We start from the raw sequence: 60,948 nt of genomic DNA on the forward strand, positions 1-60,948 counted from the left end.
TTTATGGGTTTTTTAGCACCCAAATTAAAATGAGGGGTAAGTCTCCCTGTGACATCTGCTGCTGGGGGGAAACAGAATAAGAAACAGTTTTGAAGTAAATGCCTTTGACACTGAGAGATGCTGGGGGACCTGAATTCAGGTAGAAGGAAGAGGGTATCCTGTTTAGAGCTGCTTTCAGTGAGTACCTGATGATCCCGCAGCCAACGCAGCAGGGTGGAGCTCGCTGGGGGGGCTTTGAGGGTGTGCAGACCTGGGCTTGTATTTCAGTTCTGGCCCTTAGGACCTGCAGGGCCTGGGGAAATTTTCCTAATTTCTCTGGGTTTCTGCTTCCTCTTCTGCAAAATGGGGATCATCTCCTGTCCATGACTGTGAGAATTAGTGATGCCGCATGAAGACCTGGCACCAAGCCCCACACAGAGGAGCATCTCAAATGAAGGACATCTCGAGTTATTATGAATGTCCTTGAAGTAACATAATACATCACCAGGCTTTCAAAAGAGCTTCTGCTTCTTTGTGTTTCTTCACGTTTCCTCACAGGTATTAATGATGACCCATCCATCAGTGGCTCAAGGGGAATTTGTATAAGCTGTTAAGCTCAGCCTCCCCAGTTGCGCTGCTCACAATGGGGACATGTGTCAAGCTGGTAAAACTGCCGAATCCTGGGCCCCACCCCAGATCTCAGCAGAGGGGGGCCCAGGACTCTGCATGTTAACTGAGTTCTACATGTGAACTTGGGAGGATTTCTAGTCAATTCGCAACAGGTTTTTTTTAATTCACTGGAGATTCGTTTAAAGGCAGTCAAAGAAGACAGGACAGCGGTGTTTCAGCTGGTGAAGACTGTTTAATAATGGGCAGAGGAGGTACCCTTTCTCTAAGGGCAGGAACAGTAGGAGTGCTCTTTGGTGTTGTTCAGTCACTAAGTCTGTCTGACTCTGTGATCCCATGGACTATAGCCGGCCAGGCTCCTCTGCCCATGGGATTTCCCAGGAAAGAATACTGGAGCAGGTTGCCATTTCCTTCTCCAGGGGATCTTCCCAACCTAGGAATAGAACCCATGCCTCCTGCATTTCCTACACTGGCAGGCAGACTCTTTACCACTGTTCCACATGGGGGATCCAGTACCCTTGGTACCATGGTAGTAATTAGAGCAAGGTATTATTCTACTGGTTTATAAAGTCTCTCAGTAGAGGAAGGGGGTGATTCAAGACTGAATACTCTTTAATCAAGCCTTTTTTGCTTTCTCTATTGCCTCTAAAAAAGAAGGGGGAAAATGAACTTATTTAGATAGTAGGGAGCCACGCCTACATCCAGTGATGGGCTGAGTAACAGGGCTGATCAAGCTCCAAGTTTTCAGTCTCACATGATCTTGTGAGATCACAGATTTTCTATCCCAGCCATTTGTCCTGACACATGTATATACTTGATGACAGAAGGGATGGGGTCAGAAGGATACATAATTCATTCTAAACTTATCCACTCAGCAAATACCCACGGAGCACCCGCCATCAGAGAGGCTGTGTGCCAGCACAGGGGTTAGAGAGGAGCACTCACCTCGGCAGTTTGTGCCCTCAAGGAGCTCACAGGCTTGCGGGTGCCGGGCCAACTATCAGCCAAAGTGCGAGCAGGGCGCAATCAGGACGCACTGGGCGTGAAGGGAAGAAACAGCAAGTGCTGCCTGGGTAGCGCAGGGGTCCAGCCAACTCCTGAACCCTGGGCTCCAGGCGCTGTGGCAGATTCCATGTCAGGTCAATAGCATTATCTCTAGTCAAAGGACTGCATCATTATCACAGTGGTTTGAGTGGAAGGCAAATAAAGTTGCCTGTGGCTCCTCTAATCCCTACCTCTTTGCTCAACATTATAAGAAAACCCTCCTACTTGATGGAGATCATGTCTCCCCGACACGGGAAATCATGCTCCTATGAATCACTCCACACCCCACAGCCACTGTTTTTCATCACATATAAGCTTTGATTTCCAGCTGGGTGTTGATAAGACAAAACTGTTCCCTAATGCTTAAGTAATTGAGTGGAAAATAGTTGACAAAAAATGAAAAGGTTGATTTTGATTATACATAGAATCTCTTCTCTTAGGAACAAAATGTGTTTGAATAGGCATGAGTCATTTCTACAGGGTTGTAAGATGATTGATTTATTTATGTAGTTTTTTTTTTAATTGATTTTTTTGGGTGCTGAAATCCAAGATTGATATGTTTTAAAATAATACCTTTGTTAATATATGGAAAAACCAATACAATATTGTAAAGTAATTAGCCTTCAATTAAAATAAATAAATTTATATTAAAAATAAATAAATAAAATAAAATAATACCTTTACTGGCTTTGTACATGTATATTATAAAAATTCAAGAAACACACCGAAAAACAGCTCTTTACTCCAATCTCTTACTCAACAATAACTAGTATTAATATATCATGAACCTCAATTCAAATATCTCTATTTACAAATTATAATTGGATGAAAGAATAGATGAATGGACAAAATATCCTCATAATAATGGAATCATGTTATATTTCCTTTTAAAATAAAAATACATTTTCCATGGATTGAATAGAAGGCAAAAGAAACTGAAGCAAAAATAAAAGAAACTGAAGCAAAAATAAAAGAAATAGTGAAATTCATAGATCTTTCCTCATTCATAAGAGATTGCTCTGAGGATAAGAAAAAAGACCGTGAGTATTATTAAAAGGCTGTCTTATAATTACTTGTTTCAATTTTAGACATTTTTGAAAAACTTTGCCATAAAAGATTAAGTGACCAGCATACATTGACTCTCTTCCACTTTTCTTCACTCCACCTCTCGATTTTTTGGGAGCTTTAATTTTGTTTGCTTAGTCAAGATATATACATATACATTCTGTTCTGCAGTCATTCTTTCCTTGGTTGCTGTTTTTTGTTTAATTTTGGCTCTGCTTTTAAACTAATTAAATCCTCACCAGTGGTTTATCTCGTGGTGGAATAGATTTCTTCATCATCATGATATATAACATTGATTACAGCAAACGTGTGTATATACAGCTTTCCTATGAGCCAGGCACTATTCCCAGCACTGTGTGCATATTAATTTTTTTTCAAACTTTAAACTTTCTATTTTGTGCTGAGTGAAGTCTCTCAGTCGTGTCCGACTCTTTGCGACCCCATGGACTGTAGCCTACCAGATTCCTCCATCCATGGGATTTTCCAGGCAAGAATACTGGAGTGGGTTGCCATTTCCTTCTCCGGGAGATCTTCCCGACCCAGGGATTGAACCCGGGTCGCCCACATTGTAGGCAGACGCTGTACCATCTGAGCCACCAGGGAAGCCCATTTTGTGTTGGGGTATATCCAATTAACAGTGTGGTAGGAGTTTTAGGTGAACAGTGAAGGCCTCAGCCATACATACACATGTGTCCGTTCCCCCCTAAACCCCCTCCCATCCAGGCTGCCACACAGCATCGAGTAGATTTCCGTGTGATCTACATGTCCACGCTATTCCATGTCCTCGTTTGTGATCCATTTTGAATACAGCAGTGTACATGACCTACCCAGATTCCTTAACTATCCCTTTCCCTCGGCAGCCATACGTTCATTTTCTAAGTCTGTGAGTCTCTTTCTGCTTTGTAAGTTCCTCTGGATCATTTCTTTACAGATTGTTCATATAAGGGATGTCATATGATATTTCTCCTTCTCTGTCTGAATTATTTCACTCAGCATGACACTCTCTAGGTCCATCCATGTAGCTGCAAATGGCATTATTTCATTCTTTTTAATGGCTGAGTAATAGTCCCTTGTACATTACATGTTAATGTATTAAATCCACAAAAACAACCCAGTGACATGGGGACCATTGCTATCCCCAAATTACAGATGAAGAGACTAAGGCACAAAAAGTAACGTGCATGAATTACACAACCAGTAAGTGGCAAGGCCAGGATTCAAACCCAGGTAGTCTGCCTTCAGAGTCTATGTCCTGGAAGGCTTTCTTCAAGAAGCTTCATGGATGTTTTAGTCTCTGAGCTCTTTTGCTTTTATCCGTGAATGATGATTCGGCTGAATAAAAAATTCTAGCTCACTGCTCTTTTCCTCTGTAGATGGTTTCCTACTTTTCTCTGGCTTTGGGAAGAGATGAAGAGAAGTCTAAGGACCCCTGGATTTTTTTTCCCTTTTGCTTTTTCTGTTGGATATCTGAAAAATGCTTTATCTTTGACGTTGAATCTATTTATCATTATATGACTCAATACTGTCCCTTCTATATCAAGTTTGCCTTGTATACACACTATGATCTTTCAGATAGCTGATTCATCTCCTCCCTCACTTCAGGAAAATTTTCCTGTAGTATGTTTTCCAATATTTTTTTGTTTCACTTGTTGGATTCTTACCAAGAATATCAAAGATCTTTATACTGAATTGTCTTTGAATTCCTGAACTTTATCTAATTTTTCCCTCTGCATTAGTTGTAATTATTTCAAGTTTTCACGTTATTAATATGATTTTTAACTATTTGTACAACCTCTTTGTAACAGATACTTGAAATTTTATTTCATCCCTTTCAGCTCTTCAATATCCCATTTCATATAATTTTGCTGTTTTGTCATGTTATTTTGATCTCATTTTATTTCATCTCTGCTCTTATTAAGTTACTATAATATATAGTGCAGTGTGCTTTCAAGACATCTGTTTGCGTTTTGGTTTTGGGTTCTTCCAGACAGCATTATTCATCTGTCTTTAACATGTATTTTTCCATAGTTTATCACATTTCCCTTTGTTTATTATTTTCCTTTAGTTTATTTGACTATGCCATTTCTTTCCATCTTATCTATGCCTAGTATGAGTGATTCTGACTGTCTGTTGCTTTAACGGAATACAGTACAGGTGAGTTTTCCTCGACATCCTCCCTGCCTCATTCAGAAGGCAGTTCTGTCTTCTCCACTGGGAACCACAATTTGAGGACTGGGTGTTATTTTCAAGTCCTTTTTTGTAGCTTAACGGTACGGATGAGGAAGGGGGACAATTCAGCTGGGCCTGGGTGGAGCCCTTGCTTGGGGCCCACAGTCTCGCTCCTTTCAGAGATGCAGCAAACGATCTTTAATCAAAGCCCAGTCCACCGAACCAATAGTGTAGAGTATTCCGCTGGGCTTCAGCTTGTTCCTGCAGCTCGATGTGCTGACCTGGAAGCTCTTCCTGCCTCAGTCAAAGCCCCAGGGTCAAACACTGGGGCCTCTTCTCTCAAAAACTTTTCCTGTAATTGCTTACTCTCCCCCACTCCTCAATCTGTTCCTCTTGAAGCTGGAGTGTATTAATGAGAATCCACAGGGTTTCATTTTTTGGCCATTTCTCCTTTCCATGGCCTTAGGGGAATAGAAATGGATGATGCAAGTTAGAGAGCCCACTCAGTTCCAACAGCAAGTTCTTTTTCTTTTTGTTGATCTCACTTGGCAATGTTTGCAGCACAAAGTTGTTCCTCTTTCCTTGTTTAGTGCTAGTCAACAGCACTCAGTCTCTCTCTCAAAAGAAAATTCCCCATGTCCTTTGAGCAGTCACTCCCACTTCCGCCCTCAAGCCAGCCCCTTGCAACCACCTGTCTGCTTTCTGTCCCCACAGATTTGCCTATTCCAGGCATTTCACACACGTGCCATCGTGCAATAGGTATCCTTTTGTGTCTGGCTTCTTTCACTTAACATTTTCAAGGTTCATCCTTATGGTGAAAGTGAAGTCGCTCAGTCGTGTCCGACTCTTTGCGACCCCTTGGACTGTAGCCTACCAGGCTTCTCTGACCATGGGATTCTCCAGGCAAGAATACTGGAGTGGGTTGCCATTTCCTTCTCCAGGGGAACTTCCCAACCCAGGGATCAAACCCAGGGATCAATCCCGGGTCTCCCGCATAGGAGGCAGACGCTTTAACCTCTGAGCCACCAGGGAAGCCTGAAACAGAGCTTCCTTATGGAAGCTGGTGTCAAATTTTCATACCAATAACCCTTGACTGTAGCCCAATAACCTTTGATTCTACGGATACACTAGTTTGTTTGTGGCCCCTACCCTCCTCTTCAAAGTTATCAGTGTAGCTTCTGTCTCTGTTTCAGTTATCACATCTCTTTCTCTTCTCAGCCAGAAAAGTTTTGCCCTTTAATCTAATCTAGTCATGTGATTAGATTGAGAACACTTGGGTAACCCAAGATAACGACTCAGTCAAAGATCCTAAGCTTAACCACATCTACAAACTCATATTTAGGGGTATGTTTCAGTATATTCTGTAACAAGTTATGGGGATGATGGTGTGGACATCTTTGGAGAGCAGCATTTTTCTGTCTACCATAGATAAATAAGCCAATAGTGATGATAATAATGATAATGGCCAACATTTCCTCAGAAATTACTACGTGCTAAGAGTTTTATCTGAATTAACTTATTTAGTTCCTACAATATCCCTATGAGATAAGACTATCATTACTCTCGTTTATGAATGAGCAAGATGCTGAAGCAAGAAGTGAAATGACTTGTCTGAGGTCTCACAGAAGGACTTCCCTCGTGGTCCAGGGGTTAAGAATCCACCAGCCAACGCAGGGGACATGGGTTTAATCCCTAGGCCGAGAAGATTCCACAGGCCTCGGGGTGACAAAGCCCACGTGCTGCAGCTACTGAAGCCTGTGTGCCGAGGGCCCATGCTCTGCACAAGAGAAGCGGCCGCAATGGCAGGCAGCCTCCACTCACCGCAACTAGAGAAAGCGCAACGAAGGCCCAATGCGGCCAACTATAAAGAAAAGAAAAGGTATATAGCAAAGTGAATAATTTACCCCTGGAATCTAGTTCCAGATCCTGTACGGTTAAAAAGTGGTCCTTCTACTTAATAAGATTTGAACCCTTACCCTCAAGGATAAGGTCTTGCTTTAGGTCTTAGCTGGTCCTCCCACTACTCAGGCTGTGCGCTAGGGAGGGACATGGTCCCACGGGCTGGGCTCCAGGTACTGGAACTCCACCAAGCATAGTCAAGAGCCCATAAAATGTGACTTCTGGCATGATATTTGGGGTTATCTTTGTATATAGGCACTGTTTAAGAAAATATAAGAAAATATGAAAATATGTAACAGCATCAAGGTACACTAAATATTGGGACTTGTTTAAAAAATATATCTTATTGATCAGTATATTTTTATATTTAAATTGTGATAGTTCTACAGTCCCTTATCCCTGAACTTCATAAAGCACTGAAGATAGGCTTCCGGTTTTTTATTGCGGGTTCTTTTTTTGTTTTGGTAAGTTTGTGACAAACTAATTTGGGGGCAAAACTTGACCTGCACTGGCCTAGGACTATTTATAGTCTTTCTTTAACCCATTAGTAGTGAACATTGCCAATACTTAACTGCAGAATGATCAAAGTGCTTGATTATAGGGTGTTGCCCCAGACTCTGCTGGGGAGGTTATTATCTGGTAGATACATCCTATTACCTGAAATATCTGACTTCCAAGACACATTTGGCCCCAAGGTTTGAAATAGATGTTTGTGGAGCTGTAGGAGATATACGTGCTAGAAATGCTGTTCATTTAGTCTATAATCAGTACACATGAGTCTATTGACACCTTGTAATAAGTTCCCTCACCTGCACACCAAGCATGCTGGCCTGCTTTGCAGGTTTACCCGGGGTCTTTGTCCTCATTTAAAATGTCTGAGCCCCTAATCTAGGAGCTAGCTCATCTCCTAGAGGCTTGTTTAAAATAAATACTATGTGAGTCCAATATACTTAATGGAAACATTTCAACATAATAAGAAGCCAGCATGATCCAGCTCCAGAATAACACAGGATGTCTTATAAGCCCCGTGTGGATTAGAGAGAAGAGGAAAAGCAGGTTGTTAATTATGGCGTGCTTTAAAGAGAGTGACAAAAAGTCCTTCCCTGGCTTGAGAGGCTCTTAGAAAGGCTGATCCTGTGAAGCGTGGCAGAGAAAGAGCTGACTGGAAGCCCATGAAGTCTGGACACTGGTGTTCCCTACCATCTCATGCTGGGCATCAATACACAGGATACTTGCTGGGCTGGGCCTCTGTTTACTCATCTATGAAAAGACATGGTTTGATGAGTTCAGGAAAGCTAGAGCCGATAGTGGGAAGGAACATCCTTTCATGTGGCAGATAGGTCTTTAAGAACACAAATTCAAACCGCACTTTAGAACCTCATTTCTAACCCAGGTTAGCTGCCTGTCAAATAAAACGCATGTTTTATATAGATAAAATGCAATGTATGTACCAACCATGAGGTCATAAGTATATGCTCACTTATATGCATGCCACAAGTAATAAATAACCAAAAGAATCAATAGTTTATCAAATGTTCATCTGAGATCAGTAGGAGACAATTCCCTCTTGATTTTTCTGGAACTGGCTTTTGAGAAGTCAACCCCATTGGTTGACACCAATGATTAATTCATTAATTTAGTTCTGCTCTGTGCCAGGTCCTATCCCAGGGAGAGGGAGGGAGCAAAGGAAGCTGTGGATTTTGCATTTATGGGCTCATAAAGAGAATCCCTGGAGAAGGCAATGGCAACCCACTCCAGTACTCTTGCCTGGAAAATCCCATGGATGGAGGAGCCTGGTGGGCTGCAGTCCATGGGGTCACTAAGAGTCAGACATGACTGAGCGACTTCACTTTCACTTTTCACTTTCATGCATTGGAGAAGGAAATGGCAACCCACTCCAGTGTTCTTGCCTGGAGAATCCCAGGGACAGCAGAGCCTGGTGGGCTGCCATCTATGGGGTCACACAGAGTCGGACACGACTGAAGCGATTTAGCAGCAGCGGCAGCAGCAGTAATGCTGTTGTTGTTAAGTCGCTAAGTCATGTCCAGCTCCTTGTGACCCTAGAGTACAGCACTCTAGGCCTCCTTTTCCTTCAATATCTCCTGGAGTTTGTCTAAGTTCATGTCCATTGAATCAGTGATGCCATGCAACCATCATCCTCTGTCATCCCCTTCTCCTTCTGCCTTCAATCTTTCCCAGCATTAGGGTCTTTTCTAATAGGTTGGCTCTTTGCATCAGGTGGCCAAAGTATTGGAGTTTCAGCTTCAGCATCAGTCCTTCCAATGAGTATTCAAGGTTGATTTCCTTTAGGATTGGCTGGTTTGATCTACTTGCTGCCCAAGGGACTCTCAAGAGTCTTCTCCAATACCACAATTTGAAAGCATCGATTCTTCAGTGCTCAGCTTTCTTTATGGTCCAACTCTCACATCTGTACATGACCGCTGGAAAGACCATAGCTTTGACTATACGGACCTTTGTTGGCAAAGTGATGTCTTTGCTTTTAAATACACTGTCTAGGTTTGTCATAGCTTTCCTTCAAGAAGCAATCACCTTCTAATTGTATGGCTGTGGTCACCATCTGCAGTGATTTTTAGAGATCAAGAGGAGAAAATCTGTCACTGCTTCCACCTTAATACTGGGCTCCTAATACTGTGTAACTATACACCTATCACAGCATGAGAGGATCTGTGTCCCTCCCTGGTCTGATGATGACAGAGGAGGCTGTTGATTGGCATGTCAGTGGATCCCTACTCCTTTTTGACGTATCATGAATAACAAAGGTGTAATAATGATAGCAGGAGGCAGGGGATTATTCTGGAAACCAGTTTCGTTTGCTTTTTTCTCCAACAGAATACTGACTTTAATCTTACTGCACATCGCAGTCAGTGGAAAGCTTCGCATTATGATTGCCTCGGCAGCAAACAGGACATCACTCAGCAACCGCCATCAGACCCAACTGGCCACGCACCTGGCAACCAGCTCAGGGCCTCTCAGAGAGCCAGAGGACGGCTGCACCCTGGCCTCCTTGGCAGCGTCTGTGCCCTGCCTGGAGCAAGCAGACAACACCCGCTGCCTCAGAGCACAATTCAGGGCCAACCCCAGCGCCCTCTGCATGCACTCCACAGCTGCAGAGGGAGAATCAGGCACGAGTGCCTGGCCAGGAGGCCTCCCTGTGAGGGCTGTCCATTCAGAGGAGCAGATGGAGGCGTGAGGCAGGCTGCCTTTTGGGGGCACGTGGTTCCCTCAGCCCTCTGAACCTCGGGATCGCTGGCAAACGGGGGCTTGGCTGGGCATTTGGGCTTGAGGCCTGCTGAGAAGAAGAGTCCCTGGCCAGGGCCTGATGCTGGGAGCCCTTCCTTCTCTTCCCCTTCCTTCTCTTCTTTCCTGTGCCCCATCTTACCGGGGAGAACAACAGTGTTTCTGAATCCCAGAACCAGCCCTTTCTGCTAAAAATCAGTTCCTGGGACATGTGCTAGAATGATCTACGCAGGTCAAGGTCACAGTGGTTGGAGAAATCGGCACAGTGCGTATCCAAAGTGCTAATCCTCTCCCTTGGGGCCCCAGGGTCCTTTCTGCTCTGCAGGTGCTGTTCGGGCTGCGCTCCAGGTCCCACCATTAGAAACCTCACTGCAGGGCCTGGGGAATCTCCCCCTGCTCCAGCCCCCTTGCTTCAGGGCCCCTCCCAGCCTCAGTCATTCTATTCCCACTCCAAGCCTGAGGCATTTGGTGGAGAACTCATTTATTTACTGGAAGCTGAGATGGGTTCAAGGAACCCTGCCTCTGAGGAAGATTCACTTTTTTTTAAGAGACCTCAAGAGGACGGTCCTGCTTACCCCTAAGGAACAAACCACAAACCGAGGAATTTCAGCCTCCAGAGATGGGCCAAGGGAAATCTTTAAGAGTGGGAATAGCTAAAATGAAACCAGAGACAGTTCCTCGATTTGTTGTGCATGCGATTGCTACTGGTTCACTTGCAAAGTAGGAGGACTCAGAGGGGCCACGTGGTGGGAGCCACGCCCCCTCACTCCTCCCAGCGGAGGACTCAGAGGGGCCATGTGGTGGGAGCCACGCCCACTCGCTCCTCCCAGATAGTCTACTCTACTGATGTCCTCGTGGTCGAGAACTTTTCTCTCATTGGTGGTTACTCCAAGCCTAGCTTGTTATGGGGGTCGGAGGTGGGGGGAACCAGGTGCAGTGAGGGGAGGGAGTGACAGAGGCTGAGGTGAAGGATGATGGCGGGGGTCGGGGGGTGCATGGCATAGTAGGGCAGAGAAAGGAAGTAACACGCTGATAAAGAAAGCTGAGCACTGAAGAATTGATGCTTTTGAACTGTGATGTTGGAGAAGACTCTTGAGAGTCCCTTGGACTTCAAGGAGAACCAACCAGTCCACCCTAAAGGAAATCAGTCCTGTGTGTTCATTGGTAGGACTGATGTTGAAGCTGAAACTCCAATACTTTGGCCACCTGATGTGGAGAGCTGACTCATTGGAAAAGTCCCTGATGCTGGGAAAGACCGAGGGCAGGAAGAGAAGGGGACGACAGAGGACGAGATGGTTGGATGCCATCACCGACACAGTGGACCTGAGTTTGGGTAAACTCCAGGAGTTGGTGATGGACAGGGAGGCCTGGCATGCTGTGGTCCATGGGGTTGTGAAGAGTCAGACACGACTGAGCGACTGAACTGAACAGAATGTGCTGATGATACCCTCCTTTCAGTACCCTTACCCACCACCCCTGTTGTTTAACTACATCACATCAGTTGGATAAGGATGTGCCGAGAACAGAGATGAACCCGAAAGGTGGTTCTACTAAACAAGTTTTAAAGAAGAATCTGGTCCCCGGTATAATATATACATGGACTTGAGCACATATGCTCTGTTCATAGCAGGCACTCTTGTATTGGCGATTTGTATTGACGGGAGCCAGTAATATCCACCCTAGGTGGAGACAGGAGTGGCCCACACTGAACTTCAGGGCCCCAGTCAGGTCAGCCCACACCCACTCTGGACAGCCACCATGGGGTGGTCATTCTTCTTACTCAGCCTCCCACCCAGGCTGGAGCTCCACAAATGTTAGGGAAACAGGGACTAAAACTACCCAACCTGGCCAGGCATCACAGTAATCATGTGCGTGAGTTACTTTACAACAGGAGGGCCCGGTAAGGAACATGAAACCAGAGGCACTCAGGAAAGGTCAAAACCAGATGCCACATGTTCTATCCAACCTCCTAGAATTCTCCTCGTTGGAATCCGTCTTGGCTGAGCAATGCGTGCGCCACCAGGAAGGACCCTGAGTCAGAATGATTGGCCAGAGACAACCTGGAAACTAACCCCGTAATCATAAAACGTGAGACTGCGAGCCATGTGACACAGCAGTCCTCCCGTTCCCTTACCTGCTGCTCTCTGCCCTGGGGCCCCTTCCCAATAAAGTCACTTGCTTTGTCAGCACGTGTGTCTCCTCAATAATCCACTGCAGAGAGTTAGACAAGAACTCATTCTCAGGCCCTGGAAAGGGTCTCCTTCCTGCAACACGAGGACCCCAGGGCAAAGGGGTGAGCAGCCCCCTCCCGTGGGCTCTCAGGAGCATGGCAGGCCAGCTTCTCTGCCGTATTTTCGATGGTTTGTTTTCTGCAGGATTTTTCTCTGCTCTGCCAGTCATTCTCTTTGTTTCAGGGAATGACTGTGCTGGATTTATTGGCTATATCTGGAATTTATTTTCTCCAAAGACATTGCTGCAAATGCCTATACTTTCATTCTATCCTGGGATGTAAAGAGATCTGAAACTGACAAGAAATGGAAGAAATTTAAAGCCCAAGAGGGAATGGAGCAGGACAGTGCGCAACATTTGAGTTCTAAGTCTGATCTTCCTATGAAAGGAACAGCACTGTGGCAGAAATAAAGATTTTTTAAATCAATTTTCTTTGCAATCCTGCAGAAAATCTGCATAAGCTCTCTCTTATGGTTGTTGCTGTCGTTCAGTCGCTCAGTTGTTTCTGACTCTTTGCAACCCCATGGACTGCAGCACGCCAGGCTTCCTAGTCCTTCACCATCTCCCCAAGCTTGCGCAAACTCGTGTCCATCGAGTCAGTGATGCCATCCAACAATCTTGTCCTCTGTCATCAGCTTCTCCTCTTGACTTTAATCTTTCCCAGCATCAGGGTCTTTTCTAATGAGTTAACTCTTCACATCAGGTGACCAAAGTACTGGAGCTTCAACTTCAACATCAGTCCTTCCGATGAATATTCAGGACTGATTTCCTTTAGGATGGACTGGTTTGATCTCCTTGCAGTCCAAGGGACTGTCAAGAGTCTTCACAAACACCACAGTTTGAAAGGATCAATTCTTCAGGGCTCAGCCTTCTTTATGGTCCAACTCTCCATACATGACTACTGGAAAAACCATAGCCTTGACTAGACGGACCTTTGTTGGCAAATAAATTTCTCTGCTTTTTAATACATTGTCTAGGTTCGTCTCTTATGGTTAAATGATTGTTTAAATCTCCTCCTTCCGCTCTTTGCCTAACAAAGAAAACTTTGTTAAACTTTGTTAAAAATTTGTGAAAACTTCCAAACCATGCTTCCATCCAGAAAGCAAATTTTTGATTTGTGGAATCTTACTCATTCATTCAGTAAGCCATTTCATGTTTGGTCCAGGAGATCTGGAGATGAATATTATATTATGGCTTGCCTCACAAGGGTCACAGTCTAATGAGGGTGACTGAATGAAAAATCATAATATTCAAGCCATCAGTTTCAGTATAGTTGCTCAGTCGTGTCCAACTCTTTGCAACCCCATGAACTGCAGCACGCCAGGTCTCCCTGTTCATCACCAACTCCCGGAGTTCACCCAAACCCATGTCCATTGAGTCGGTGATGCCATCCAACCATCTCATCCTCTGTCATCCCCTTCTTCTCTTGCCCTCAATCTTTCCCAGCATCATGGTCTTTTCAAATGAGTCAGCTCTTTGCATCAGGTGGCCAGAGTATTGGGGTTTCAGCTTCAAAATCAGTCCTATCAACGAAAAACCAGGACTGGTCTCCTTTAGGATGGACTGGTCGGATCTCCTTGCAGTCCAAGGGACTCTCAAAAGTCTTCTCCAACACCACAGTTCAAAAGCATCGATTCTTCTGTGCTCAGCTTTCTTTACAGTCCAACTCTCACATCCATACATGATCACTGGAAAAACCATTGCCTTGACTAGACGGACCTTTGTTGACAAAGTAATGTCTCTGCTTTTCAAATACTGTCTAGGTTGATCATAACTTTCCTTCCAAGGAGTAAGCGTCTTTTAATTTCATGGCTGCAATCATCATCTGCAGTGATTTTGGAGACCAAAAAATAAAGTCAGCCACTGTTTCCACTGTTTCCCCATCTTTGCCATGAAGTGATGGGACATCACATCCAAAAAGAAACTCTAAGATTAACCTCAAATCTGTCCATCTCTCTTCAGCAGCATCACTCCCATTAAAGCTACCATCACCTCTTTGGACTACAATGGTAACCTCCAGAAGGGTGACACGGTATTACTGTCACCAAATAGTTTACTTTCTTTTCCTGCAGTGCCCTTCCTTCAAGGAAGTACATTCCTTCCCTCCTGAACTCAGGAGGGACCATGTGACTCTATTCTGACAATAAAATACAAGTGTAAGTGACAGTGACACGTCTAGGCAGAGGTTTTAAGAGCCATGGCTTGCTGTGCGCCCTTTCCTGCTATCGTGACCATCAGTGTTCGAGATGGTGGGTGCCCAGATCCTGGAGTGAGTGGTTATGGAGACAGCTCCCAGCTGACCTGCGACGGTTATGTAGCCTGAGTGCAAGGTTTTTGCTGACATAAGCCACAGGGATTTAGGAGTTGTTTGTTATTGCTTTACCCAGCCTATTCTAGCTGATACACCTCCTATATCATTCCCCTGTTTCTATCTTGCCCTGCTCCAATCCAATCTTCAAACAGAAGCCAAAATTATCTTTTAAAAATAAACTAAGCTTGCTGGAAGACTTTTGCTGGGTTTCCATGGCACGTGGAGTAAAATCTGAGCTCCCTCACATGTTTTGGCCCTTGTTTTTTCTGTCCTACTTTTACATCACTAGCTGTTCTCCCAACAGCACCTACTTGCCTCTCTGCACAGGTGTTTCAGCAGCACTGACCTTCTAATGCTCCTAACAGGCCAGGCTCCTTGATTCTGGCCTTTCCATATGTTTTCCCCACTAACTGAAACACTGCTTCATCATTTTTCTTATGGAAGGTTGCTTCTCATACTTCTGATTTCAGTTTAACTGTCATCTCCTCAAAAAGGTTTGCCCTATTTTTTTTTTTGATTAAAATTAAGTACCTAGACTGGAATGGGTGAATTTAACTCAGATGACCATTATATCTACTACTGCGGGCAGGAATCCCTCAGAAGAAATAGAGTAGCCATCATGGTCAACCAAAGAGTCCGAAATGCAGTACTTGGATGCAATCTCAAAAACGACAGAATGATCTCTGTTCGTTTCCAAGGCAAACCATTCAATATCACAGTAATCCAAGTCTATGCCCCAACCAGTAACACTGAATAAGCTGAAGTTGAACGGTTCTATGAAGACCTACAAGACCTTTTAGAACTAACACCCAAAAAAGATGTCCTTTTCATTATAGGGGACTGGAATGCAAAAGTAGGAAGTCAAGAAACACCTGGACTAACAGGCAAATTTGGCCTTGGAATACGGAATGAAGCAGGGCAAAGACTGATAGAGTTTTGCCAAGAAAATGCACTGGTCATAACAAACACCCTCTTCCAACAACACAAGATTCTATACATGGGCATCACCAGATGGCCAGCACCGAAATCAGATTGATTATATTCTTTGCAGCCATAGATGGAGAAGCTCTATACAGTCAGCAAAAACAAGACCAGGAGCTGACTGTGGCTCAGACCATGAACTCCTTATTGACAAATTCAGACTTAAATTGAAGAAAGGAAGGAAAACCACTAGACCATTCAGGTATGACCTAAATCAAATCCCTTATGATTATACAGTAGAGGTGAGAAATAGATTTAAGGGCCTAGATCTGATAGATAGAGTGCCTGATGAACTATGGAATGAGGTTCGTGACATTGTACAGGAGACAGGGATCAAGACCATCCCCATGGAAAAAAAAATGCAAAAAAGTAAAATGGCTGTCTTGGAAGGCCTTACAAATAGCTGTGAAAAGAAGAGAAGCGAAAAACAAAGGAGAAAAGGAAAGATATAAACATCTGAATGCAGAGTTCCAAAGAATAGCAAGAAGAGATAAGAAAGCCTTCTTCAGCTATCAATGCAAAGAAATAGAGGAAAACAACAGAATGGGAAAGACTAGAGATCTCTTCAAGAAAATCAGAGATACCAAAGGAACATTTCATGCAAAGATGGGCTCGATAAAGGACAGAAATGGCATGGATCTAACAGAAGCAGAAGATACTAAGAAGAGATGGCAAGAATACACAGAAGAACTGTACAAAAAAGATCTTCACAACCCAGATAATCACGATGGTGTGATCACTCACCTAGAGCCAGACATCCTGGAATATGAAGTCAAGTGGGCCTTAGGAAGCATCATTGTGAACAAAGCTAGTGGAGGTGATGGAATTCCAGTTGAGCTATTTCAAATCCTGAAAGATGATGCTGTGAAAGTGCTGCACTCAATATGCCAGCAAATTTGGAAAACTCAGCAGTGGCCACAGGACTGGAAAAGGTCAGTTTTCATTCCAATCCCAAAGAAAGGCAATGCCAAAGAATGCTCAAACTACTGCACAATTGCACTCATCTCACATGCTAGTAAAGTAATGCTCAAAATTCTCCAAGCCAGGCTTCAGCAATATGTGAACCGTGAACTTCCTGATGTTCAAGCTGGTTTTAGAAAAGGCAGAGGAACCAGAGATCAAATTGCCAACATCCACTGGATCATGGAAAAAGCAAGAGAGTTCCAGAAAAGCATCTATTTCTGCTTTATTGACTATGCCAAAGCCTTTGACTGTGTGGATCACGATAAACTATGGGAAATTCTTCAAGAAATGGGAATACCAGACCACCTGACCTGCCTCTTGAGAAATCTGTATGCAGGTCAGGAAGCAACAGTTAGAAGTGGACATGGAACAACAGACTGGTTCCAAACAGGAAAAGGAGTATGTCAAGGCTGTATATTGTCACCCTGCTTATTTAACTTATATGCAGAGTACATCATGAGAAACGCTGGACTGGAAGAAACACAAGCTGGAATCAAGATTGCTGGGAGAAATATCAATAACCTCAGATATGCAGATGACACCACCCTTATGGCAGAAAGTTAGAGGAACTAAAAAACCTCTTGATGAAAGTGAAAGTGGAGAGTGAAAAAGTTGGCTTAAAGCTCAACATTCAGAAAACGAAGATCATGGCATCCGGTCCCATCACTTCATGGGAAATAGATGGGGAAACAGTGGAAACAGTGTCAGACTTTATTTTTCTGGGCTCCAAAATCACTGCAGATGGTGACTGCAGCCATGAAATTAAAAGACGCTTACTCCTTGGAAGGAAAGTTATGACCAACCTAGATAGCATGTTCAAAAGCAGAGACATTACTTTGCCAACAAAGGTCTAGTCAAGGCTATGGTTTTTCCTGTGGTCATGTATGGATGTGAGAGTTGGACTGTGAAGAAGGCTGAGCACTGAAGAACTGATGCTTTTGAACTGTGGTGTTGGAGAAGACTTTTGAGAGTCCCTTGGACTGCAAGGAGATCCAGCCAGTCCATTCTGAAGGAGATCAGCCCTGGGATTTCTTTGGAAGGACTGATGCTAAAGCTGAAACTCCAGTACTTTGGCCACCTCATGCGAAGAGTTGACTCATTGGAAAAGACTCTGATGCTGGGAGGGATTGGGGGCAGGAGGAGAAGGGGACAACAGAGGATGAGATGACTGGATGGCATCACTGACTTGATGGACGTGAGTCTCAGTGAACTCCGGGAGTTGGTGTTGGACAGGGAGGCCTGGCGTACTGCGATTCATGGGGTTGCAGAGTCGGATACAACTGAGCGACTGATCTGATCTGATCTGATCTGATTGTTTTTCTTGTCATCAACACCATGTTATTTTCATTCGTAGCACTTACGATCTTTAGTCATCTATTTGTATCATTATTTCCTTTTATATTGTTCATCTACCTGCACTGAGATATCACTTCCATGAGGTTAGGACCCATGCTTGTTTTGTTCACAATGGCATATCCAGAACCTTACACCATGCCTGGCACATACATATTTGCTGAATGAATGAGTGAGTGAATGAATGAATAAAACAAAGGCTTCAGAGGCTTCATTAAAGTGAAGGCTGTGAGAACCCACCCAAGTGAAATATATGTCAAGGATAACTTCAAAGAAGAAGATATGCGTAAGACAATACAGATCTGAACTGGAGAGGGTCAGAAATGACAAAGAAGGTTAACCCAGTTCAGGTTAAGGCCTAAAGCTGGATCCAAAGTGAATCCAGAATTTCAAGTTATCTTCAAAGGGACACTAGACTACAGATCAAAAGCCCACAGAACTAGATACTAGACAGAGTCCCCCCGAGGCACATGGTGCTTCTATCCTCCCTGCCTCTTCCCCTGCCAGCAAAGTGCGTATTTATTACTCCAAAGGACTTTAGGCGGCTGCCTGTTGCAACAGTGGGTTTTTCCACTCGCCTCTCCTCTAATAAAATTTTGAAAGCTAATGTACCCCCTCAACACATTTTTAACATTTAAATTATCATATTTACAGCTGCAAAGTTTCATTCCTTTTTCTCTTTGAACTCTTGTTTTCATTCTATTAATATTAACACTGCCCATGGAATTTCATACTGATACAAACTTCTTGGCAATAAAATATCAGTATATTATAAATCTTTATAAATAATAAACAAAAAAATTCAAATTTTATTAAAGATGCATCATTCAATGGGAAAGATGAACCTTCTGTTTTCAATTAGTTGTTGCTCCATGAATAAACATTACTTTTTGCTAGAATAAGATGACTTCAGCAACAGTTCTATTTCTACTCACTCTGGTTTTAAAATGTAATTGCTGAGATACGATGCTCACATAAACACATGGATGGGCTTTCATGGAAAGCGAATAAGTCTGTTTTAGAGGCACTACTCATATCTTTGAATTTTTTCTGATTCTTCCATCAAAAATAACAAAGTGATCTATCACCACAAATTATTTTTAATGTCTGAGAGCTGACAACTCAATTAGGTCTTCCTTCAATTTTATTGAAAGCAAAGAGTTGAAAGCCACCCAACTTGCAGAAGGATTTGTTACCCAGTCAGCTGCCCTCTCTCAAATGCTGAGAAGTATATCATAGTGTCTCCACCGAGACTTTTCAAATGACTAACACTTGCACGTTTTACTCTTCCACCTAAGGGCGTCTCATTTAACCTGATACACACAAAAAGGGCTGGGAAAATCAATGATTGGCTATTTTATTATTCCTTTTCCAATATAATATGTTTTGTTAAATGCTTTATTAATAGTACATGCTTTAAATATATTTTAATACAACTTTGGAGCTATACATCAAACTCATTTCTTAATGGAAAATGTCTGGCATATAAGCTATCCTTGTTGTCAAACCAATCAGCCAAATCAGGCTTAGTTTCTGTCAGAATATATCTGACTTCGAATGGCTGCGATCCAAAAGTCTACAAATAATAAATGCTGGAGAGGGTGTGGAGAAAAGGGAACCCTCTTACACTGTTGGTGGGAATGCAAACTAGTACAGCCACTATGGAGAACAGTGTGGAGATTCCTTAAAAAACTGGAAATAGAACTGCCTTATGATCCAGCAATCCCACTGCTGGGCATACACACTGAGGAAACCAGAAGGGAAAGAGACACGTGCACCCCAATGTTCATCGCAGCACTGTTTATAATAGCCAGGACATGGAAGCAACCTAGATGTCTATCAGCAGATGAATGGATAAGAAAGCTGTGGTACATATACACAATGGAGTATTACTCAGCCATTAAAAAGAATACATTTGAATCAGTTCTAATGAGGTGGATGAAACTGGAGCCTATTATACAGAGTGAAGTAAGCCAGAAGGAAAAACACCAATACAGTATACTAACGCATATATATGGAATTTAGGAAGATGGTAACAATAACCCTGTGTACAAGACAGCAAAAGAGACACTGATGTATAGAACAGTCTTATGGACTCTGTGGGAGAGGGAGAAGGTGGGAAGATTTGGGAGAATGACATTGAAACATGTAAATATCATGTAAGAAACAAGTTGCCAGTCCAGGTTCGATGCACGATACTGGATGCTTGGGGCTAGTGCACTGGGACGACCCAGAGGGATGGTATGGGGAGGGAGGAGGGAGGAGGGTTCAGGATGGGGAACACATGTATACCTGTGGCGGATTCATTTTGATATTTGGCAAAACTAATACAACTATATAAAGTTTAAAAATAAAATTAAAAAATAAATAAATAAAATGTAACATTAAAAAAAATAAATAATATATATATATATCTGACTTCATTTATTAAACTAAATAAACATCTTAAGACGTGTCTCATTGAACATCATCCACTACCAATAGATTATACTCCCAACCTTCCCATGGAATAAGACTCTGCCTTCGCTTTGCCCTATCAAAAGACACAGGGATGTCCCTCTGCAGAAAATGTTTCTTTGGCAGTTTCTGGAGTATGGAAAAGACAAGGTCCTTTAAAAATGTTCTTTTTTCCTAAGTCTCCCTTTGTTTGACATCACAGAGGTTTTTTACATCTTGAGCAATGTATCGTGGGCTTCCCAGCTGGCTCAGTGGTAAAGAATCTGCCTGCCAATTTAGGAAACACAGGAGCCGTGGGTTTGATCCCTGGGTCAGGAAGATCCCCTGGAGGAGGAAATAGCAACCCACTCCTCTATTCTTGCCTGGAAAATTCCATGGACAGATGAGCCTGGTGGGCTACAGTCCACAGGGTTGCAAAGATTTGGACATGACTGAGCAACTGAGCATGTGTGCAATGCATCATAGTATAGTTGTGTGAGAAATCAATAGTTCTCTAAAGAGGGAGAAGGAAGACTATGAAAGGGAAAGTGGAAGAGAAACACAGTCTTGTTTTCAGAGCTCCTCCCCTCAATTTTAGAAAGCATATATATGAAAGTAGAGGATCTGGGAATGAATTCCTTTAAATCTAGGCATACCTGTGTATGCCTTGTAAAGTCTTTGTAAAGTAAAGTCTTTGCATATCCCCAGATTTGAACCTGCCCTGTTGCTCTTGGGAGAGGTCTAACTGGGGCTACAGGCTGAATCAAATCCTTCTCTGTGATGAATCCAAACAGCTAAGGATGATGAGGGACCATGGAGGGTCTACCCCACCCCTGTGTGTCATCTCACCAGAGCAGGGGCTGCGGGAGTAAGGAGGGCTATTCACTACTGCATGCTGCTCGTATGGGACCAGCTGCTCTGGTCCCTTGGAGACTGCTCCTTGTTGGGATCGGTAAAATGGGGAGTATGCTTGCCTCTTGGCACCTCAGCTCAACATGAATCCAAGGATTTTCTAATTTTATTTTCAAAGACTTAGTCTAAATGAGTCAAAGCCATTTGTTTCAGTAAAAGTAAGCTCTACCCAGAAACAAAGTCAAAGTGGGATTCAAAATGAAACACAGATTTTTCATGTATTGACTTCTAACAAATGGCAATTGAATATATCAAATACTTTGCATAATAATGCATAATCCTTGTGATAGCCCTGCGAGCGAGCTATGATGGCTCTCCTCTGATGGTTGAGAAAACTGAGGTTGAGCATGGTTTCATGGCTAGCCAGGCACAAACTCAGACTCACGAAGCCTCTGCGGTTGTCACATGCCACACTGACTCTGTGCCCTTTACCCGCCATGCCCATGGCACCAGGAAATGCAGTTGCAACAGTAATAAGCATTTGATCTGTCTTTCTCTTCTGTGCTTTGTGCCCATGAGTAAGGGTTATGAGTCATCTCCCAGTTCACTAGAAATTTGATAGCATGGAGAAATTAAAATCATGTGTAATCCTCAAATCTCATTTTAGCCAACATTTCATAAGGACTTTTAGAAGAGTTTCTAGCAAGAATGTTTGACAGATTCTATTTTCACCATGTTGCCTTTCAACCATATTTGCAAGTTCAACAGCAAGAAGAGAAAGAAGAGAATCAGGAGTTTGAATGACATCTATATATGCACAAGATGGTGTTGGGATGTTAGTCTTCACTTTGTCACTTTAATTTATCCCTGATTATTCAATTAGAATGCATGCTCAAGTGCATTGATTATGACCGTGAAGTCTGTCTCTCAAGATGCTGGTTTTCACATCACAGTCAAGGGCCGTAGCTATGGATACCTGGAGCACCACCCCACCCACATCATTCCCCTCAGTCTCGCTCTGCCTTCAGCTGCCACTGCCATGGGCAGCACCCAGTAATCTCAGACTGCCCTTGCTCTGTCAGTGTGCGTCGCGCGGGCCTTTCTGCTGGGCAGTGGTGGGTAGGTCCTCTGATACCAGGCATACAAGTGCATCCTGGGCGTGGTGAAGGGTGAAGTTCGTTGATGTCCCAGGAGCAGCCTGTGACCAGTAGGAATGGGAGTCAGCAGGTAAATGCTGCAGTCTTCCATCCTTCAGGGGCCCATCCTGGGACACACAGGTACATTTTTCCGATGGTTCTGATAGAATCGAGCCGTCACTGCCCATAGGATAACCTCAGTAACACACTCAGCTATTGGCTTTTTCTTCTTCTCTGTCTCACTCTCCCTGTTTACTCATTCCTGCTTCCTGGGACCACCTCCCTAATGAAATACCTGCTCTGAAGACACTCAGACTCTGCTTTAGAAGGAATCCAAACTAAGGCATGGAGGTCTCAGATGTTATTTACAAACATGCCATGCTCCATGAAAGTAGCCTTAAATTTTAAATAACAAAGCAGGCCATGCCAATAAGGCAGTAATTCTTGCCTACAAGTAGGCAAGTGGGTAGAAAGAGGGACATGTATGTGCCCCAGGAGAAGTGGATAAAAGTCACCTAGGGGGCTTTTCAAGCTACAGTCTTGAAATTTTGGTCTGTCTTTATGGAGTATTGCATAATTCCCTCCCTCAGAATCATAGCCGCGTCCAGTCACCGCCTTGTCACCCCTGCTGATGAGAAAATGTGTTGTGTGGGGCAGCAAAAGAAGTTTGCTGCACTGACAGCTTTTTAAAGACAAAATCGTTCAGATGCAATTCAGTACATTACTCAGTAGTCTTAGCTATTTTTAATTGTAGTTTAATTTAGCTCTGGTCTTCTTGTCCCTGTGCTGAGATTCTTGGAGCTAAATAAAGAATAAGCCTGAGCTTTTCTTTCTAGCATTTACGTTGAACTTGGAAAGTCCTTGTCACTCCTCTAGGCCCCTCTTGCCTTCTCAGTGACTCAGGAGATGAACATGTCACAGAAAATCTCCTCTGACAGCTCAAAACTCCTGACCTGTTTTTCCGTTTTATTCTTTAAAGAACAGCAAAAATCCCCTTTCCAGCAACTTTCAGTTAGAATTTGCCAACTCAGGGTAACTTGGAATTTGCATATAATTCCTTTAGCAACTCTCTGGAAACCAGAAAAATTTACAACTGCACAAGAGAGCTCCGCATAAAGGAGAAAAAAGGTACAGAGAATACTCATGTCACTACTCAGAATAAATCATTTTAAACAACAAATTTAAACAAAGCCTTTGGGCACATACAATTAAATGAGTCACAGTAGCCATACATTTCAAACATTTTAGTTGAAAGCTAGGCATTTTGGGGAATGCTTTAAGCCTGGCACATAGGGACTGGCCGCAGCAGACATTATTAGTTGATCACAGCCTCTCTTACACATATGGATGCAGTTTCTGCCTTTTTCTCCACACAGCCTTCTGGTTTGACCAAGGATCTTAAATTGATAGAAAAAAATCAGGAAAGACACATACAGAATAGCGTTAAGGATACAATCATGTACTAGCTTCATGTCCTCATGGAGCTAGCGTCTTGTAAGGGAAACACAATAAATCAATAAACAAATGTATATTTAATATTTGGAGCAGAATTTGACAGTTGCCTTCTAAGTTGCGACTTTTTGCTTCTGTCTAAAATTAACAGAATAATGATCTTTCTCTAGACACATGGTCTCCCAAATAAACGACCATATTTCCCAGCCTATCTCTTAGTTAGATGTGGTATCGCACTAAGTTCTGATCAAGGATATGTAAGCAGATACACTTTGTGGAACTTTCAGGAAGTTTCCTTAAAAGAGAGAGGGCAAATCTTTCTTTCTCTTTTCCCCCATCCTACTGCTGGGAAACTGGATATTATGGCTAGGGACCCAGCAGCCATCTTGAAACCTAAAGGATTAGAGTCACATCCTAGGCACTGTGTTTGGAAAGCTAGAAAAAATCTTTATATCTCAATAACTATGGAGGTCCCATACCAGCTCTGGACTATCCTCCTCCAAACTTCTTCTGCCTAAAAAGAATGAAATTTCCACTTTATTTAAACTACTTTCCAGGTTTCTGTTATTCATAACCTAACCCTAGCTGATAATGTAAAAATACATATACACACAGCCTATATAACATTTACATAGATACATAATAGTGAAATATATATGAGTATTAATTGGTCATGGAAGAGAGGCAGACTTCATGGTTTCAATTGGAGCAAACAGTTATATATTTAATTTGGGACATCTGGCAGCAGTAGAGTATATATCTTCTGTGGTTGTAGATTCTGTTTAGGGTGGTATCGTTTCTAAAAAGCTGCAGTGTTTGCATCTAGTAAATTAATGAATGGTTAAATGGCCTATATTAAATTGAGAGGTTGTTTTCTGCTTTAAAACAGTTTACAGAGCCATAAATTTCCATTCACATTGGCCTTACCAAGGGAACATGTTTCATCTGCATTCTAGGGCTCTTTGTCTTCTTCCATCAGAGCATCAGCACCGTCGAAACACCAGAGCTGCAATCCTATCCTCTTATTTTCTAAAGCACCAAAGCTGTGCTGATTTACATATTGGTTGGCATAAATTAGAATATTAATTTCAATAGGCATTGCCTCTAAATCTAGAACATAAATACAGCCTGCTGCAATTATACAGATAACCAGTATTTAAAGTGCCTAAACATTTTAAACCTTCTATGTTTAATTATATTCAGATTATACTTAATAAACATACTCACAAAAACTCACACCGTTGTCAAATTAGAGATTGTGAACTTTACCATGAATGTGTTCCCATGGCCAGATGCAAAAGTTTCCATTTGGGGAAAACCAATAATCCTGTTTCAAGAATGTATTGATCAGGAACCCTCTCTTAGTTACAAAAGACAGAAAACTAATCTAAATCTGCTTATGTGAAATTGTGAATTTATTGGCTCATGCGATTCAGAAGTACCTGGGGTTACCTGAGTTCTGGGACAAGTGAGCTATAGATTCAGATGATTTCTTTCCTTCCTTATTTCTGCTCTGCTTGACTCTCCTGGTTTCCGTCTCAAGCAGATACCCTCCTGCAGTGGCAAGAGACCCCTACCAGTCCCCATCTTGTCCTTGCACCTTATAATCCGAGAAGAATAAAGCACCCCTCCACCCCCGGCTATAGAAAGCTCCAGAAAGGGTTTGTTCCTGGCCAGCTTCAGTCAGGTACCCAGCCTTCCTGGTGACAGCCTTGCCAAAATCACATGCAGTTAGGAAGAACTAGTTCCCAAAGGAAACAGTGGAATAAGACCTAGAAAAGGAATATGTATAATCATGAAGAGGGTGATTACTTATTGGCTTTTGCTGAGATGAAGATGAAATCAACTTGCCACTGGACTGAACAAACTGTGTCCCTTCTTAGCTGGTCCAGGCAGCTACTATGGAAAATGACTAGCGTTTTGTTGAAATAAATACTAACTCAGTAGGTCAGGGGTGGGGTCCAGGACTCTGCAGGTACACCAGATTCCTAGGTTATGCTGACTCTGCTGGTCCCTGGAGCACACTTTGAGCAACAAGGGCAGGCTCTCCACCACCACAGGAAGTCTGTTTGACGCTGAGAGCGCAGTTCCCTGTCTCTCTTCAGAGATGGTTCGCTGTGTTCACTTGGGCATAGCCTTGGGTCCCCGGGATAAACCTGTCTTTACTGCTGCCATTCAGGGGTTAACATGGCCAAGGCCCCTGCCTTGGTGAATCTCCTGACACAGTTTTACTAGCTTCTGCCTTGGGTGTGAGGATGCCCGGTGGGCAGGCCTCCTTGTCTGTGACTGGCATCTGTCAAAGCAGATACGCCATGCTGAGCAAGTAGCTCTCGTCGCCGCTTGACTGCCTTTCAGTTCACATTCTCCTAAGTGATGGGGAGCTTAGGAAGATTGTACCACTGATCACACTCCCTTCTGGACAAGCAAAATTACCTGTTTGCGTAATTTACCATGAATTCAGAAGTCTTAGTTAGCACCTGGGCATTCTTGCTCATTTAATGCGCAGGTGTACAAGAGATGCATACGGCCTTCTCTGGGATGCTCTCCAGACAAAATACCCATCAGCTGCATCCTGAACAAACAAGAATTTCATCTGGGCTTTTGAACAGGGACATAAGAATGTGAACCCCCAGGGGAAACCAGGCATTATTTAGCCAAATGCTACATTGTGGTGCCTTCCTGTCTGCTTTTTTCCACACATAGCCTTGATCACCCTCCTTGACCTACCAACCCAGCCCACAACCAACTCTCTTCCATCTCCATGAAGGAACAAGGGGTAAAGGGAAAACCTGGTATGCCTGAAAAAAACACTCGTATTGTGAACTTCCCTTCGTCTTTTTTTACAATATTTACTTTTACTTATTTACCTCATCGGGTTCAGTAGCTGAGGCCCCTGGGCTCAGTAGTGCATGTGGCACTCTCCATGGCGTGTGGGATCTTAGTTCCCTGACAGGATCAAACCAGTGTCCCCTGCATTGCAAGATGGAGTCTTAACCACTGGACCACCAGGGAAGTCCCTTCTTTCCATCTTTAATCAATGAAATCGGATGCAAATGAACTTCAAGGCTGGTTTTATAGAGGAAGAGAATTCCTGAACTGCTTGTGTTGGAGCCGAGAGAAGCAATCCCACGCATTTGACCTGGGAGATCCCAGGAGTTTATAGGCTGATTGTATTTTATGTAAATTTTCCTGGTGAAGCCATCTCCTTCTGCTCTCCTTTTTCCCTCTCTGAGTTGCTGCTAAGAAAGAAGGAAGAAAGAACACGGAAAGTTTATGTAACACCAGCTCATTCCCTGGCGCAACCCTCCCCAGCTCTCCAGCTTCATTTGCCACTTCCTTGCAAATATGTCTCCAAGAGTCACAGTTTTGTATGCACTGCTCCCAAATAAGAAAATGTCAGTCCAGCCAAGTGTTTAATTGCAGGCACTTGCATGGGGTACAAGGCTCAATTTCCTGTACCAAAAAAAACCCCTTCTTGAGAATCAAAAATTCATACTACATTTTGTACGAGTCTGATGGGAAATGATGTCTGGGGAAATTTCTGCAACTTAAGATATGCAAATTCACTATTTGATTGTAATGCTAACCCACGATTCACTGCTGCTTCCTTGTCTCTTACAAGACAGAGGCTATAAACACTAGTATATTAAAAATGTATCCACCAAAGTAAAATTAGTGCTCAACAAATGCTTATTTTCTAGAGTTTTATTTCTCAGATGAATTGGTATAATTTTTAGTGGTACATATTGCCAGCCTATAATAAATATACAAGCCTATCAAAACTGGATAGAAAATGCATTGGATAACACACTGCAAACTAGGGATCAATTCTATTATAGTCTCAGGGGATGTATCTAGTGACCTAATAGAATGTTTCCAATTCTAATTTCTCTGATTCTGTGAAATCAATTTTTCTATAAACTATAACCGGTACATGAGTGCTTCACAAAAACTAATCGTATTGGCATAATAAGCGTGTCAAGTTATGGTTTAATGGACATTCTGTTGTCCTTTTATTGAAACTAATAGAGTAGCATTAAAAGGAATAAAACACTCAAAATGATAACAGTTTATGGCTTGGGTTTGTTTTTTTTCCTAGAGTTTTGAATTTCATGCTATCACGTATTGGTTCTCAATCTCCTTTCATGAATATTTGAGCTTAAACTTGTTAAAAATGACAAAGAAATGGCTAAGAAGAAGCATTTCCCCATTATCTGACCCTCAGCAGTGTGGTCGAGAAATAGCCAGGCGCTGGCATCTTCATCTGCGAGGATCACATGTCAGCTGCTGCCGCGGGGAAGCCCCGATGAGGGGGAAGAGTTACGGCAATAAGGCTCCTGCTTTGTAATGTTGACAAATTAGCCGATCTCAGCTCTTCATTTCAGAAGCACCTCTACCCAAGGAGAATCGGATGAAATTGAAGTTGCTCACGCTAACCTAGGATGACCTTGAATGAAATGGATCTCTCTGTTTACCAGGCATAAAGATTACAGTGGGCTCATCTGTCAGGAAGCCCACGGTATCACAGCTTTGTCTTACTAACTTGAACTTTGCAGGCATCGAAAACTAAAGCTTCATGTGCTAATTATTATTGTGGTTGTTATTTAATGGAATTTGGAAGACTCCCCCAAAACAGATGGGCTCTCCTTGTTGATACTTATCACAGTTGTAGCTGATAATTAGTTTTTGATTATATGTTGAGGGTTTGACTCCCCCACTAGTGCTGTGAGGCCAGGAAATATACTCATCCCCTTAAATTGATAGCCCCGGTTGCTAGCACAGGTCCTCAGAAAGCAGAGGGACCAGTGTGTTCAGTATCCGTTTTCACCTGCTGTCTTGAAATAATTATTAAAACATACAGTCTCTCCCTCATTAAGTCTGTGTTAGAGAGATAAATGGATGAGCCAGCACGTGGCCATACACTGGAAATGACACTGGGCTTGGAATCAAGTGTAATTGGTTAGAGTCCTAACCGCTCTGTATCAGTTATGTGACTTGGGCAAGTGACTTAAACTCTCTGAAGCTAAACTTCTTCACTGTGAAATGGGAAGAATCAAGAGCAAATACGATGCCTACCACATGGTAACTTCTCAAAACATATTTCTCTTTTCTCCTTCTCCACTGAAGGCAGCAATATCCAATACAACATTCTGCAATGATGAAAATGTTCAGTATCTGCCCCGCCTGACACAGTGGCCACCAGCCACACATGCATATTGAGCGTTTGAAATGGGACAAATGCGACTGAGGAGCTGAATTTTTAATTCTGTATAGTTTTTAATTAACTTAAATTTAAATAGCCACGTGTGGCTACTATATTGGACAGAACAGATCAAAGAGGCTTCATGGGTTTTAGAAGTGCCAAATGGAGGATTACAAAACTAACACATTTTAAGAGAGCTCCCAATAACTGTTCTGGGTTCTTCCACATCTAGGATTAACACGCACATTTCTTCTTTCTGTAAATCACATATTCTGGGATGACCAGTTTGCACTGTCATAGTAGACTGTCAACATTTGGATACTTTTTCAGAACCCAGGGCAGTGGTCAGAATGACAACACGCATTTGATAGAAAATGACTTCTTTCCATGAAAGACTGACCCCCGGTACAAAGCTCACCATGCTAGGAGAACCATAATTTACAACACTACTTGGCTCTCGTCAAAACTGCGAAGCCACAAATATGATTTATTTATGAACTAGACAACTTGTAGTCACTTGGACTTTTTTCTCACTTTGGTGAGCAACATCAAAAGCCATTTAAATGTCAATCTTTTAAATTTGAGATTTAAATCAAAATTTGATAGGGAGGATAGTTTTAATCGATAAAAATTTCAGCCTGTTGTATTAATCCTTGAGCATTGGTTAATTGTTCCCTTGAGGAAGGAGGAAACTGGAGTCATACATTTTCAATGGATTTCAGAAAAATTAACTGGAAGAATTCTTTTGACACTTTACCTGGAAAGGGAACATCATTTTTAAAAAGTTCAAATAAGCTTTCTCTGTAGGTACCATTTAAATCTGCAATCATGAGTCATTCACTCAAAACACAATAGCAGATTGCACCAAGAGCGGATTTTTAAGGCATTGTGTATACATATTAATAGTAGAGTTCATGATCACTGGAGGGATCAAATGTATACTGGTTACAAAATACTCAGTATTGGAATTTCAAAGAGGTGAAAGGAGATCACAAATGTAATTTTCATTTGTTTGGATGAATGCTAAAATCAGGTTTATCTGAAGCTTAAGCAAGTTCTTTTTTCACTGCAATAGAGAAAGGACCATTAATACATAATCATCCAGGCTTACAGGTCACTGCTTAAAGACAGCAGTATTAAAGTAACTATTGTTTGGTCCCTTTCGGTTCACCTAGGAGTATTTTCATTACGGACCTTTCAGAATGCGCCTAGATAAGAAATTCTTTTTGAGTCATCATCACCACACCTTTAGCTAGAAAAACAGCTAAATCTGCTCCAGATCAGGACAAACTAAAAGTGTGAGATTTTTATGGGCAACTACAGCTTCTTAACTGGCTCTCCACAGAAGGCATTGTGCCTGCTTGCCTGATTCTTGCTCGCAGAAAGCCAAGGCAGGAAACATCCCTGGCTAGCTCGGGGGCCACCACCAGTTCATTATGACTCCAGTGGAGAGTGGTTCATGAGATTATACACAGTTACAACATGATTAACTCTCTGCTCATCAATTCAATTTTTTATTGGAAATGTCACCGCAAATGTGGCATAAATTTTCTGGGAACAGCATTGAGTTTCACCTTATTATTCAGCACAGCTTTCAGAGAGAGGAGGTACTATGGCTAATCCGAATTTCATTTCGGAAGAAGTCAGCTCTCCTGCTTGCTACAGGCCAAGCTCCATTTCTGATGTTATCTACAATGCTAACCAAGATGGGCTGGAAATACCTGTGTGAATGGGAGTACCAAAGAATAACTCTGAATCTGGAACAAAAGTGTAGTCTCGGAAATGTCCTAGCACTGCTGAGTCTGTGCCTGCAACAGAGGCAGCTGGATTCTGCAGTGCAGTTGACGCATGGCTGTCAGCATCCGTACATGCCCAGAATCTCCTATGAAGAGCATCATTCCACCTTCCAGCATCTCACCATTCCCAGAACCAAGTCACTGACCTTCCAAGAGAGAACTCAGTGTGCAGAGAAGGTCCTCTCTATCAGAGGAAATCAATAACTGGATGCCTTTTTAATCTGAGCAGATTCCTGGAATTTCCTATGGGAAATTCTCACAAAGGTGTTTTTACTTGAATGTTTTTCTGCAAGAGAGAAAGAAGAGTCTTGTATCCTCCTGAATCAAAAGCATGGGCTTTTATTCACTCAAGATGAATATACCTGTATCAAATCCACATCCTCTTAAAGAGGTAGAAATTACCCTCTTGGCTTATTGGACCAGGCGGGGACTATCAGTTCCACAGTTCTTAACAGAGCTTCACCAGCTCCATAATTGAAGAAATTCTTCCAGGACCATGTTTATTATTTAGCCTGTCTGTTACCTAGGATCCACACCAGGAAAATTATGTGCAAACACAAATCAGATAGTCTCCTGGGACTTATTTGCTGAGCATTTTCTTGGTAAGAATTCCTGCAGCATCAAAATTTTGCTTGGAGGAAAAAACAAAAAAAGAAGCCTCAAAGTGAACCATGATGCTTTTTGCAGAAACAAAGCAACACCCAAATAAATAAATAAATAAAGCCTGTGACCAACTATTTTCCCCTTCACAGCTTCTCTCTTATCAGAGGCATCTTCTTTTGGTTTGTGGACCAGCCTGAACGTGAAAGAGCTTCTCAGCCCAACCCTGCTGCAGTTTCTGTGTCTGGAGAGTTTTAAAATATGCTGAAGCGAACAAACAAAAAGTCTTTATATAGGAACCAAAACTCTTCACATAAGTATGTATTTGTGGGCGGGTATGTGTGGGTGTGCACATGCACACACAGGAGCTAGGAATACCTCACATAACCCCGTTACGTGGAGATCATACTCAAGATGACTCATCTCTTTAAACATTGGGCTTCCCTGGTGGCTCAGCTGGTGAAGAATCCACCTGCAAGGCAGGAGACCTGGGCTTGATCCTTGGGTTGGGAAGATCCCCTGGAGAAGGGGAAGGCAACCCACTCCAGTATTCTGGCCTGGAGAATTCCATGGACCGTATAGTCCATGGGGTTGCAAAGAGTCGGACACGACTGAGCAACTTTCACTTTTAAAACTATAGTTGATTTATAATATTGTGTTAGTTTCAGATGTACAGCATAGTGATTTTGCAGATTATATTGTATTAGACATTGTTATAAAATACTGGGGAAATTTCCTGTGTCATACAGTAAATCTTTGCTTCTTATCTACTTTATATAAGTACTTTGTATCTGTTAATCCCATACTCCTAATTTGCCCCTCCCCCCGGGAACCGTAAATTGCTTTTCTGTGTTTGTGAGTCTGTTCTGTTTTGTATGTAGATTCATTTGAATTATGTTTTGATTCCACATATGATATCATCTAATACTTAGCTTTCTCTGATTTATTTCACTAAGCATGATCTTCTCTAGGTCCATGCATGTTGTTTCAAATGGCAGAATTTCACTCTCTTTTGTGGCTGAGTAATGTTCCACTGTATATTCACAGCACATCTTCTTAAGTCATTCATCTGTTGATGGACAGTTGGGTTGCTTCTGCGTCTTGGCTATCGTAAATAGTGCTGCTGTGAACACTGGGATGCATATGTCTTTTCGAATTAGGGGTTTCATTTTTTCCAGATATATATATGCCCAGGAATGGAACTGCTGAATCATGTGGTACATCTAGTTTTAGTTTTTAAGGAAATTTATACTGTTTTACACAGTGACCGCACCAGTTTCTTACCCACCAACAGTGTACAAGAGTTCCTTTTTTCTCCACAAAAAATGAAGCATCTTAAATCACAGCTCATAATTTGTCCCTCCGTGATTTTGAAAAACTTTACAAAAGTGTCCAATTGCTTTTCTAGACAAAGAAACATTCAAAAAGAGGTAAGGTAAGAGAATAAGAGGTAAGAAATAAAACTATACCTATGGTCTGCTGTATATGTGTGTGTGGGGTGTGTGTGTGTGTATATGTGTGTGTGGGGGTGTGTATGTGTGTATATGTATGTGTGTGGGGGTGTGTATGTGTGTAAATGTGTGTGTGGGGGGGGTGTGTATATGCACACATATATACACTGGGCTTCCCAGGTGGCTTTAGAGGTAAAGAACTGGCCTACCAATGCAGGAGACTCAAGAGACTCAGTCTCAATCCCTGGGTCAGGAAGATCCCCTGGAGAAGAAAACGGCCACCCACTCCAGTCTTCTTGCCTGGGAAATTCCACGGACAGAGGAGCCTGGTAAGCATGGTGAGTCCATGGTGTTGCAAGAGTTGGACACAACTGAAGCAACTTAGCACACACGCATGTGTATGTGTATACACACACACACACACACACACACACATATATGTATATACACACATAGGAGGAAGAAATGGCAAACCACTCCAGTATTCTTGCCTGAGAAATCCCATGGTCAGAGGAGCCTGGAGGGCTACTGTCTATGCGTTACAAGAGCCAAACTACTACTAGTTGTAGTGACTAAGCCACTATCAGATGTACTTATAAAGAGAGAGAATATTTGTGGGGCAATTTGGATTTAAATTCTAGTTCTATCACTTCATAGCTGTGTGCTCTTAAGCAAGTTAATACTCTTACTGAATACAAATTATCTAAACCTAGCAGGGGTGATGATGTGTCTTGAGAGGTACGAAGACTTGAGAATCAAATGATATCCTGCATGTATCAATCAAGGTTTTAGTTCCAAGTAACAGAGATGTACTCTGGCTAATTGAGGCAGAAGAGGAACATATTCAAGACTATCATGTTGCTTATGAAATTTCTCAGAAGGTTGGAGAATCAGACATGGGGAAAGAAGGATTCAGGAAGACCACGTGGGCATCAGGACGGCAGAAATTCATGGCACCAAAGAGCATGCAGAGACTCCCAGCCCCACCACTGAACACTTGGCTGCCACAGCTAGCCAGGTCCTATGTGCTCCTGAGAAGTAGAAATTGTTGATATAACAGCAGAATGACCTCTGCTCAGTCACCTTCCTGAGCTCAATAATTCCAGTTGTGAAGATTAAATAGGTCTGTTGGTTGTTTGAGCCTAAATAACGTGTTCTTCGCCTAAGTGCAGAGGAGCATGGGGGACAAGCTCTTGGCATTTTCAAGTTTTAGTCAAGGCAAGCTCTCTTTCCCAGCAAGAGGCATAACATGGAGAATTTACCAAACAAAGGAAAGAACTTCAGAGTCTGAATCACTGAGAAGATGTTCAGGTCCATTACAAAAGATATCAAAACTCCTGACACATAAGAGGTATTATGTACATGGTGACTATGAACATTATCCTGAACCAGTGAGAAAAGGGAACAACCCATTATTCAATAAATGGTGCAGAGATTGTTAGTTGTTCGCAGGAAAAAAAATGTATAGTTCACCAAAATAAAGTCCAATAGGATCAAAGATTAAAAAGAGAACTCAGTCTACAAAAAATTATGCACCCTACTGTGTCCATCAGCGTAGGCCTGACCTACCCTGAAAGAGGTTCATACAAAGGAAGTGAGTTTTCCAATGAAAATAGGGGAGAGGGAGCCTTAACCCCCCACCTCTTAGAACCAGACCCACATGCTCCACTCTTAATGTTGCATTTGACCCCAATTGGAAAGCCTCCTCTTTTATTTACTAAAAATAAAATGTCAAGATAACTTATCACATGCCTAACTTATACAACTTTTTTCCAGACCGACAAGGGCCTTGTTTTACATGCCTTTGGGCCCTACTAGGCCTGGATTAAGGCTTCTCTGGTAGTTCAGCTGGTGAAGAATCCAGCTGCAATGCAGGAGACCCCAGTTCAATTCCTGGGTTGGGAAGATCTGTTGGAGAAGGGATAGGCTACCCACTTCAGTATTCTTGGGCTTCCCTGGTGGCTCAGACAGTAAAGAATCCACTGCAATGTGGGAGACCTGGGTTTGATCCCTGGTCTGGGAAGATCCCCTGGAGATGGGAACAGGTACGCACTCCAGTACTCTTGCCTGGAGAATTCTACGGACAGAGGAGCTTGACAGCCTACCATCCATGCACTCGCAGAGTCGGACAGGACTGAGCGACTAACGCTTTCACTTTCATGCCTGGATCAGTGCTTTGAACATAGCAGGCTATCGAAATTCCTCACGATTGAGGAAGAAACTTGAATTGCCAGTTAACTGTTTTGAAATGTCTGGTAATGGTTTCAGCTCTGAGTGCTAATTTAAAGTAATCTCTCTGTTCCTCGATTTCCTTTTTTTTTTTTTTTTAGAAGAATAAGTACCGTTACATGGCCTGCTGCCCCCTACCTTCACAAAACATCAAATACTGATTATTTCAGGCTCAACAAAACAAGTCATAGGTGACAGCTCTGAAGTTCTCACAGATGGACAGCTTTCCAGAAGGCTTACCACTCTTTTTACCTCCCTTATCTACAGTCCTCACTGTAGATTTCCATTTTCCACTCCTATATTCAGTCCTGAAAGACTAGTCAATGTGAGTAAGGGTTACAGAAATATTTCTTTTCTAGCTGTATATCTTTTTGGTTACAGTTTTCTTTTTAATTTACTTCTTTTCTCTGTTAGAATAGTTATGGGATCTGACATACTTTCCTCATGATTGAATTGATTTTTGCTTTTCCTTTGACTTTCTAAAAGCTTCTGATGTCATTTGTTCAAGTTGAGAAATCACTTTAAGACCTTTGTATGTGCATGCCAAGTCACGTCAGTCGTGCCTGACTCTTTGAGACCTCATGGACTGGAGCCCGCCAGGCTCCTCTGTCCGTGGAATTCTCCAAGCAAGAATACTGGAGCGGGTTGCTGTTCCCTTCTGCAATGGATCTTCCTGACCCAGGGATCAAACCTAGGTCTCCTGCATTGCAGGCAGATTCTTTACCACCTGAGCCACCAGGAAAGCCCTGTTAGCCATGACACATCCCTAAATAACACATGAATAAGGACTTATCATCTCTTAAAAATCTTCAGCTCCAGGCCTGAAAAAGGTCATTTGCTGTCCTGTTTGATTTATCTCTGAGAATGAAAAGAACCAAAAGTCAGTTCCCTTTAGTAAAAACTCTCTTTCATATTTTATTTGCTAACGTACAGCTAATTTATAAATTAAGAGCATGCTTAAAGGAAAGGTTAGGAAGCTATTCATTCCCATCCATTAGTAAGTCTGGTTTTGATTGAATTTTTAACTAATGTTTGATAATTATTGCATCTTGGCTTTTGGATTTCAAATAGGATGAAAGAATCTCTTTTCTTTTTTATTTAAAATTACAGTAGATTCAGCCCAGTCAAAAGATTTTGGAGTTTCTCCCAAAGAATTCTTTAGCTCTCACAAGAAAAATGCATGCTGATGATATATGCCCATCACCAAATTTTAAATGGTCAAAATCTTGAAGTATATTTGTGATTAGGTCAGAGGTCAGCCAACTTTTTCTGTAAATATCCAGACAGTAAATCTTTTAAGCTTTGTGGTCATATGGTCTCTGTTAGAATCTCTCAACACTGTCATTGTAGTGCAAAAGCAGCCATAGACAATATATTAATGAGTGTAGCTATGTCTCAATAAAACTTAATTTATAAACACTGAAATTTGAGTTTCATATAATTTTCATGTGACATGAAATATGATTCTTCTTTTGTTTTTTTCAGGAAGCAAACAATATTCCTTGCTCATGGGTAATATAAAAACAGATGGTGATATTCCATTGTGTATATGTACCACAACTTTCTTATCCATTCATTCATCTGCCGATGGACATCTAGGTTGCTTCCATGTCCTAGCTCTTGTAAACAGTGCTGCAATGAACACTGGGGTACACACATCTCTTTCAATTCTGGTTTTCTCAGTGTGTATGTCCAGCAGTGGGATCACTAGGTCGTATGGCAGATCTATTTTCAGTTTTTTAAGGAATGAGGTGGATGAAACTAGAGCCTATTATACAGAGTGAAATAAGTCAGAAAGAAAAACACCAATACAATATATTAATGCATATATATGGAATTTAGAAAGATGGTAATGATGACCCTATATGCAAGACAGCGAAAGAGACACATGATATTAAGAACTGACTTCTGGACTCTGTGGGAGAAGGCAAGGGTGGGATGGTTTGAGAGAATAGCATTGAAACATGTATATTACCATATGTGAAACAGATTGCCAGTCCAAGTTCAATGCATGAAACAGGGCACTCAGAGCCAGTGCACTGGGACACCCAAGAGGGATGGGATGGGGAAGGAGGTGGGAGGGGGATTCTGGATGGGGGACATGTGTACACCCGTGGCTGATCCATGTCAGTGTATGGCAAAAATCACCACAATATTGTAAAATAATTAGCTTCCAATTAAAATAAACTAGTTAATTTTAATTAAAAAAAAAAACAGATGGTGAGGTAGCAGGCCATAGTTGCTGACCCCACTTAAGGTGAACTGGGGGTTAAATTCTTTTTTTTAGAAATAGGAAGCAACACTTTTATCAAGCAGATCAAGTTATAACATACTTATAAAACTTACATACACCTGAAATTAATACAACATTATAAATCAGCTACATTTCAAGAACAATTAAAAAACTGAGCACAGGCTGCAACGCTTAAGAGACTTTATGCGGTAAATACCATGGCATTCGTATGTTCAATATTTACCTGAACATTTGATGTGAGTAGTATTAATAGGTTTACTGATGTATACATGCTTTTTAAACTATACATTTTAAATTAGTGCATTTTACAGTTTTTCTGCACTTTTAACTTTTATTTTATATTAGAGTATAATTGGCTAACAATGTTGTGATTGTTTCAGTTATAATGTACGTGTATCTCTTCTTTTTCAAATTCTTTCCCATTTAGAATGTTAAAGAACATTCATGTTATATATAACATGTTATATACATATAGTATATATATCTAACTGAGCAGAGTTCCCTGTGTTACACAGTAGGTCTTCGTTGCCGCCCATTTTATACAGCAATATGTGCGTGTCAATCCCAACTCTCTAACTACCCCTCTGTCACCCCTCCCGCCCTGGGGATGAAATTCTTGAGATGTTTTCACTTTTATTGATGCCCAAAGCCCAAGCTTTGCCACATCTCGCATAATTCAAGTCCAAATTTTCAATTCATGCTATGCATCCTTTTTTTAAAATTTTATTGGAATATAATTGATTTAAAATGTTGTGTCGGTTTCTGCCATACAGCCAAGTGAATCAGTTTATACATATACATACATCCACTCTTTTTTAGATTATTTCCCCACATGGGCCTTTACAGAGTGCTGAGTAGCGTTCCCTGTGCTGCACAGTAGGTTCTTACTAGCGATCTATTTTATATGCAGTAGTGTGTATACATACATCCTATACATTTATTTAAAAGAACGATGTGCAAGACTTCCCTGCTGGTCCAGCGGCCAAGGGTTCCTGCTCCCAGTGCAGGAGACCTAGGTTGATCCCTGGTCAGGGAACTAGATCCTGAATGCCACAGTGAAGACCGAAGACCCCGCATGCCACAGCTAATAATAAAAGAAGGCTGCAGCTGCACGTTTTGACCTTTAACGTTCTCCCAGGCACACAAGCAGACTAGGCTCTCATTTATGTTTAAAAAGGGAAACTATATACACGTGTATGTCTCCATATGCAAAGAAGACTTCATGAAGGATACACCAGGAATTTGTAACAATAGTTGCCTCCATTGAGGGGATTTAAATGACGAGGGACAAGCGCGAGCAGGCAGAAGATGGTGGGAGAGTAAAACAGGGAGATCGCCCGCCTCCCCACAAATACATCAAAAACTCATCAAGGTATGGAACAGCTCCTACAAAGCAACCTCTAGACCACAGCAGAAGATCTCTGGACTCCAGAGGGACAGGCTAAGCTCCCTGAAATGAGGTAGGAGAGAGGATAGAGACATAAAAAGGGAAAAGACTGAGAACTTCTGGATGGGAGCTTGTGCCCTGAGGCAGGGAAGGCATCCTGAAACAAGAGGCATTCCTGTGCACAGGGGAGCTTCCTTGCAGGCGGGCCCAACGGGGAGCTGTGGAGTCTTGGAAAACTGGGCAGAGTAGGGAATTAGAGGGCAGAAACCAGAGCAAGTTGCACTTCTCAGCCCGTGAACAGCTTGCAAACTACGGCTCCAGCCAGATGGCGGGCTCAGGGGACTGAGAGAAAGAAGCCCATAGAAACCCCACGGCACAGAGGGCGGCCTGGGGTAGCCAAGAGCGGGGAAGGCATACGAACCTCTGCAGCACATAGGACGCGCAGGGGGCAGGTCTAGGGGGCTGAAAGAGCACAGAAGCCTCGCAGAGGGCGGGTGAGATGAAACAAGTGCCCACAAACCCCGCGACACAGAGGGAGGGCCCTGGGGGGCTGAGGGAAGCCCACACAAGTCTCCGCAACGCAGAGGGCATGGCCGGGGGGGCAAGAAAAGATCCACACAAGCCCCTGCCTAGCAAGCTTCGGCCAGCAGTGAAAGGCAGGTCTGGTAACAGAAGCACTGGTAGTGATCCCAGGGACAAGTAGGGGGCAGGTGGCAGTGAAGATACGCTGCGAGGGCCTCTGAAGCGGCTGCGGAAATAGACATGTCTAACACAGCCAAAGCCAGAGGACTGCCCAAAGACGTACTGAACCCACAGACACCCCCAAAACCTACTACGGGACCCTGCAGTGCCCTTCAGAGAGGGGAGATCCAGTTCCATCAGCCAGAAGACAGGCACAAGCTCCCCAACCAGGAAAACATCACAGGACACTAACCCAACCCCATCCTTGGGGGCAGACTCCACAACCAAGAAGAGCTACGATCTTGAGAACTTTGTTCCTTATAAATTACACTGTATATTCCCCCTACATACTTCTGCCTTCACATTAGCCTTTTGTGGTGCTATGGGATTTTTCTCATTAAAAAAAAATTCATTTTAAGATTTTTTTATTTTCTTGTTACCTTTCCACCCTTTGTGTGTGTGTGTGTGTGATTTTTCTGATTTTGCTTTTGATATATTCAACTGCTTTTCTTATAGTTCTTTACCAGCTGCAGCTATTCCTGAATAAATATAAATCTTTTTCACATATGTCTATTTACCTTTACTTTTCTATTTTTTTCTTTTCTCTCTCTCTTTTTTAACCCTCTTTTCCCCTCCCTCTTCTCTTTTCCCTCCCTTCTCCTCTTTTTCTCTCTCTCTTTTTCTTATCTCTTTTTTTCCTTCACGTTTTCTTCACCAAGTAAGTTAAATTGTTGAGCTCTCTGCTATATTCACCAGTTGGCACTCTGCTCATGTTCAGTTGTCCAGATTGGCATTAGCTAGCTCTGCTTTTAATTGGTCAATATCTGTGGAAAATTCTGAAAGAGATGGGAATACCAGACCACCTGACCTGCCTCTTGAGAAACCTGTATGCAGGTCAGGAGCAACAGTTAGAACTGGACATGGAACGACAGACTGGTTCCAAATAGGAAAAGGAGTATGTCAAGGCTGTATATTGTCACCCTACTTATTTAACTTATATGCAGAGTACATCATGAGAAATGCTGGGCTGGAAGAAGCACAAGCTGGAATCAAGATTGCCAGAAGAAATATCAATAACCTCAGATATGCAGATTATACCACCCTTATGGCAGAAAGTAAAGAAGAACTAAAGAGCCTCTTGATGAAAGTAAAAAAGGAGAGTGAAAAAGTTGGCTAAGAGTTCAACATTCAGAAAACTAAGATCATGGCATCTGGTCCCATCACTCCATGGGAAATAGATGGGGAAACAATGGCTGACTTTATTTTTCTGGGCTCTAAAATCACTTCAGATGGTGATCACAGCCATGAAATTAAAATACACTTACTCCTTGGAAGGAAAGTTATGACCAACCTAGATAGCATATTCAAAAGCAGAGACATTACTTTGTCAACAAAGGTCTGTCTAGTCAAGGCTATGGTTTTTCCAGCGGTCATGTATGGATATGAGAGTTGGACTGTAAAGAAAGCGGAGAGCCCAAGAATTGATGTTTTTGAACTGTGGTGTTGGAGAAGACTCTTGAGAGTCCCTTGGACTGCAAGGAGATCCAACCAGTCCATCCTAAAGGAGATCAGTCCTGGGTGTTCATTGGAAGGACTGATGTTGAAGCTGAAGCTCCAGTACTTTGGCCACCTGATGCAAAGAGCTGACTCATTTGAAAAGACCCTGATGCTGGGAAAGCTTGAAGGCAGGATGAGAAGGGGATGACAGAGGATGAGATGGTTGGATGGCATCACTGACTCGATGGACATGGGTTTGGGTGGACTCCGGGAGTTGGTGATGGACAGGGAAGCCTGGTGTGCTGCAGTCCGTGGGGTTGAAAAGAGTCAGAATGACTGAACGACTGAACTGAACTGAATTTTGGTTTCCCTTGTTCACCAAGTCGATCTCCTGAACTCTTTTCTTTAGAATACTTGGGTTACAATTGTGTGTGTGGAAGTGTGTGTATATGTCCCATTATTTCTGTAATTACCTGCTTGGTCTGCTTGATCTCCTCCCACTAGAACACAGGCACAAGTCACCCCTAACAAGAAATCAACACAGACCACTCAACCAACCTTTTCCTCCAAGGGTAAAAACCAAAAGGAAGAAGGAATACAACCCTAAAGCCTGCAAAAAGGAGATCTCAAGGGGAGCAAGTTTAAAAAAAAAAAAATGAAAAGACAGAGAAATACAGCACAAATAAAAGAACAAGGTGGAAAATCACAAAACCAAACAAATGAAGAGGAAATAAGCAATCTATCTGAAAGAGAATTCAGAATAGTGATAGTGAAGTTGCTCCGAAAACTTGAAAATAGAATGGAGAAAACGCAAGAGACGTTTAACACAGTTAGTACAATCACCAAGGACATAGGAGAAATAAAGAATAAGCAGATATGAAAAACACAATTACTGAGATTAAAAATACTCTAGAAGGAACCAATAGCAGAATAACTGAGGTAGAGGAGCAGATATGTGAACTGGAAGATAGAATGGGGGAAATGACTGCTAGAGAGAAGAATAAAGGGAAAAGAATGAAAAGAATTGAGGATAGCCTCAGAGACTATTGGGACCATATTAAACACACCAACATTTGAGTTACGGGGGTCCCAGAGGAAGAAGAAAAAAGAAAGGCACTGAGAAAATTTTTGAAGGAATTATAGTTGAAAACTTCCCCAACGTGGGAAAGGAAACAGTCAATCAAATCCAAGAAGTGCAGAGAATCCCTTTCAGAATAAACCCAAGGAGAAACACATTAAGATACATATTAATCAAGCTAACAGAGATTAAGCACAGAGAAAGAATATTAAAAGTATCTAGGGAAAAGCAACACATCACATACAAGGGAAAAAATCATACAATTAAAAGCGGAACTTTCAGCAGAAACTCTGCAGGCCAGAAGGGAATGGCAGAATATATTTAAAGTACTGAAAGATAAAAATCTACAACCAAGATTACTATACTCAGCAAATATCACATTCAAAATTGATGGAGAAATCAAAAGCTTTACAGGCAAGCAAAAGTTCAAAGAATTTAGCACCACCAAACCAGCCTTACAACAAATACTAAAGAGACTCTCATAGCCAGTAAACACAAGAGAAAGGAAAGACCTACAAAAACAACCCAAAACAATCAAGAAAATGCCAATAGGAAAATATCAATAATTACCTTAAATATAAGCGAAATAAATACACCAACCAAAAGATACAGACTGACTGAATGGATACAAAAACAAGACCCATATATATGCTGCTTACAAGACACGTACTTCAGACCTAGAGACACATACAGACTGAAAATAAAAGGATGGAAAAGATATTCCATGCAAATGGAAACCAAAAGAAAGCCAAGTGGCAATCCTTATTTCAGACAAAATAGACCTTAAAATAAAGAATATTATGAGACAAAGAAGGACAATACATAATGATCGATCAAGGGATCAAGCCAGGAAGACATAACAATTGTAAATATTTATGCACCCAACACAGGAGCACCTCAATACATAAGGTAAACACTAACAGGCGTAAGAAGGGAAATTGACAGAACCACAATAATCGTAGGTGACTTTAACACCCCACCGACATCAATGGACAGATCATCAAAACTGAGAATCAATAAGGAAACATAAACATTAAATGAAACTTTAGACCAAATGGACCTAATTGATATCTTCAGGACTTTTCATCCAAATGCAGAAGAATACACCTTCTTGAGTGCACATGGAGCATTCTCCCAGATAGACCACATCCTGGGCCACAAATCAAGCCTCAGTAAATTTAAGAAAATTGAAGTCATATCAAGTATCTTCTCTGACCACAACGCTATGAGACTAGATATCAACTACAGGGTAAAAAACACATACTCATGGAAATTAGACAATACATTGCTAAATAATGAGACATTACTGAAGAAATAAGAACAGAAATCAAAAGATTCCTAGAAACAAAGGACAATGAAAACACAGTGACCCAAAACCTATGGGATTCTGCAAAAGCAGTTCTAAGAGGGAAGTGTATAGCAATACAATCCTACCTCAAGAAACAGAGAAGCATCAAAGAGACAACCTAACTCCACATCTGAAGCAGCTGGGGAAAAAAAGAACAACAACAACAAAAAAAAACCCCAAAGTCAAATCATAAAGATGAGAGCAGAAAGAAATGAAGGAAACAATAACAAAGGTTAATAAAACTAAAAGATGGTTCTTTGACAAGATAAACAAAATTGACAAACCACTAGCCAATGTCATCAAGAAAAAAAGGGAGAAAATCAAATCAACAAAATCAGAAATGAAAAAGGAGAGGTTACAACAGACAACACAGAAATACAAAGGATCATAAGAGAATAATATGAGCAACTATATGCTAATAAAATGGATAACCTAGAGGAAATGGACAGATTCTTAGGAAAGCTCCACCTCCCGAGACTAAACCACGAAGAAATAGAAATTATGAACAAGGCAATTACGAACACTGAAATTGAAACTGTGATCAAAACTCACCCAAAAAACAAAAGCCCAGGGCCAGATGGTTTCACAGGGGAATTCTATCAAACATTTAGAGAAGGAAGGACTGATGCTGAGGCTGAAACTCCAATACTCTGGCCACTTCATGCAAAGAGTTGACTCATTGGAAAAGATCCTGATGCTGGGAGGGATTGGCGGCAGGAGGAGAAGGGGACGACAGAGGATGAGATGGCTGGATGGCATCACCGACTCGATGGACATGAGTTTGAGTGAACTCCGGGAATTGGTGATGGACAGGGAGGCCTGGCGTGCTGCAATTCATGGGGTCACAAAGAGTTGGACACGACTGAGTGACTGAACTGAACTGAATGCCTATTTTTCTGAAACTCTTTCAAAAAATTGCAGAGGAAGAAGTACTTCCAAACTTGTTCTACAAGGCCACAATCGCCCTGATACCAAAACCAAACAAAGACAATACAAAAAAAGAAAATGACAAGTGATGATTATCACTGATAATATAGATGCAAAAATCCTCAACAAAATTCTAGCAAACAGAATTCAAAAACACATTAAAAAGCTCACACACCATGATCAAGTCAGGTTTATTCCAGGGATGCAAGGATTCTTCAATATACACAAATCAATCAATGTGATACACCATACTAGCAAATTAGTACAGTGTAACATGTGATATACCATATTAACAAAGATAACCATATGATCATCTTAACAGATGCAGAAAAAGCCTTTGACAAAATTCAGCATCCATTTATGATAAAAATGCTTCAAAAAATGGGCATAGAAGATACCTGTTTCAACATAGTAAAGGCTATATATGATAAGCCCACAGCAAACATTATTCTCAATGGTGAAAAACTAAAAGCACTCCCTCTAAGATCAGGAACAAGACAAGGGTGTACACTCTCACCATTACTATTCAAAATAGTCTTGGAAGTCCTAGCTATGGCAATTAGAGAAGAAAAAGAGATAAAAGGAATCCAGATCAGAAAAGAAGTAAAACTCTCACTGTTAGCAGATGACTTAATACTATACATAGAAAACCCAAAGGAAACTATCAGAAAATTACTAGAGATAATCAGTGAATTCAGCAAAGTAGTGGGATACAAGGTCAATATATAGAAATCACTTAAATCAGAAAAAGAAATTAAGGAATCAATCCCATTCACCAGTGTAACAAAAAGAATAAAATATCTAGGAATAAATCTACCTGAGGAGACAAAAGAACTAAATACAGAAAATTACAAGAAACCAAAGATGACATAAACAGATGGAGAGACATTCCATGCTCCTGGATAGGAAGAATCAATTTTATATAAATGACTATACTACCAAATACAACCTATGGATACAATGTGATCCCTATCAAATTACCAATGGCATTTTTCACAGAACCAGAACAAAAAAATTCACAATTCATATGGAAACACAAGAGACCCTCAATAGCCAAAGCAGTCTTGAGAAAGAAGAATGGAGCTAGAGGAATCAACCTTCCTGACTTCAGACTATACTACAAAGCTACAGTCATCAAGACAGTATGGTACTGGCACAAAAACAGAAAAATCGACCAATGGAACAAGAAAGCCCAGAGATAAACCCATGTACCTACGGGTACCTTATTTTTTGACAAAGGAGGAAAAAATGTACAACGGGGCAAAGATAGCTTCTTCAATAAGTGGTGCTGGAAAAACTAGACCAGATCAGATCAGATCAGTCGCTCAGTCGTGTCCGACTCTTTGCGACCCCATGAATCGCAGCACACCAGGCCTCCCTGTCCATCACCAACTCCCGGAGTTCACTGAGACTCACGTCCATCGAGTCAGTGATGCCATCCAGCCATCTCATCCTCTGTCGTCCCCTTATCTGATAGCTACATGCAAAAGAATGAAATTAGAACACTTTCTAATGCCATACACAAAAATAAATTCAAAGCGAATTAAAGACCTAAATGTAAGACCAGAAATTGTAAAACTCTTAGAGGAAAACAGGCAGAACACTCAAAGACATAAATCAAAGAAAGATCTTGTATGACCCACCTCCTAGAGTATCAGACATAAAAGCAAAAATAAGTAAGTGGGACCTAATTAAACTTAAAAGCTTTTGCACAGCAAAGCAAACTACAAACAAGGTGAAAAGACAGCTCTCAGAATGGGAGATAATAATAACAAAGGAAACAACTGACAAAGAATTAATTTCCAAAATACACAAGCAGCTCATACAACTCAGCATCAGAAAAACAAACAACCCAATCAAACAGTGGGAATCAAACCTAAACAGACATTTCTCCAAAGAAGGCATGCTAAGTCACTTCGGTCATGTCCGACTCTGTGTGACTCCATAGACGGCAGCCCACGAGGCTCCCCCGTCCCTGGGATTCTCCAGGCAAGAACACTGGAGTGGGCTGCCATTTCCTTCTCCAATGCATGAAAGTGAAAAGTGAAAGTGAAGTCGCTCAGTCGTATCGGACTCTTAGCGACCCCATGGACTGCAGCCCACCAGGCTCCTCTGTCCATAGGATTTTCCAGGCAAGAGTACTAGATTGGGGTGTCATTGCCTTCTCCGAGAAGACATACAGATGGCTAACAAAGACATGAAAAGATGCTCAACATCACTCATTATTAGAGAAATGCAAATCAAAACTACAATGAGATACTACCTTACACCAGTCAGAATGGCCATCATCAAAAAATCTACAAACAATAAATGCTGGAGAGGGTGTGGAGAAAAGGGAACCCTCTTGCATTTCTGGTAGGAATGTAAATTGATGCAGCCACTATAGAAGACCGTATGGTGGTGGTTTAGTTGCTAAGTCATGTCCAACTCTTGTAACCCCCATGGACAGAGGAGCTTGATTGGCTACAGTCCATGGGATTCTCAGGCAAGAATACTGGAGTGGGTTGCCATTTCCTTCTCCAGTGGATCTTTTCAACCCAGGAATCAAACCCAGGTCTCCTACATTGTAGGTAGATTCTTTACCAACTGAGCGACAAGGGAAGCTTTGCATGTAATAATAGGCAAATTGGCAGCTATGATTCAGGGTCTGCAGAGGTGAAAAACCCCAATACAAGTGTCTCCCTGCAAAGGTCAGGGTCCCTGGGTGCTCTCCTGCCTCCAGATCCTGACTAGACAAACTCACTCTGGGGCAGATTTCTCCTTCAGCACCAAGAGGATCTGGCTCGCAGGTGTAACTTTGGAGGAGCTCTCTCTAACGTTGGTGTCAACAGTGTCCCTCTTGTCCCCGAGGTCAGATCTGGATGCTTGCTGCTTCGACAAGATGCTGCCTTCCTTCTTCAAAGCCTGGAGGTAAAGTTCCAGGAGCTTCCTGGACTGATAGGCTTCTTCTCTCTGGTCAAGCACTACTGGAGGGTGTTCTGGAGCCCCTGGACTGCCACATGACTTTGGCCGAGTTTCTGAGCCAGCTCCAAACACAGGACATCAGTGAGCACCTGGAGCTCCTCCTCGGACAGCAGGATGATGCTGGATAGGTCTTCCTTCAGCTGTCTGGCCACGTTTTTCCACTTCAACCCTGCCCCTATCTGTTTCATCTCTGTCAAAGGACTCTTGAGTAATCCAAGCTGTACCTCCATCTGAATTGTGTGTCCACTTCTCATTCCCAGCCAATGCCACAAACTTAGTATTGGCAGGAAGACACAGGAAGTAATCCTCATCATCCATTATGGTACCATCCTTTGCCAGGACCAGAGTGACAGGTGCTAGGGACTTATCAGTGGCCAGAATGTCACAAGCCTTGTTCCCCAGCTCCTTGAGGAAGAGGCCACCATGCCATGTTGTTTCCAGCTGTTGTTGTGGCACAGCAGACACTGCTTTAGAGCCCAGATCTCGCTGGTTTCCAGAGCTGCAGGACCACTGACCACCTCCATCCTCTACATGGTGGGACCAAACCGATGTGGAGAAGTCAGGGAGGCTGGAGTGTGGGAGTCCTCCCCAACTCCATCCCCCACGGCATGCCAGGAAATGGAGATTCTTTTAAAAACTAGGAATAAAATCACCATATGACCCAGTAATCCCACTACTAGGCATATACCCTGAGGAAACCAAAACTGAAATGGAGTTTTTTTGGGAAAACATGTATCCCATTGTTCCTTGCAGCACTGTTTACAATAGCTAGAACATGTAAGCAACCTAGATGTCCATCAACAGATGAAGGGATAAAGAGGCTGTGGTGCATGTATACAATGGAATACTGCTGCTGCTGCTGCTGCTGCTAAGTCGCTTCAGTCGCGTCCGACTCTGTGCGACCCCAGAGACGGCAGCCCCCCAGGCTCCCCCATCCCTGGGATTCTCCAGGCAAGAACACTGGAGTGGGTTGCCATTTCCTTCTCCAATGCATGAAAGTGAAAAGCGAAAGTGAAGTAGCTCAGTCGTGTCCAACTCTTAGCGACGCCATGGACTGCAGCCCACCAGGCTCCTCTGTCCGTGGGATTTTCCAGGCAAGAGTACTGGAGTGGGGTGCCATTGTCTTCTCCAACAATGGAATACTACTTAGCCATAAAAAGGAGTGCATTTGAGTCAGTTCTCATGAGGTAGACGAACATAGAGCCTATTATAAAGAGTGAAGTAAGTCAGAAAGAGAAATATAAATATCATATACTGACACATATATATGGAATTAGAAAGATGGTACTGATGAATTTATTCTCAGGGCAGCAGTGGAGAAACAGACATGGAGAACAGGCCTACGGACACGGGGGAAGGGGAGGAGGGAGAGGGTGAGATGTATGGAGATAATAACGAGGAAATTTATAGTACCATATGTAAAATAGATAGCCAGTGTACTGTATGAGTCAGGGAACTCAACCAGGGTCTCTGTGACAATCTAGAAGGGTGGGATGGGAAGGGAGGTGGAAGGGGAGTTTCAGGAGGGAGGGGACATGGCTGATTATTGTTGATGTATGACAGAAAACCACAGCATTTTGTAAAGCAAATATCCTTCAATTAAAAAAATAAAGTGGCAAAAATTTTTTTAAAAAAAGAGTGATCAGGTGACTTAATTTTCACTGTATACCATTTTGTACCTTTTGGCTTTTGCGCCATTGAATTGAACCTACTTTTCATTTTTTTTTAATTTATGCAATTTTGAAGGTTATTTTCCATTTACAGTTATTACAAAATATTGAGTCTATTCCCCGTGTGGTATAATGCATCCTTGAGCCTATCTTACACCCACTAGTTTGTACTCCCCACTCCCCTATCCCTACAGTGGTAACCACTAGTTTGCTCTCTATATCTGAGCCTGCTTCTTTCTTCTCCTATTCATTAGTTTGTTGTATTTTCCAGATACCACGTATAAATGATATCATACAGTATTTGTCTTTCTCTCTCTGATTTATTTATAGTGCCCTCCAAGTCCGTCCATGTTGCTGCAAATGGCAACATCTTGTTTTTCATGGCTGGTTAGTATTCAAATGAACCTATTTTGTAAATAATACATTAATTCTGTTTTGATTTTAAATGCGGAAAGCAATGACTAGAGGGATTCTGAAGCTAGTACTTGATATTCTTCAAATTAAAAGGGGCCCAGAGCAAGAGTCCAAATTAAGATTCTGGCCCAAATGATTCAAATTTGAATTCTCTTAAATTCATTTTCATTGTCACTGGTCATTTGTTCTGCATCCCAGCTTTTCATCACCTGCTGATCTGGAGATCTGAATTTCTGTTGTTCTGCCTATTACAATCTGTACATGAACTGACAGAGACTCAATGATTCCCAGAGCTCCTTTCATCAACTAGAGGCCCTCTTATAAAATGTGCCTGGAGAGGAAGGGAGAGAGGAAGGGAGTGAGGGAGGGAGGGAGTATGCAACAGAGACCATGGTGTGGGCCCTCGAAGCTGGGAACACTTACTATCTGAACCGTTATGAACAAGTTTGCCAACCCCTGGTTTTAGAACAACCAAAAGGGTAAATAACAACGTGGAGGTCCAGGCCCTGAAAGAAATCAGGTAACAGACTGAGGGGGTCATTGGTTAGCTGAAGTGAAGTGAAGTGAAGTAAGTCGCTCAGTCGTGTCTGACTCTTTGTGACCCCATGGACTCCATGGAATTCTCCAGGCCAGAATAACAGAGTGGGTAGCCTTTCCCTTCTCCAGGGGATCTTTCCAACCCAGGGATCGAATCCAGGTTTCCCGCACTGCGGGCAGAGTCTTTACCAGCTGAGCCACAAGAGAAGTCCAAGAATACTGGAGTGGGTAGCCTCTCCCTTCTCCAGCAGATCTGCCTGAGCCAGGAATCGAACTGGGGTCTCCTGCATTGCAGGTGGATTCTTTACCAACTGAGCTCTCAGGGAAGCCCGCCAGTTTGCTATTTTCACAATAATGCCGCATAACAAACCATCCCAAATCTCCATGGCTGAAATAGCAGTAGTGTGGTTTGCCCATCTATGGGTGAGCCAGGCTCAGCTGCGGCCACTCTGCTAGTCTTGGCTGGACTTTTGGGCATCTGTGGGGTGGGGGTGGGCTGAGCCAACACAGGCAAGGCCAGGCTGGGGCCGTCGCTCCACGCTGCAGGTCTGGATCTGCACTGCTGTCTCTCTGCTTCCTTAGACCAGGGGGCTAGCCAGGATATGCTCTTCTCATGGCAGTGACAGAGGCCAAAAGTGAGTGGAAATTTGTAAGCAGCTCTTAGGAGCCCCCACTGGGAACTCACGCGTCATCATGTATTTCCCTGGCCCCGCCATGGGTCACAGCCAAGCAGCAGGGAGCTAGTCTCCTCCCTTAGAGGAGCTGCCTCGTCTCATGGTCAGGATGTGAACAGGGAAGAGGGGGAACTGGGGCCAGTAATGCAAACTGAGACTCAGGTCACTTCGAACTGAGCACCAGCATATGCCAGGCTCTGTGCCGGGATCTATCAGCAAACCAGACTGGCTTTCCCCCGAGCCCCAGCTATCCAGGAGCTTAATTCTAGTGGGATATGGAAGGGATTTCACATTCAATGCTGCCTCCTTCTTGTCTGTTTTGTGTTGTTCCACTAAGGGATGAGCCCGCTGGCATGTTTGCTCCCGGAGGCCAGGAATCATCTCTGCTTGGGCAGCTTTGTCCCCCAGCATCCAGCTCTGGGCTTGAGGCGAGGCAAATGCTCGCTAATAAATGTGGGAGGAAGGGAGGCATGTTTCTCTCTCTCTCTTCTGGGAATCACTGAATCTCTGTCAATTCATCCACAGATTGCAAGGACTGAAATGACAGAAATTCAGATCTCTAGATTAGCAGACGATGCAAAGCTGGGACGCAGAACAAATGACAAGTGACAGTGTAACTGGATTTAAGAGAATTTGAATCATCTGGGTGAGAGAGCCCGCAGATGGCAGATGCCTGCTCAGTGTAGAAAAATGGGTCATGCCTCCCAGACCAACCACCACGCAGACTCGGAGTCCTGAAAGGAGCAGAGCCTTTGTGTCGCGGGCTGATCGTGGAAGAGTGGGGACTCCCCTGACACGTGGGGGCACGAGCTCTCAGCAGGATGGCAAACCAAGCTCAAGAGGGGGTGCAGTGTCAGTGAGGCTCTTGATCTTGGCCTTCCCTGGGTAGACTGAGGACGAAGCTGAGCAGAGGGCCAGCGCCGCTGCTCCCACCATGCCTGAAAGCAAGACCCAGCCCTTGGCGCCCACGAAGGCTGGGGACAGGGAGCCAGAGGTCCTCATCTCAACCCAGTTCTGCTTCCTGAAAGAGGCTCCCTGACCGTGGTTCCTTTACCTGTGATGCAGGCATTAGGATACCCATCCTACTTAACATCACAGGATTTTAGTGAGATTGCAAGAAACAACAAGAATAAAAATAAACCCAACTCAGGGAAGATGGGTAGTATTTGATCTTGAGCAAGGCAATGTTGCCCCGTGGTTGGGGAGGAGATGGAAGGCATGAACCATGCAAGAGATTATTTCCAAAGTTCAAAGTAAGAGAAGATTCATTGAGGAAAAGAAACCTTGATGAATGATTTTCTATATTTTGAGGTGTGAACGTTTCAGAGGCCCAACTCCTCTAGGAGGGTAGTAACTGTGGGAAGCAAATTACTGTTGAACTTAATTGAAGCAGAATGAGAATGAGCTCAAAACACACCTACATCCTTTTCAAACGAAAGGAAATGGAGAGATTAAGAGGAAAGGTCAAGGCGGGTGGTGAGCAAGGGGGCAAGGCGGCCAAAGGTCAATGTTGACAAGACAGATGTGTTCTTTTTCTCCAATGCTTGTGATCTCAGACGTGGGTTTGGCACAGGCAGGCAGGCCCCCCGCTCAACGCTGCCTTCCTTCCTCCCCTGTCAGCGGTGGCTGCAGAGGTCCCTGTCACTGGCAAGTGTCCCGTGAGCTTCCTCTGATGGTGCCAGGGTTCTTCATGGATCATGGTCACTGTGATCTCAAGCCTGCCCCTTCCTCTCCCTAACCTGCAGGCACTCAGAGGAGGAGCGATGGGGGTCCTAGCAATGTGGAAACAACTTTATACATCCACTGGCCTGAAGGCAATAGCAACAACAGAATTTATGTAATCCATGAAAGCACGGAATGGGGTAGTAAAACTGCATTAGCCATCCATCTCTCTTTGTAAAGCAAATTCTCACCAACCTACACCCCCATAACAGAGCATCGCTCTTCACCCGGATGCAACTGACCCCCTAAAAAGGAAGTGCCTGGATACCTCTGAGAATTATGCAAATGCAGGCAGCATTCACAATCAGGGTGATGCATCAAAGATCCAAAGATGTTTCCAGGCATGAGTTACAAGGCCTCTAAAGACAATGACTTTTATAGGGTTTTAGATTACGGTGATGTTCTGTAAATCCTGCTCCAGTCACACAATAGGCCAAGAGCAATTAGTGTTAATTAAACTATCCCCATAAAGAGGTTTCTGCGCTGACACATTGATATCCCGTAAATACACTGAGCCTGCGAACATTCTCAAGGGCTTGCCTTCCACATCACCAAGGTCCCTGGACCCTCCCGCCCCGGGACTGCTCACACCTGAGTGTAACACCACTCAGCCAGAACCCAGCCCTGAGGCCCACCACTCGGCTCGCTGAACCACCTGGGGATCCTACTAAAATGAGATTCTGATTCGTGAAGTCTGGGGTAGGGCTTGAAATTCTGCAGATGGATCAAGCTTCCTGGTGGTGCCGAGGCTGCTGCCCTCCAGACATCACTCAGAGAAGGAACATGGTTGTACAGAAGCCCTCCGCAGTTCGAGGGGGGATGGCCCAGGTTAGGGGCAGGGAGAGCAAGTCAAGCCATCCTGTGTACTCCTAACACTCTGGCCTTCCTGCCCTGCTTTACAGCCAGAGAACTATAGACGAGGAGAAATAAGCAAGCAGTATATCATGCAGACACCAAAGTGACCCTCAGAGTCACTCCAGATGCTGGAAGCCTCACCTTCTATGGAGAGGAGCAGAGATTAAAAAAAGAAAAAGAACCAGCCTCTGAGAAAGATGAGCCCAGCAGTATCTCCACCCCTGGGTTCTCTGTATCCTGCACCTGCCTGGTAGATGGAGCCCCCAGGGATGCCCCGGGCCACGAGTGACGTGCAGCTTTTCCAGAGATGGAAGGATCGGGGACCAGGTGAGCCTCTCAGTGGTGCTGAGAGCCTTGTCCTTGGGCACAGCCTCCCTGTCTGACCTGGCACCACATGGCACCACAGTGCACAGAGAGGACCTGGATTTAAAGGCTGGTATAGCACGTGCCCTGCAGGGAGGGGCGGGGAGCAGGCAGCAGGCGTGCGTGTGTGTGTGTGTGTGTGTGTGTGTGTGTGTATGGAGAGAATGTGAGCAATGGGAGTGGCAGGCAATGGGCAAAGGTCAAATATTAAAACAAAATTGGCTGAGGAGCTTCAGGACTGACTGTGGTGAGGTGACAGCCATGAAGAGTCAGCCCGCAGGAGGAAGCAGTGCCCATCGGGGACGGGACTGAAGAGGCAGAGAGAAGAGAAAGTGAAGTTAGGAGACTCAGCACCCATCTCTGCGAGCAGATGTGAGGTTTGTAGCAGCCCCATAAAATCGTAGGCCAGCCAGTCATAAAACTATATTATGATATTATAACGACGTGGCTGCAGAAAGCGTCAGTGACAATGTGTTGCCTGTGGCCAGTTTCCGTTTTAATTCCGCAGTATGTGACTGAAATTTGAAGCGTGCCATGAGGCCACAGAAAGGGGCCTGTTCTTAAAGTAACCTCGGAGCAATTTCCTGACCCAAAGTAAAGTCAAGGGGTGAAAAAGTGGCGGGGGAAAGTGGGGGACGTTTGCTTGGGTGGATGAGATTTTAAGTCACAGGGACTTCCCTGGTGACCCCATGGTTAAGATTTCACCTTCCATTGCAGGGTATGTGGGTTCAATCCCTGGTCGGAGAGCTAAGATCCCACGTGCCTTGGAGCCAAAAAACCAAAAGATAAAATAAAAGCAATATTGTAACAAACTCAATAAAGGTTTTTTAAATGGTCCACATCAAAAAAAAATCTAAAAAGAAAACAGTCATAAGAGCTGTGAGGGGAGAGCCTCCCGGAGACACCTCCCTTACACAGACAGCGCTTAGATTCCTTAGAGACTGGAGTCCTCTGACCAAAAAATTTGCCCTTGCATCTGCGGCCTTTCCTTTTCCTTCTCTCTGACACCCTTCCTCTGTAGCATTTTCAGTGCAGCTCCAGCCAAGTCTGCTATTTATAAAGCAGGAGCAATTTTACCACAGGGCGTGGTGTTTAATTTGAAGAGACGTCAAAGAGTGAGGGGCAGATGGCTGAGCCAGCCGAGCCTCTCGGTGACCTTGATGGGACACCCAAGCCCACACGTTCATCCTGAACTTCCTCCAACAGATCCTGAGTTGATCAAGCTCTGGGGAAGAAAGGATGAATTGATAATCCAGGTGCCTGCTTATTAATTTCTAGTGTATCTGTGGATAGCTTCTGAATGACACCAGTTCAGATGATCCATTCTAGAAAATTGTTCGAGAGATTTGCAATATATATCACAAAATCACTTGGATTTCGAAGGTCTCAAATCTTTTGGGGGGACATAATTCAACCTCCAGGCTTCTCAGGCGGTGCCAGTGATAAAGAATTCCACCTGCCGGTGCAGGAGACACAAGAGACTCGGGTTCAACCCCTGGGTTGGGAGGATCCCCTGAAGTAGGAAATAGCAACCAATTTCCAGTATTTATTCCTGCCTGGAAAATTCCATGGACAGAGGAGACTAGCTGGCTACAGTCCATGGAGTGACAGAGAGTCAGACAAGATCAAGTGACTAAGCAGTGCTTCAACCTATAACCGTAGTGATACTACACTAGTAATACTACATTGTGGTCCAATTAAACATGAAGCATCAATTCGGTTAGGAAAGGCTGAAGGCAGAAGAAGGGGGCAGCAGAGAATGAGATGGTTAGATAGCAGATTCAGTGGGACATGAATTTGAGCAAACTCTAGGAGTTAGTGGAACGCTGCAGTCCATGGGGTCACAAAGAGTCAGAGACGACTTCGCAACTAAACAAAAACAATAATTCAGTATCTAGTATTATCTGCCATGGAGGCAGGTTTTGAGGTAACCAGGAGTAAGGACCTTTCCTGCCCTCAAAGTTTCCACTGTCTATAACAGGCGTACATATGAGTAACTTACTTGGCTTTCTTCACTCACGCAAGAAAGAAGTTTAAAACATTGAATACATTGATGCCTAGGTTCTACCCCTGACCAGTGAAACTAAAGCCCTGGGAATGGGGCCAGCAATATTTGTATTTTTTAATAGTTCCCCAGGTATGATGGTCAATTTTACATACTGACATGACTGGGCCACAGGGTACCTGGATATTTGGTCAAACATCATTCTGGTGTTTCTGTGAGGGTTGAAGGTCTAAATAAAACAAAAATTTGGACCCTCTCCTGAATAAGAGAAAATTTCCTCCAGCCTGGTTCCTCATGCTAGGACATTTTTTTTCCCCTGTCTTTAAACCTGAACTGAAACATCAGCTCTTTCCCAATCTTGAGTCTGCTGCCCTTTGGACCTGAACCACACCATTGACTCTCCTGGGTCTCCAGCTTGCTGACCACATTGATTCAGACTTGTCAGCCCTCATAATCCTGTGGCTGAATGTCTTGTTTTAGGTGTGTGTATCTATGCTACTGCTGCTAAGTCACTTCAGTCGTGTCCGACTCTGTGTGACCCCATAGACGGCAGCCCACCAGGCTTCCCCATCCCTAGGATTCTCCAGGCAAGAACACTGGAGTGGGTTGCCATTGCCTTCTCCAATGCATGAAAGTGAAAGTGAAGTCTCTTAGTTGTGTCGGACTCTAGCGACCCCATGGACTGCAGCCTACCAGGCTCCTCCATCCATGGGATTTTCTAGGCAAAAGTACTGGAGTGGGGTGCCATTGCCTTCTCCGGTGTGTATCTATATGTTTATATATATGTGTGTGTGTGTATGTGTAGATCCTTTGGAGAACCAGGTGATCTTAATATGCAACCAGCATTAAGAGACACTTACCTATAAATAACAAGACAAAGGAATGATTGATTCTGCCTGGGGAGGAGACTTCATAAAAGCTATCACATTTGAGCTGGGCCAGAAAGAATGAGCAGTATTTGCCTTGCCAAGCAGATGGGTTTAGAGGAAAGAGTTTTAGCAAAGGAAGCAAAGAAGAGAGGGTGGAAAGGAGGAGGAGTGATCGGAGATGAAGCTAAAATGGAAGAGTTGGGAGGGACCTGATTCTGACCTGCTGCAAATATCAGTAGCATGACTCAGTAAATCAGAGAATATTGGAACATTTTACATTAGCAAGTGATGTGCCGTTTCTGCATTTTAGGAAGACAAATCTGAAAACTATGTAAAAGAGACTGAAAGTGAGGGGGACCAATTAAGACAGTGTAATAGCAGTCCATAGCAGGCAGTGTGAAAGCCTGCCATGGACTGAATGTTTGTGTCAAATTCATATCTTGAAACCCTATCCCCCAAATGGTGATATTAGGAGGTGGGGCCTTTGGGACATAATTAGATTTCCATGAGTTCACGATGCTACTGAACTCAGTCTGGCTCCTCAACACAAAAATCCATACCTGGGAGGCAGTTGTTGGTAAAAGGAAAGTTGTTTTTAATTAGAATGCTGGCAATCTAGGGAGAAGATGGACTCATATCCCCCAAAAACCAACTCCCGGGATTCTGCTCAGCCAGGAAAGTTTTAAAGAGAAAAGGGGAACTAATTTTAGTTAATCACTGAGATTGGGGGTCAGACTGGTTGCCATGTCCCACTGCATGTAGACTCATCAATTTCTTGTGGTCTTTCTTTAGATATTATTGTGTTCACATGGTTTGCAGGATTACTGAAGGGAGAAGTTAGGGAAGAGATCTGGTCATCTGTTAATTACTTATTCTTTGTTTCTACTTATTTGACCTATGGAAAGAGCCAACAGGTTAGACAAGAGATTATTCAGTGTGATCAAAAGATTTGAAAGGTGTGCCAGGGCCAGAGATGAGTAGAACATGGAGGTGCCTGGTTTAAGATTAGTTACAACATGGCTCTGCTAGAGAGACAGGACAAAGGAGTTTCCTGCTGAGGCTGGTTTCTGGCAGCGACGGGGTGGGGCCCCTCTGGTTGAACCAGTGTCCTTGTAAGCAGAGGAAGCCACACCAGAGCACTCGCTCCCTACCATGTTCAGATGCAGCAAGAAGGCGGCCATCTGGAAGACAGGAAGGGGGCTTCCACCAGGGGCTTCCTAACCTGTAAAACTATGAGAAATAAATGTCTGCTGTTCCAACCACCCAATCTTTGCTACTTTTTTATAGCAGCCCAAACTAAGAAAAATTCCAAGCAAGATATGGCATGACCCCAGACTCAAGAAAAACAGAGAGTTTTTTTTTCTTTTTGCATGTTTCAGAGCTAGTCAATGGGATGATAAAGACGGAAAACTCCAGTGTTTACCCTAAAACTGAGGAAGAGTGTGCAAGAAGGGATAAACTTAGAATTCAGAAAATATTGAAGAAGATGGAGGTAGGAACATCTACCCTTCCCCTGGAAGTCAAAAGGAAGGATTTAATATTTGCTAAATAATAATCTAACATAAAACAAAAGAGACAATTATCCAGTAAGTAGAGGGAAATCAGAGAAGAGATAACCTTGGTCATCCCTGGGGTAATAATGAATAATCTAAAACACTACCTTTCATTTAAATCAACAATGAATATATAATGAAACAGAAGGGAAAATTAGCATACATTTTAAAGATTAAAAGGAGAATGCCAGGAAATGTGTTTGCAGGTACGTTTAGAACTAAGAAGGATTTGGGTCCTGCATTCTTTTCCTTTGCCATTAGAGTCTTTGTGTTGGGAGAGTCTGAGCTGGTTCTTCTTGAAGAAATCAGACCCATTTCTGAGAAAGTGCTCAGAAAATTCAGCTGAGCAAACTACCCTTTGCGTCTAAATTCCAACCTAGGGATTTACAGCAATCACGGTAGTCCAGAGACTTCTTTTTTTTTTTTTTTTTTTTTTTGAGGAAAAGTAATATCTAAGAAGAAATTTGGCATTTAGCAAAACTCATGAATCTTGCTGCTTCCCAGGATTTCTTTCATTTCTTTAGAGAGAGATTATTCAGTTTCACAAAACGCTTTCTTCTATTAAAAGCCTATAAAGCAAAAGAAACACCTTTCCGTCGGCTGAAGTGAATTCAAATAAGTAGCCGTCTGGTCATCCCATCAAGGCTTTCCATTGTCTCTTTGATCAGTCACGACCTGGTATACTTTGTCTAAAAATACAGCAAAACCTCATTTTCTGAGGCCTGCTCATTGAAAATTGGTGTCTACCTTTTCAAAGTTTCCTTTCATTATAAAACAAGTGTGGTTCCTTATCTTGCCCCTTCTTTAGGAGAGAGCCCAGAACATTCAGACAGCCCTTGTGGATGGTGTGATCACTGGGATCACTGTGTCCTCACTGGCTGGGGCTCAATGACTCTAAGATTCTGGAATCTCAAAAGGACTGCCAGAATGGATGCTCTGTCTCACCTCTCCTGACAGTTCATTACACTGACGGGCCTATAGAACATCCCTCCTCATGAGCCCATGTCCTGGAATTCATGCCCTGTCTACTCCCCTCCAGCTGAATCTGGGTGAAACCTGCGGCTTGCTTTCATCTAGAGAATGTGGCGGAAGAGGTGCGGTTCTGTTTCAGGACCAAGCCTTACAAAGGCCAGGCAACTCCCGTTTCTGCAGTCGTGGGAAGCCTGAGGTGCTAGGTAAGATGTCTGGCTTCTCTGCTGGAGGGTTCATTTGGAAAACGTGAGGTCCTGAGCTCTCAAGAAGAGGAAGAAAGAAAAAGAGAGAAACCCAGCCATTCCAGCATCCCAACTTTGCCAACCCAGAGCTGCCTGGCTCACTCAATGAAGTTACATGAGGACAGCAAAAGAAGCACCCAGTTGAATACAGCCTAATGGCAAAATCATAAGCAAGTAAAGTGATTGATGTTTTTAATCACTAAGTTGGGCGGGGGGGCAGTTTGTTGTATAGGAGTAGATAACCAAAAAACAAATACAGCTATGATTCTATAAAACAGAGTTTGGCAAGGATTGTGTGATATGCCAAGGATCTGACCCTTTTCCTTATAGAGGTGATAAAAGTTAGAATTGCTCATTTGCTCAACATATTAATCTTGTCTTTTTGTTCTGCATATTTGATGCTGATGACAGAAAGACTGTCCCTCCCCGGAATAGCCAATTCTTAGGGATTATAAAGGGCTCCACACCTTTCGTATGGAAACCAACTAATCCAGAGCCCAAACTCCCAACCACCTCCTTTAGAGGGTGCTCATACTCAGGGCTCATGCGCTGGGCCACCATACACCTGCCCTAATCACACCAGAGCCGAGAATTAGAAAACTGCGGGCAGCCGCTACGCCTCAGAGCCCGCTGAAATCATTCAAACTACCCAATCCTGAGTCGAACTACCCTACTTCACCAATTCTTTCATGCATACCAGAAAAGACTCTCGTCCAAGTTTTCCCCTTCTCCTTCCTGACTAACTCTGGTGCCTCCCTGCGCAGCCCCTGGAGCGTGGCATGTCCCCTCCTCTAGGAATATGTGAGTACAACAATTTTCAATGGCAATCATAGCCTAATCTATCAGCCTTGCTGCAGCTACATAATAAAACCTATATAATAAGGCAGAGGCTTGTGAGTATAGGTGAGAGGATAAATACGGCCAGTGTAGCTCTCATAGGAAGCAGAAATGGATAAAGCAGAGGTGATTGCAAACGACCACCCTGTAACACTGTGCCACAAAAAAACAGTAACTAGTATTTTTGAATGCTCCTCATTAATCTCCAAGATAAGTCTAGAAGGTAGGTTTTACTGTTTCCTTTATCCAGAGGTGAAAATCAAAGCTTAGATTAAATAATATGCCACAAGTGAAGTGGCAGAACTAGGAGTCCAACTCAGTCTTGCTGGATTTGAAGACCAGAACTATTCTCCTACAGCTCCCCCAGTGACTCAGTAGTAAAGAATCCACCTGCAATGCAGGAGATGTGCAGAAGTGGGTTCAATCCCTGGGTCAGGAAGATCCCCCTGGAGAAGGAAATGGCAACCCACTCCAGTATTCTTGCCTGGAAATTTCCATGGACAGGGGATCCTGGCAGGCTACGGTCCATGGGGGCATAAACGAGTTGGACACAACTTAGCAACTAAGCAACAACATTCTCCTATGCTGTCCCAACAGTCTTCACCAAGGGTCATCATAGCTTACCAAGCCTTCCTACATGTCGTATGACTTAGTAGGTTTATCATACTGAATTTTTAAACAAATGAGTTTTATCTTCTTTAATTACCTTTTTCTGATTATAAAATAATAACTCATTGACAATTTGAACTGTAAGGAAGAAATTTTAAATCACTCCTACAAGCACTCAGAGAGAACCACTGTTAACATTTTGGTGTATGTCCTTCTGATCTTTTCGCATACCTATATTGTATGTTTTCCAAAATTTATATTAAACTCACTATATCTTGTAACCTGTCTTCATTTTAAGCAAAAATATATTGTGAGCATTTTACCGTGCCATTAATTATTCTCCTAAGACAAGAATTTTAAATGGCTAATTTCTAGTTTATAATTACCCATTTATATATAATACCCATTTATTAACCCTCCATTATGTGAATTGTTTCATTTTTTTAGTATTTATTTG

The 60,948-nt window shown here is 43.0% G+C and overlaps 1 long non-coding RNA gene and 1 pseudogene across 1 annotated transcript; both read right to left on the minus strand.

The window, feature by feature from the left end:
* Positions 1 to 23,505: 23,505 nt before the first annotated feature.
* LOC133228516 (uncharacterized) lies at positions 23,506 to 27,079 on the minus strand. Its single transcript, XR_009730237.1, has 3 exons — positions 26,622 to 27,079; positions 24,682 to 26,326; positions 23,506 to 23,699 (listed from the first exon to the last, which is right to left on the minus strand). It is a non-coding gene; the product is annotated as an uncharacterized LOC133228516 (long non-coding RNA).
* A 3,472-nt stretch (positions 27,080 to 30,551) lies between these two features.
* On the minus strand, positions 30,552 to 47,769 carry LOC133229264 (DNA fragmentation factor subunit alpha-like; annotated as a pseudogene).
* Positions 47,770 to 60,948: the final 13,179 nt, after the last annotated feature.

Source organism: Bos javanicus, chromosome 17 (assembly GCF_032452875.1).
Source record: "Bos javanicus breed banteng chromosome 17, ARS-OSU_banteng_1.0, whole genome shotgun sequence".
NCBI lineage: Eukaryota > Metazoa > Chordata > Mammalia > Artiodactyla > Bovidae > Bos > Bos javanicus.